At 25.6% G+C, this 72,089-nt stretch overlaps 5 protein-coding genes across 5 annotated transcripts; 1 reads left to right on the top strand and 4 right to left on the bottom strand.

Moving 5' to 3' along the window:
* Positions 1 to 885: 885 nt before the first annotated feature.
* On the top strand, positions 886 to 2,016 carry LOC145839176 (leukocyte elastase inhibitor-like). Its single transcript, XM_082946784.1, has one exon. The coding sequence runs from the start codon at positions 886 to 888 to the stop codon at positions 2,014 to 2,016; it is 1,131 nt and encodes a 376-aa protein (XP_082802910.1).
* Positions 2,017 to 3,847: 1,831 nt separating this feature from the next.
* On the bottom strand, positions 3,848 to 18,544 carry LOC145838162 (uncharacterized). The gene is made up of 11 exons (XM_082945717.1): positions 18,415 to 18,544; positions 13,683 to 13,830; positions 13,363 to 13,407; positions 12,862 to 12,983; positions 12,291 to 12,532; positions 11,609 to 11,774; positions 9,995 to 10,140; positions 6,822 to 7,043; positions 6,244 to 6,368; positions 5,049 to 5,225; positions 3,848 to 4,401 (listed from the first exon to the last, which is right to left on the bottom strand). Exons 1-11 carry the CDS (start codon positions 18,501 to 18,503, stop codon positions 4,186 to 4,188), a joined length of 1,698 nt encoding a protein of 565 aa, XP_082801843.1. The 5' UTR covers positions 18,504 to 18,544; the 3' UTR covers positions 3,848 to 4,185.
* Positions 18,545 to 30,244: 11,700 nt separating this feature from the next.
* Positions 30,245 to 31,423, bottom strand: LOC145839175 (leukocyte elastase inhibitor-like). Its single transcript, XM_082946783.1, has 2 exons — positions 31,123 to 31,423; positions 30,245 to 30,945 (listed from the first exon to the last, which is right to left on the bottom strand). The coding sequence occupies exons 1-2, from the start codon at positions 31,421 to 31,423 to the stop codon at positions 30,245 to 30,247; spliced, it is 1,002 nt and encodes a 333-aa protein (XP_082802909.1).
* Positions 31,424 to 34,438: 3,015 nt separating this feature from the next.
* On the bottom strand, positions 34,439 to 35,617 carry LOC145839174 (leukocyte elastase inhibitor-like). The gene has a single exon (XM_082946782.1). The coding sequence runs from the start codon at positions 35,615 to 35,617 to the stop codon at positions 34,439 to 34,441; it is 1,179 nt and encodes a 392-aa protein (XP_082802908.1).
* Positions 35,618 to 48,372: 12,755 nt separating this feature from the next.
* LOC145838387 (lysine-specific demethylase RAD23B-like) lies at positions 48,373 to 57,207 on the bottom strand. The gene is made up of 9 exons (XM_082945967.1): positions 57,121 to 57,207; positions 56,746 to 56,821; positions 56,501 to 56,583; positions 56,182 to 56,240; positions 55,250 to 55,386; positions 54,431 to 54,601; positions 53,937 to 54,118; positions 50,490 to 50,657; positions 48,373 to 48,815 (listed from the first exon to the last, which is right to left on the bottom strand). Exons 1-9 carry the CDS (start codon positions 57,184 to 57,186, stop codon positions 48,717 to 48,719), a joined length of 1,041 nt encoding a protein of 346 aa, XP_082802093.1. The 5' UTR covers positions 57,187 to 57,207; the 3' UTR covers positions 48,373 to 48,716.
* Positions 57,208 to 72,089: the final 14,882 nt, after the last annotated feature.

Raw genomic sequence — 72,089 nt, 5'->3', positions numbered from 1 at the left:
CTATTTATAAATTTTCTTACAACTAAAAATATCTTTTTACTAAATGTTTAAAACAATAACAATTATTCAATGAGTCTTTTATTTTTTAAGCAAATATAGTTTGTTTATTCAATCAGAATAAATTAAATCTACACTTATATACTTCCGTACTCACTCTTGTCCAACAGTTTGTCTAACGAGCTGTAAGTAGTATTACATACAGTATAAAATAAACCAAACAACGTTTGGTTAGAGTTTTGCGAAAACTAAAAACTTGATGCTGTTACTAAAAGCTTCTGCTTTGGCTTAGGTATTAGTTTATTAAATTTAAGTTTAAAATTCTTTGATGTAATTGACATCTGAATTGTAACTAATTAATTCTCTGATTTTTATTCAAAGTATAATTAAACATTTTGTTTTATAAAAAACTAACTTGTTAAACAAAAGAAATTATAATAACAACTTATCTTTTAAAACTGATTTAATAGTTTAAATAATAGTGATACAATAACTTACTATAGTAAAGCACTTAATTATTGTAATCTAAACTACGCACTTTTTGCTTAATAGTTAACTTATTCAAATCATAAATAAATATAAAAACTAAAAAACGTTACTACAGGCTTTATTACAATTCGTTTATTATAAAACCAACCGAATTTAGTTATTTACTAATGAGGTTAATAAAAAACTAGATAACAGTTTTAATTTTTTTTTGAAAGTTTTCAGCAAAAACAAGCACTTTTCTTTGTCTTTGTTTAAACTCAAACTTGAACTAAATTAGGGTAAAATAATCTTATCTGTTGTTAAAGTTAGTTTATTAATTAAATAGTAAAGTATTGATTACTCTATTCAAACGTATTCGATAACTTTCAGAGTTGAAGTTTATTTTCGCCTAAACTCAGTATGAATTTCAATTCGTTTGATGTCAATCTCTTCAAAAAGCTTTGTGAAAGCTCCGATGAAAATAAAAACATTTTCTTTTCACCACTGAGCATTTCGCTTGCTCTCTCAATGCTTCTAATAGGCTCTGTTGGAACAACCAAGCAGCAGCTTAAAAAAGCATTGGGTGTCGTTAAAAACGATGATCTTCTCGAAAATCTAAAATCGCTGAACGAAGTAGTGAATTCTGACTTAGAAGCCTTGAAGATTAAACTTGCCAACTCTATCTTTCCATCGAAAAGCTTTCAGATGGTTTCAAAGTACGAAAATGACGTTAAAACCGCTTTTAATTGTCTAATGAAAACTTTAGACTACGAAAAAGACGCAGACAAGTCTATAACTGAAATCAACGACTGGGTCGCAAATTGTACTAATGGAAAAATTAATGATTTGTTTAGTAAATTGGACCCTGGTACTGCATGTGTTCTTGTCAGTTGCATCTACTTCAAAGGTGATTGGTATGACAAGTTCAAATCTGTTAGCACAAGAAATGCTCCATTCTATTGTAACAAAAAGAAAACTGCTTCTGTTAGAATGATGACTCATATAAAAACATTTAGTTATAGAGATGTCTGCGCGAAAAAGTTTAAATGTTTGAAAATACTATACAAGGAGCAAGACTACAGTATGCTAATTATTTTACCCAATGACAGATTTGGCCTCAATGACGTGTTAAAAAAACTAACTGTTAAAACCATAGAAAGTCTCAAAGACGATGAGCAATATAACGAGAGACGCACTTTGTTGGAAATGCCGAAGTTCAAAATCGAGTTTGAGGCAAGCTTGAACGAAAACTTACGTTCGTTGGGGATAAAAGAAGCTTTTGATAATAGAAGAGCAGATTTCAGCGCAATGTCTAAAGATGCTCTGCAACCAGATGGTAATCTTCATGTGACTGAAGTAGTTCACAAAGCTTTCATTGAGATAGGTGAAGAAGGAACTGAAGCCGCTGCGGCAACACAAGTTGCAATGAAAGCTCCGAGATGTAGTCGAGCCTCTCTTCAACCAGTTTATTTTATAGTTGATCATCCGTTTGCGTTCATGATTTTGTACAAGGAACAAACTTTGTTCATGGGTAAAGTTACTTCATTTTAGTTGAAACCAATATGTTATTATGATGAGCTTTCGGTTTATTTACCTATGTTCTTAAACTGCTTTATTTTTTCTGATATGTATATATAATTTTACGTATACTTTTTGTTAAATTTATCGAATGCGAACTATGCTGCAATAAAATTTCTAAAAGTAAATACCGGTTTCTTAGTTTAACTCTAACTTTATGTTACAGTAACAACCAGGTAAATTTTAATATTTTAACTTTTTTAGAACCTTAATTGTTTAACGAATAGGAAATTTGTCTGTAACAGTTTAACCGCCACAAAAATCAGCACGCTATTGAATTAGAAAGAAAGTTGATAAAAGTATTCATTTAGTATTATGTACGAGTTTTATCATTTTTATATAAATTAAATCTAAATAAATAAAAAGACTTGGAAATATTGGATGTCTTTGAATGCTTATTGATGAGGTAACTTTATAAAAAACTTAAAACTAAACTTTCTTAACTACATTTCGAACTGCGTAATTTTGTCATATGCAAAATTTCGATGATTATCTTAGTTACTATAAACTCACGTTAATTATGATGGCTACTTGTTACTTAAAGTTGAGAACCTTAAACCCTAATATTTGTAGGTAACATCAGATTAAGATGTGGCTAACTGTTTGCAAAATTATTTAAAAACCACGTTAAATTAAGTTTGAACTATTAGCTATAATCAAAAAACATTTTTTATTTAAATTTTGTTTCAAGTAAAAAAAAAACTATTAGTAACATCTTCGGTTAGTGACCGAAAATAAAAAAAGGTAACAATAACATAGTATTACTTAATAACATCCATCGCATAATACTTATAAATAATTTATTACAATTAACTTATTAAAAATAAAGTGGTACAAAGTTCTGATAAAATGTTCAAAAGTTTTAGAAACAATCAAACTCTTAACCATTTTAATACATTTAAACAAATCCAAATGTTTAAAAAGCAAGAGTTTGATTACACTATAGCCTTATAATGTTTAAACAATTCTGTGTTAATCTAGTTTTATTATTGTTTCTAATCTGTAAAAAGTTTACATTACTATTTTTTGTGTTAAAGTAATTTTAAATTAACAACGTTTAATGTAACATAGTAACATAGTTTTGTGAATTAGGTAAAATATATTTAAAAAACTATGCAATAATTAATTTATGAAGGTTTAGAAATAAAATAAAGTTTAGGACATTTTTATTAAAAGTTAGTAGATGAAAAGTTTTTAAAAGTTTTAAAATCTCGTTTAATAAAGATTTGTGACGAAGTTTAGAGCTATATGCTAAAAATTTACAAAAATAAGCTAATAAGAAAACGTACAGTTCACTTAAGTTATATTTCGTTTTCATTTATAGTTAAATATAACTTTAAAATATGAAAAAAAAAGTAACAAAAGTACTACGATTAATAAAGATTAGAGTAATCGAGAAACATAAAAAAAGAAACAAATCAAAACAAGTTTACAAAAGTTATTTTATAAAAAACAAAGTTTTTTAGTAGAGCTTTATTAGACAGCTCAACATATAAAAAGTATTTAAAAGTATGGCAATGAAAAATACATTATTATAATTATAGTGATAGCTTTCTACGTAGTATAAGTGTTTTAAAATTCTCAAATAGGAAAATAAATTTTAGTTGATATTTTATATTTTGTGCTACTTTACAAAAAAATGTTTAGTCTACATATTTTTCAAACAGGATTTAGTCATTATTATAAAGATGCATATTTAGGAATGAGAAAAATTTAAAAAAGGAAAATATTTGAATACTATAAACCTGAAATTAATCTTAAAGTTTATGTAAAAGTTTTATAATTTTAATATTTTTGTAGCAATGTATAAAGATTAAAAAAGAACTTTATTGCACAAGTAAGAAAAGTTAGATTAGAAGTATAAAGAGTACAAAAAAAAAAAATTATACACTTGAATTTTTATTTAACGCTCAAGAGCAAGATATTTCATTTGTAACTTTAAAAATTATGAGATTATTTTTGTTATTTAAACAATCATTGTAACAAACTCATCACAAGTCAACAAGCATAAAAAGACGAACAAGCAGAAAACACATTTAACTTACAAAGCACTTTATAAACTTATACGTTAAAATTGTGCATACAACTACCAAACTCGATAAAACGAGAGAGAGATCTCTCAAAACCGTTCTCTCGTTTCCTCTAATCCTCTCTCGAATCCAAGCCGGAGTCGGTGGTGGTGTACGACCTGGAAACCGCTCCCTCGTCCGAATCTTCAGAGTAGAGGGACGAGGAGTCGGAGGAGGACGATCCGGAAGAGGAGGAAGCGTCTTCGTCGTCCCTGTGGGAGGAAAAGCCCGCCGTGGAGATCGACTCCCGCTTCAGGTTGAACTTGGGCATGCAGAACTTGTGATCGGCCTGAAGTTATTTTTTGTTTAAACCAAGTTAATAATAATTTAAAAAATAACAATAATAATGCAGAACTTGTGGTCGGCCTAAATTTATTTTTGTTTAAACCTAGTTAAAAATAATTAAAGAAATAACAATAATAATGCAAAACTTGTGGTCGGCCTGAATTTATTTTTTGTTTAAACCTAGTTAAAAATACAAACTATAGTTGATTATTGGTAAAAAATGTTATATTTAAAATTTTATGTGTTAAAACAAGTTAATGCATGTCTGATTTTTTTAAAACAATTCTGCAAAATTCTAATAAAACTTAAGTTAGAATAAATTCTGGTAGTTGGAGACAAACAAAGCAGGTTTCTTAACATTAATAAATTCATTCTACGACATAACTAATCAAATAAAATAATAACAACAGCATTAAATTTTTTCTACGACTTAACCACTTAATAGTAATGGTAATAATAGCAGTTATAGTATTAGAATTGATAGTAATAATAACAAAAATAATAGCAATGTTATTATTATTATATTTTTATTCAAATAATATTATTGTTGTTATACGTTATGATGTTTTAATTAACAATAAACAGAAATCTCTACTTTAAGAGTAAAATCAATATAATTTTCTAATCAATTTGTATTCTTAATGGTAGTACCTGGCTGGACGTGCCGCTGTTGAGGCAGTGTTCCGGGCACCCGTGCAGTATGTGGTCCACAACCTCAACCCCCTGTATGAAATCGTCCTCGATACCCATGGCTTTCTGGCTGAACGCCCCGCACCTTCCGCGTGAGTAGATCCCCTTCGACTGCAGCCACTCCAACGTTTCTTTCACCTTTAATTTGAATTCGTCGATTGTTGAAGACAAAGACAAGACAAACAACAAATAATGTTGGTGGTAGTAACGATAGTTAGAATAAAAAGTGTTGTTGAAGATCTAAAATACTGTTATAGCTTATAGTAGAGTAGAGTTGTAGTACTTATATATATATATACATACATACATATAAGTACTATATATATGTGTATAGACTTATAGTAGAGTTATTTCACGATGAATAAAATAAAATAGTTCAAACTTTTTTCTAGGATCGGTATTTTACTAACTTTTAGAAAATTTAACTATTAATGATTTTTGAATGTCATTTTTTTAAAATTGCTTACACTTAGATGTATTTAAAGCTGGTTTAACTAGCAACATCTTTAATGAGTACAAGAATCAAAACTTTATTTTATAACGAGAATTTCAAGACACAACTAAATAAACTCATTCAAAATAAGACGTTTTTTTTCTATCTATGTTATACCTCTCTTAAAAAAGTACCTGTTTGACAAAACGACGTCACAATCGTAGTTTAAAGTTTTAACACTTTATCAAGCTAAATACAGTATCATAAAAACTTTTTCTGTATGAGTGTGAAAAATATTATGAATTATTTATTTTAGAGGTAGATATATAGACTTTTTGTTAGTATTATTTTATTAGTTTGTTTCAACAAAAATATTTTTAAGTTTTACTATTTTTAAGTACTATTTGTTTGACATAATCAATGTTTATTTTTTATTTAAATGTAAAATATTACTATCCAAATGAAGTTTCTGTCATGTACGACTACTTGTCTAAACAAAAAAAATTATCACAAACAATGGGGTTAATAGATTTTGTAACTAAATTTTGGAAAGTCTGTGTAGTTGGCAAAGTACATCAGCTTTCTAAAAATTTCGCTGAAAAACAACTCTTTTTTTCATGTAAATTGTTATATTTAATTCTTAGTTTCTAACGAAAGCAACTAACATTTAAATTTCTTGTAAAGCATTAAATTTTTATAAAAGTATTATTTATTTAAACTAACTTTTTTTTCACCGTCTACTTTAGGTAAGGGGCAGTTTTGGCTCATTTGAATGAGGTGCATGGAGACTATTTCGTTTTCATCCTTCAGCAAGTTTATCGAGCAGGCATCTTGAATCACTTCTTCAACTGTGAAGTAATTTGCAGATGATTATTTTATGTGTAAATAGAGTAATGCCAATTGGTATTGAATATATGCGATTTAATACTTTTGTAACAACTACGTGGATAGTGAAAAAATTGAGTTATGAAAAACTAATAAGTAAAATAAAAACTTTTTAAACAACGACTAGTAGGAATTTATATAAAAAAATTCAGACTTGATCACTGTAAAAAGTAAATATAACAAAAAGTTTTATTTAAATTCGTATATTTAAAGTTCTGCAAGTAATTCAAGAAAATTATCAAATCATTTTTATTTATCCAAATTAAAATACATTATTTTATATTCTGTTTATTCTACAAATACCACAACACATTAAGCTACATTTGTTTCTAAGCATAACACCATCATATCTTTGGTGTACATTGGCAAAGTTGAGTAAAAGTCAAAACAACATTACAAACAAAGACAAGTCCGACCTATCGTGTCCTTGTTGACTTTCTTCAACGGGCCGCACGTGACTTCCAGCATAAGCGACCAGTAAGGACCGCTTTCCTCCGTTGCGCTCGCTTCCTTGTCCTGCCTGGCGTACCTGATCGTCTTGAGTTGTTGGGTGGAAGGAGGAACGCTTCCCTGGTCGAACGAAGAAAACACGCAGGCCCGGTGGAAGACGACGTTCGATTCGGGAAAATAAATGCAACCTATGAAAATATTTCAATCGTTTTTTTCGATATAAAATGTTCTTAAGCGTATTTAAAGTTGGTTAACTAACTTTTATAATTTTTTTTTTGTTAACATATTTGATTTTTTTTATATATATGTTAAATTGCAATAATGAACGTAGTTTTGATTAGGGAAGCCTTTTTTAAGTGACATGACATTTTAAAAAAATGTGGTCGCAGGCCGAGATAGTTTGGATATTTTCAGAAATAAAATAAAAAACTATATTTTGAACCAAACGTGATATTAAAAGTGCAATTAAAAAGCACTTATTAATTAGTTATTACTACTTATGAAACAAAAAACTTTAACGTAAGTTTATTAACAGAAAAACTTATTTCATTGTTTTTAAAAATTTAGCTTTTAGCTGAAAAGTACATTGCGGGCTGCAGATTTTCGTTTTGCGGACTTAATTTGGCCCGCAGACCGCAGTTCGATGATCACTGATGTTTTTTTTTTTATGTTTTACCCCTTGTCATACAAATGAACAGAAAATGTTGGCTAACAAAATATTGAAACTGTGCATTTAAAAAGTTTCTCCATTTTTATAAAATTTTGATAGAGAACAAAATGTTGTTATTTTCAAATAAAAATATCTGGTTAAATTTGTGAACAGTCAATAAAAGTTTTGCAAGTAAAATTGAAAAATAGTAAACTTGTTTTAAAATCAATAAAATAACCGTTTTCTGATCTATTTGTTATAACAAAGTTTTGAATACTATATTTTGCTTATTATTGTTTAAACTAAAAGTTGAAAAACTGATAATATCCTAACTTTTAAATTACTCAATATCTTTGTGTTTGTTTTTTAAACATTTTTAAATTTCAGACTTACAAACGTTATATACATTTTTTATAGACTAAAATAACTTGACTCTTGTCCTGTTATCTGACCAAAGTACTTATACTTACTACTTTTTTTTAGATTATTTTAAAGTTGATAAAACACTGACTTAAATGTAAATTGTTTTTGTAACAAGGACAAGTACTTTTGTTTGTGTTGAAAGCAATAACATTAAAAGGAGATATTTCTACAAAAATTTTGACACATACCGTCGTAAATAGTATAATTTTTCGATGTTACTTAAATCTCAAACGATGTAGCTTAAAAACAAAAAGTCTTATATAAAAGCTGCCATTTTACTGATTCAAAAAAGGATTTTAATGCTGCTAAATTGAATTAAAATGCAAGTACCATTGTATAAACTTTACAATTAGCTTTTATTAAAATTCTTTAGACTTATAAGATTTAACGGTCTAAAAAAATTACGTAGATTTTTACTAGCTATTTCAATTGAAAAGTATAACGGTTTAACATATGTTAATGACCAAAAAATAAAAGTACATCTGTATTATTTAGTAAAGTGAAAACAAAAAGAGTAAAAAAATTTATGAAAATATTTTTTTAATTAGTTTCCTAATTATCTATATACTAAAACGTTGCATTAGTGTAAAATGTTTTTTTTTCTGTTTAATGTTCAACTTTATAGTGATTTAAGCTAAAGTTCTGCAAAAATCTTTCTAGATACTTAAAATAAAAGTTTAAACTAAAGACAAAAACTAAATATTATTATTAAGAAGTGTTGCAAAGAATGTATAAATAAACAAATTTTTAGTTTTTATTGTGTTTTTGTGCGTGTTAGTCAAGTAATAAACAGATGACATGTAACATAAAATATGTTAGAAAATAAAAAATATAAAACTATACTAAAATTATTTTTTAAATATAAGCCATGCCATAAAATTACAAACAATACAAAAAAGATGCTTAACCTGATTACCTTACGACTTCAACAAAAAAAAAACTGAAAATTAAATAAATAAATGTGAATGTGCGGCTGAAGATAAAACTAGTCTGCGTTGAGCAGATGCACGTCTACAAGTTTGAAGTATTTAATCTGCTTGAAACACGACTTCAAACTTGTTCAAATCGTATTTGAAAGCAATTAAGAAATATTTGACCTAGTTTCACAACTCTTTGTTTTAGTGCTATATATTTGTTTTAATCAGTTCGTGACAAGCTTAAAATGATGTTAATGTATACTTTAAGTTGCACACTTTTGAGTTTTGTTTTGAATTTAAGCGAATACTTTTTAAAGTCTGCTAATACATAAATAACATGGCATAAATCGGACAAAAAGCTTATACTTAAAATTTTTGAGGCTTATGTGATTTTACGGCTCGGTAAAATTACGCAAAATGTTAATATTAACTTTTTAAATAATAAAAATCTAAGCACAAACTAAAATCATAAAACTACAAGCAATAGTTACGATTTGAAAACTTTAAAGCTGCTCAAAACATGACTTTCAAGAACTTGTTTAAATCATATCAAAAAGCGATTAAGAAATATGTGACCTACTTAAAATGCGCGTTAGAAGCACATACTTGTTGTCAAACAGCTCACAGTCAAATACGAACGATTTACATCGTTACTCATGAGAAAAACAAGCTAATCCGTCAAATCTGCTTTTAATTCAAGTACAAAGTGATGTATTGTTACCGTGTAACACAAGTTTTGTCGGTGCAATTTAATTTAATTTTTGTCCGTTTTAACAGATTTAAAGAATTTTAAGTTAATTTAATCATTTAATTTGTTCATAAATTGATGTATCGAGTGGACTTTAAACCGTAGATATACAATTGTGTATAAAGCATTTGTTCAATAAAGTTGTAAGTTTTAATTAATTCTCATTTTCGCCTTAAATATATTATTAAGAAAAGTTAACTGTTTTTAACGTTTACTTGAACAAACTTAGTGAAATTAACTTAAGTTAAAGTTGTTTTTAAAGGAAATTAAAAAAAAGACATATATACTTACTATAAAAGTTTTTACTTTAATGACTTTTATTTTTAATCGTTTAACTTTAAACCTTTAAACGAAGCACTTTTTGAAAGTTTACCTTACTATTCTGTATAAAGTAAAACAAACCGGTGATTTGCGGCAGTGGGGTCTCCCCCCTTATTCCGAGACACACGACGTAAGAGCTGGAACACTCGAAATCTTCACCACTAGATGTCCTACCAACGAGTCTCAACAGCAGACTGAGGGGAATCGTACTAACCAGGTTTTCATACCTGCAATAGTATAATGTATATATTTATTTAGGTAAAGTAGGGTAGAGTTTACGTTAGAAAAGCAGTGTGTGTTTTATCTTAAAATTTTCTGTCTTTATTATATAATACTTAGATACTTTTATTGTGGATGTAAATATACGATATATGAGTTAGAATTCGTAAGTCTTATTTATACATGTTAATGTAGTATGTTTCTAAAAGTCTAAAAATCTGAAGAGATTGTGCTAATTAACTTCTCGTATATGTATAAACATATAAGTTAGGCTATAGCTTTTGCTCTGTTTTAAAGGTGGTATATAGAGCTTTAGACTTAAAAATAATAAAGCAAATTATTTATTAAAAAAGTAGTTTCTTTTCTATCTAAAATAAAGGTGCTCGTATCTGCAATAATATATGTACAAATTTCACAAACTTTTAGTCAAGAATGTGAATATTTTATGTATGAGCTAGATTTCATAAATCTTGTTGATACGTAAAATTTGATATAGTATTTCTTTTTAGCTGTACTTTTTACCTTTTCAAATCTGTTAATACTTGTTTAGATCCTTTTGTTTGTGAATGATTTAGTACTTTATTGTTTAGCTCTCATATCTACATTAGTATATGAGTTAGGTCGGTTTTTGTTGTGTGTAAATATTTAGTGTTTCGTTGTATCTCACATTGTTTTGAACGTGTAAGTACGTCGTGAGTTTTAATTTGTACATTTTACTAAGCAGGTATTTAACTGTGTTGTAATTGCAAATTAAACATTTTTCTTTTACAAAAATTTAGCAAAGCTTTATTTTTTTAAATTCTCTAAAATTAAAGACGTGAAAACAAAGTTTGTAACTTTTTGGAGTAGTGTTAGCTATTAATAGCAATGTTAGTAAATATAAAACAATCTTTCGTTGTGTTTTTATAATATAAAAAACTGGCTGAAGCAAGCCATTTAAAATCATCAGTAAAACATACTTTCCAAGATATAAAAAAATTAATCTAATCTTTTAAAAATAACATTGCAAAACCTGAAAGTAACCGCAACGTTTTTAGAAAAAAATAAAAATCTTATTAAAACACTTTAATTAATAGGCAAAATAATTTCAATTCATGGATTGCTTTATTGAGTGTGCCGGCACACACCGCGTTATTTAGCTTGAAAGGCAACAACAACCATGCGAAGGGTTTGGCTATTGTAATACATACTCAATAAAACTATTAAATTTCTATTAAAAACTTAATTGATTGTACAAACAAGAGTGGAATTTAATTGCTGTCCGTCATATTTTTTGCTAGTCAATAACGAGAACTTGATCGAACTTAAAATTTGTTTAAAAGCTTGTAGTGAACACTTGGACAGATTAAAATAAAACTTTGTTCAAGTCTGTGACGTACTAAATCGGCTTAATTTCTGTTTGCCTACTTCAGCGCTCATAAAACCAAATTCTAAGCCAACTGACTTAAGTTTTTAAACCATTTTAACAAAATTTACTTTACTTCGATGTCTTTTGTAGTGGTGATGACTTTATTGTCGGCGTCAATTGACTTTATTTTGGTTTTGAAGTGAACACAGTCCTCTGATAAATCTTCAATCACACTTTCCCACAGTTTGGCAAGTCCGTCCTTTTTCGGATATTTCACAGTACTATCTTTTAGTTCTGAAGGAAAAATTTTTAGAATTAGAAGTAATATGTCACACCTTGATTATAAAGTATCATTATTTAATTGTATAAAACATTAAACACTGATAACTTTTAAAAAGTTTTATACCGTGCTTGATAAGTTTAAAAACATATGATAAAAAAACGGCTGATACTTAAAAAAATATATATTATTTACTGAAAACCAGCATCTAATAAAAAAGTTAAGCCTGTCATAAATTTTTAACATACTTAAATAAAAATTCCATCAAAAATATTTAAGCACTTTTCTAAAACTTTCTACTTAAAATAAGCACTATCAAACGTTTTAATGCTCGAAAACTAAATTTTTGGCTACCATATAGCCCTCAATTAAAACAAAAACTTCTCTGATTGTTCTATAGTAAATAAATTTGCTTTTTAAAACTAATACCTTCAAGTGGCAAATACATCAAACCTTCACTCTCCTTTATCATCCGGAAATATTTCCACAAAAAATGTATTATATATACAAATTAATATTTTTACTAAAACCTTCGCCCTCCTTATCCTCCTCCTTGTCGTCCAATAAAATCCCGACCATCTCCTCAACTCCCATCTGCGGTATCCTCCTCTTGATCCACTCGTGCGTCATCTTCTCGGGGGGGTATGCCCACGACTTGTATATGTACGGGCGGAAGAACAGGTTTGTGAGGGACTCCCCCCATTCGGCGACCAGGTAGTCGTTCAAGTTCTCAACCGTTTGGTTTTCGTCGCAGCCAAGCGACTTTTTCAATCTGTCGTGATGAAAGAGTTTAAATTATTTTAAACTTCTCTTTTGTTGCCTGAGAAATTGTAGTTAAACTTTCTTTTTTTACAAAGAAAAAAAAACACATAAAATAGTTAACGTTCCAAATTAGAAGCGTACCATAAAAAATTCTACAACGCTACAAGTTATAAAAAAAAGTTCCGTTATTTAATTTTTATTTTAGAATTATCTTATTTTCAATTTTGCTTTAATTAAAATACTGTATATCAAATACATGTATCAATAGTTTCAAGCTAAAAGCAGCATTGCAAAACTGTCCTTGGTGCAAAATTCTTTACTTAGGGACTTTTTCCTTACCTTGCCGCCATGAGATCGGTGGCGCAAGAGAGCTTGTAATTTTTGGGCAGGGACTTTATGTTGTGCTGGATTGGGTATGGTATCAGCTTATTGTTGCTCACAACAGCAGAGTTTGTTCGAACCTTTACAACATAAATTTAATTTTCTGATACATGTGTGCTCGAAAAAAAAAATTAGGAGCTTTCAAAGTATTGAGTTGTACTTTTAATACTATGAATAAGACTTGAGTTTTGTTCTCAACTTAATACAATTTTTACGTTTATTTTAAAGCAATAAGTTGTTTGTTTGACTTTTATTATAAATCAAAACAAAAAAGTGTTTTTAGTCAAAGAGGCCGGTGTATAACTTTATGTTGTATCGTTTTAGATTTTAAAATATGTTAATTAAAAGACTTTGTCCGATACTGAGTTCATCGCAAAACACTTACTGGTTTTCAAATATTATAGTAAAGAATAAATTGGTGTTTATTTATCATTTAAAAGTTCATAGTAGTATACTTACTTCTCTCATCATCTTTTTATTTCTTTCCTCCAAAGATTGCAGCACCTTTTTAAAGTAAATAAATTATTTAAAACAGTTGTAAAACAAGATTTCAAGATATAAACAGCTAAAAAATAACTACCAAGATGTTATTTTACATTTTTTTACTACTCTAATATTAGATAGTAGTAGTTAAGGAGGAAGTAACACATTTTATATAAATTTATAGACTGTAAAATTTATCTATTGCTTTTATAATACTTCTAAAAGTACTAACACAGACAAGATTTTAAGCTTAGATATGAAATAATTAATAAAAATTTTTCATCAAACAACTGTACCTTCTCAAAGTACTCGTAGTTGCTGGTGAGAGTCTGGAACCCGTGATCGAACCTGAACCCTTCCTGGGTCGTGACGGATCCCGCGAGTCCACCTGGCCTCTTCTCCGCATCCAGCAGCAACCAGTCCCTCATCTTGTACTGCTGCAGTCTGTTAACAGTAAAAACAAAAAGTTTTCGTTAAATTTTTTGTGACTTAACTTCAAGTTTTAAGTTGCTTCGTTGAAATTTTGAAGTGTATTTTAGTTTAAAATAAAGCATAACTTAATATACATCTTGTACTGGTGCAGTCTGTTAATAGTAAAATAAAAACTTTTTCTATAAATTGTTTGTGACTTAACTTTAAAGTTGTTTCAATAACATTTTAAAGTTTATTCTAGTCGAAAATAAAGGATAATTTAAAATACATGTTGTACTGGTGCAGCTTGTTTATTGATGAAATTAATTTGTTGTTCTTTAATAAATTTCGAATAACAAGTTGTTTGAAGATATTTCTATTGGTGTTTAAATAAGTAAAAGTACAAACTATATTTTTAACAATGTTTAAAAAAAAATTAGCAAGTAAAAATCGAAATATTTTGAAGTTTTAACAATAACTTACATCAGTTTCAAAAGCATAATAATGTGTTACAAACAATAACAGAAGTGTTTATTTAAACAATAACTTTTTTTCAATTTAATGATTTACTTTCTAGAAATTATAAAAAATTAAAAACCACTAACTTAAACAAAAAAAAAAACTTTTAATCCGCTTATTTTGGATATTTTTTTTTCACTTTGTATATATACAATGTGTTCTCTTATCTTAAACTCTTATCTTTTGAGTTTTTTAGACAATAATGTGTTTTGTAATTGTCTGCAAAGATACAAAAAGCTTAAAGTATTTGTTGAACAGATTTTATAAATATGGTAGGCCTTTTAATACTAATTATGTAGAGGTTTCGTTGTAAAACAGGTGTTATACAACCTTTTCCCACTGTGGAAATTATAAAAAAAATTAAATAAAAAAAACTCTGTGCGTTTTTTATAATCCGAGTCGTTATTTTCAAACTTTTATAAATATTAAGATTATTTTGATTTTATAGCATAAGAGCTTATCAAAATATTTACGTAGTAGCTAACTCTTATAAACTTAAAAAGTTTTAACCATGAATATTTTGTTACACTTAAAAATAATATGAATTATGCTTTAGACAAAACAATATAAACTTAAAAGTGAATTACTTTTAAAACTAGTTACATGAGCTACAAAGGGTTGGTTTTTCAAGAGCTTTATAAAAAACAGTTATAAATACAGTGATTTCAACTTAAAGTTAACAAGTAGTTTAACTATGTATTTTTACTTCAAGTGTGTTATTTAAAGGTGAGTTTAATATTTTGTAAATAAAATCAAGCAACTATAAATTAAACAATGATTAGTAGAAGTATCTATATCAAGCTTATAATATGTTGGTGAACACGAGTACGAAATATTTACACGTTTTTTATCTTAGGGTAGAATTTATGTATTTTTTAATTTCAAAACAAACATTGAAATTGACAGTAAAACAAGAAAAGCTTACGATAATTAAGAAAAATAATTTTTTAACAGGGGCTTTAAATTGTTTATAGTGTTTTTTTATGTTTTAGAACAACTTTTTATACTTCTAATGTAAAGCTAAATAAACTTTAGAAAGGAAATAAAGTCTAAGCATACTAACTAAATGTTTTTTTAATAAACAACTGCAGTTAAATATTTTTTGTAACAACTTATGTCATAACTATTACATTAAGTACTAAATTAAAAAAGCAAATAAACAATTATATGAAATACTATTAGTTTTTTTTATGTATAAATTTACAAATAAAAAATATTTTGTTAAATTTTTTAAACTACATGTCACATTGATTAAAATAAGCAGACAAAATTTAATGGTTTTTAATACATAAAGTTCTAATGTAATCTTGTTCTCGCCCTGTCAATTATAATTGTTTTTTATTAACCACAAACATACGAAAAACATAGTTAATCTAAATTCTCATTAATTAAAAAGCACTTAAAAATATACAAACTATCTCTCTAAAGTTTTACTAAAAAAGTTATTTTGCGCTTAAATATTTGAGAGAAGTTTATATATATTTGCTAACTGATTTGGATTAATTTATACTCATTAAAGTTAAAACTTACTTTTAAAATTTCTATTTTGATTTAGTTTAAGAGCATTATTTAGAGCTTCTTTACTTTGTAAAACAATTGTTTGAAGTATGTTTTTTTTTCAAAGTTCTTTAAATTAATTTAAAGGGAAAGTTAAAAACGACTAGCGTGTTGTATTGAAATACTTTTTGATTAACACTTAATTTTATAACATTTAAACAAAAGTTTTAAAGAAAATTGGATTAAAATTAAAACCAATTAGCTTTCCGAAAACTTTTAAATACACAGGCGAGGGTTAATTGGTTTTCTTTGTAGTGTACTTCAGTATTTGGTTCGTGGACATAAACTTAAATTAGACGGTTGACTGAATACAGCTTTGAAATGTCAGAAACACGATACTTAACTATTCACCCCATAATTGTTACATGTTAACAAGACTTTATAAAGCAAGCTGAGCGTTCAGTAATTGAGCAAGCTTGTATTCAAAAATGATTTCAAGACACACAAAGTATTTTACCAAGAAATTTCAACTACATGCATCATTAGCGCTTAATTACAGAAACAAATTATGGTAAAAATATCCTGAAAATCATTAGAACATCAAAAACTGGCCATGACCTACTAAGAAGATAGCTGTTTTATCTGATTTGAAATAGTTAGAAAAATCAAAATTTTAAAGGTTGATTAATAGTTATCAATCAAAATTACATTCAAAATACGTCATATATTGTAAAAGTTTTTTAAACTTATATACATTACTCGTAAAGTTTTATCAGCAAATCATATTGATTTGTAAGTTAAAGTTCTTTTGTTACTATCTAATATTTTGAAAAAAAACAAGTGTTTTTCAAGGTGTTTAGCTCGTCGAAAAATGAAAAAAAAAGGTTTATTATCTTAGATTTAGTTAAAATAACTTAAAAGATATATAAAATTCTCCAAAAAAGTATTTTGATAGGTGGCAACAGATACTAGTAATTCTTTTTAATACTTAAGAGGCAGTTTTAAATGTATTTAAATGAGTCTAATACGAAATAAATTTTAATAGCTACTATATTTTTTTCACTAAGTTGTACAGTCATAGATAATTTCTTTCAAAACAGACTATTATTTTTCAACAAGTTTTGTAGTGTTTACAAAGTGATAAAAAATTGTTGTATAAAAAAAGTTGTTATAATAACAAGTGTCAAAACTTAAGACAAAAATTGAAAAAAAATCATATTGATTTGTAAACTAGTGCTCCTTTGTTACTATCTAATGATCGGAAAAACCAAAAAATTGCTAAGTTTTTAGTTCGTTAAATAGTCAAAAATTTTTGTTTATTACTTAAGCTTTAATTTAAATTTTAAAAAGTATTTTGATAGGTTTTAACACTAAACAGGTAAATAAAAAGGTGTTTAAACAAAATGATGTACGAAATAATTTAAGGTAATATTTTGTTTTTAAAATATTAAGTTTTATGGTCATAGATAAATTTTTAGAGGACAATTAGTTCATTTTCTTCTAGCAGTAGTTCAAAAAAGTGATATTCATAATAAAAGTTGTTTGATTGCTTTAAAGCTAGTTTAACATTCATAACATTATTAGGCTTTAGTAAATTGTATCTAAACGCTTATAGATGTTTTTAAATAGTAATGAAGATACTTACAAAATATTTTTTTAAACCAAGAGTTATTAAAGTTACTACAAAGTTTTAGATTAATATAGAGAAGCTTTTAGAAACAATTTTAGATTAATAAAGTACTTTTAAAAGTAAGAAAGTTTACCGTTTAAAATAAATATAATTAGCATTAGTTTGAATTTTTTTTTTTACAAAAAGATTGAACTAGCTTTTAAAAAGTTGATGCTTATAAAAGAAAAACAATGTGAGTCTATTAAAGATAAGTTAAGTAGACTGAAATTCCTAGTCTTTGAAAAAATAATTAACAAACAATTTAAAGTGAATTATTCATCATTTAGAAAATTTAATTAGAGCCTAAAAATTAAATGCTTACCAGATTTTTAATTAAATTTATAAATAGAACATGAAGTTACAAATTAAACAAACTTTTAAAAACCGACAAACTTAGTACAAAACCGACGTTTAAATGAATTTAAAGTTTTTAGGGAGTGCCGAATGATGCGACAGTAAACATGCTGCGATCGAACACCGTAAAGCCAACAATATTGTCATATGCATCCTGTCATGGTGTTTTTTTAAACAATTCTTTCTGAGCATTTCTTCAGGTCACAAAGATGAAACTTTAACAAACTATTTGCAAATTAATCACAACAAATTTGTATATTTATTTGTAGGAGTGTGTTGTAGACATTTATCATATAAACTGTTTGCTAAACAAATAACCAGTAATAAATTGTGACATAGCTTTTATTAAGTTTGACCACTACAAATTTTATTTTGTAAGCAGTCCTTATTACAGAAGTAATAGCTGTAAACTTATATTCAACTTTTGACAATACCTTTTTTAAATATAAAAATAAATAAACATATATATATTAAAAACATTATTATATATATATATATGTTTACTTATTTTTCTATTTAAGAATGGTATTGTCAAAAGTGATATATATTGTCAAAAATAAATATATATATACACAAACCTGTACGCAGCCCCAAGACCAGTGGGACCCGCTCCTATGACAACCGTATCAGCGTCCACTTGTTGGTATTCACTTAACGCGTTACCCATTTGTTTATTACAGAATACTAAATATATGTATTAAGTTGACTATATAAAAAGTATTACTGAGTCAAATATTTATTTAAACATGTACTGTATTTTATTTTGTAATATTTTTAGTTGTGATTATTTATGTTAAATATGTATTTACGTACTTTCAGCTTTGCAAAAGTATTCGTGAAAACTTATGAACTCTTTTATAAAATTACAAAGTACAATTTCCTTGATTTTTGTATAAAAACAACATTAAGCTTTTCAATATAAAGCTAAAGCTGCCACAACAAAAATAGTTTACTTTTCAAATTCACTTTGGAAATTTTAAAAACACTGTTTTTTTACTATGTCACACGTAGTTTGAAAAGTTTAAAACATTTTGCAAAAAAATTTAAACATAGTACCTACGATAGATAAAGCTGCTTAAGAAGTATAAATAGCTTGTAACAGTTTTAAAAACTAAAACGAATTTTATATAGAGATTTACATATTATGCTTTTCTGTCTTAAAAGCTTAATGCTCATACTTTTCTTTATGCTTTTGTGTTCAAAAATGATTTATCAAGTTTAAATATATTTTTATATTGTAACAAAAACTTTTGAAAGAAACTTGTATAAAATTTGCTACAAAACCCTTTGCTTAACTACGTTCAAAAAAAAATAATTTTATAGAAGTTCTAACTCAGACATTTAAACAGAATTGCAAAAATTCTAAAACCATTCTAAAACGTTTTATAAAATTTGCATATAAAAGAACCTAGATTAAACAACGTTTACTTTTTAAAAACTAATAAAATTAAAAGTATCAAATACAATTTTTATAAAATACTAAACAACTAGGTTATTTGTTCACCTCAACCGTAAAGTATCTGAATAAAACTTTAAATAACTGACAATAAAATTATTGTATGCGTTTATAAATTACAAAAGCTCACATGTATAAATTACTTTTAGTTTTATATATTTACACTTTGTTTTGATTTTTTTTTAGATTTCTTACAATTTCAGATATCTAACAGAAAAAATTTAGTTTTCATTGTACACTTTGTTAGCATATAAGTTGTATAATGATAAATAGTTTTCCTACAACGCATCTGGCATGCTGAAAATTATCTGTAACCTACTTCAACCGTACCCGCAAAATTAAAGCCAAAAATTTTGTAAACTCGAAAACTTAGAAAAGCTTGAAATAGAAACGGAAAGACAAAAACAGTAGGCAAAAAGTGTCTCTAAAGAAACATAAAACCTGTTTTTTTACAATAAAAATAACTGTTAAAAAAAAAAAAAAACTTATTCAAAACGACAAACAATAAAAAACTGTATTTTTACGAAAAGCTAACTTACACTTATAAGCTTAATTGTTGTATTAAAATCACATTAGTAAGTAATTATCTGTATTTTATTTTTAATATAATGCAAGTTGCTTGAAAATCTATTTAAGGCGAAAAATAAGTAAGAAATTAAAAAAAAAGAATACGTTTCTTGGTTCTACTTCAATAATTTATGTTGCATTTAAACTCGTTAGTTATTAGTTCTAAGACGAAGCGGTAAATCAAAACAAATACATACTTAAACAAAAAATAATAAAAAAACTGTTTTTCTTTTATAACAAACGAGTGAATTAAATTCAACGATCAAAACTTTCAGTTTTTCTATGAGCTAATTCACTAATCCTCAAAAAAAAAATCAACTGCTTAAATTTTGCGGGCTTTCAACAACAACAGACGCTTAATCTTTATCCGCTCTCGCTGCCAGCTTTTTCTTTTGAACTTCCAAACACGAGCGCGACGCGCAAGGGTTACTTGGAATGCAGATGATCAGGTTTAGCAGTCCGCAAACTGCACGAAATTAAAAATGTGCGCATACAAATGCTCACGAAGCCTTCGGGGCAGTCAACGCCAGTTTGGATCGCTTAAAGCGTTATGCTGATAATCGCGGATTAAAAAGCGGTTTATGCTCGTAATTCTTTTTGCACTTGGCTGTTTTTGATCGGTCAGCGCGGCTTTACAGCTATTTTTTTGGAAAAAAAGTATGGATGAAATGTTGTTGTTTTACACTTTACCTTAAACTTTTGAAATAAAAAAATCTAATTTATAATAATAAAGTTGTATAAACACAAATTATTCTAAGCATTTACTTTAATTAATTTTGTTCACTCAATAAAATAAACTTTACAATTGAAGACTTGAAGTACATTTAATAAACAAAGGGCAGTTTAAAATTTGTATGATTTTACCTTAGTAATTTTTTTTTTATCTTTCAAGTTTTTATATCTTTGAAAAACAAGGCTAAACGAACTTATACTAACAGTAATTAAATATGAAATGTAAAAATAATTGTTGATATGGTCTTCTGAACTATTTTTTAACTAACAAAACAAAACTTAAAAATGTAAAACTACAGCTAATAAAAACTACTTATATTGTGATGGGCGATAAAAGTATTGACAAAATTTCAAATGCAATGCAAAGTAAATGTATCTTATCTTTTAAAATTTCGAATAATAGCTTTTAACGCATTTACTTTACAAATGTAAGCCTAGATAAACTTATATTAATTGTTGTTTAAAAAATATGAGCAAAACTTATTTTTCTCTAGTTCTCTGATCTATTTTGTAACTATTATAAAATTTGAAAACTGATGCAAAATGTAAAACTACAATTCAAACAGACTAAATATACATACTTTAATGAATGAGAAAAACACTGACAAGCATTTAGGTGAAAAGTATATTGAAGTGCGGACCTTATCATTTACGGACTATCTTTTATCCCGGATGATACGCTTCACTGCGTTTCAGCTTATTCGGGTTAAAACGGTTCGATTGGCATTTCATTAAGAGTTTTTTCCATTAAACGACTTAAATATAAAGTACTAGTACAAGAAGTTTTCTTTCTAAGTAAATGATGGAATTGAAATAAGAGCTTTAAAAAGTACTTGATTATAATACTTACTAAATGTCAAGTTGGCAATGTTTACTAAATGTCAAGCTAAAAGTGCAAAAAACTATTTTTAAAAACCATTAAATTAATTAATTAAACACAACGTTTATACAATAATACTGATACTATGTATCTCAATCATGTAAGTTAGAAAGTTTGTTCTCTACTAATACGTCTAAATCATTGTATTCAATTAAGCTCAATGAATAAAGGCTTTTATTTAGTTTTCTAGAACATCTGTGGTGTAGTATTGAATTAAAATACTTGAAATTTAAACTGTTACAACTAAAAACTAACATTTAATAAAGAAACTAGTTTTAACTTCTAAAGTAGTATAAAGTTGTTTAAACTGTTTATACAAGTTTTTAAAATTATATGTAACTTTTTGTAAACATTTGTATACTTAAACTTTTAGTTTAAATTGGTCAACCTAATACTTACTTAACAAACTAGTAAAAAATAAAAATAACATAAATCTAAATTCATATTTTGATATTTGTTATAATGAAAAAATTATGGTTAACACTTTTTAAACTGCGCTTTACACTAATAAGATGTAAAGCTAGTTGGTTAAATATTTTCTATAAATTAACAAAATAAAACCTTTTATAAACAAAACCTTGCTACTAAAACAAACTTTTAGATATTTAAAAGTTTTTGGCTAAATAAAACTTAAACAACTTTTCTAAACGAAAACAGTTTTTTTATTAACAGTTAGTTATAACTTTACTAGTTTAACGTTTTTCATGCAAAACCTATCCAAGTAATTTAAACTTTTTTAAAATAAAAAAACAAAAACTCATCAAGATGAGGAAAGTGGGTACAAACATACATGAGCAACTAATACAGCCTACGTGGTTGCTTCAACGGCGTTAAAATCGATTAGATAAAAATTTGAATGCTTTTCTTTTGACCCGACGATGAAATTGGTTTTCAAGAAAAAATCCTTTGTCGTACTTTTTTCGGTGTTCTTTTTGTAAAAATGTCAATTTTTATTCACAATTGTTAAACCTTAACGCTTTGCTAATAAATGCGAATGATATCATCGCTTTTTGTTATATACTTTTCTCAGAAAAAAAATTGTTGCAAAAATTTGACTTACATCGTTAAAGACAAATACTTAATATTTGAATATTACCTTTTTTACATTTTTTTGTTGTTAATTTTACTTTTAAGGATGCAAATCTTAATGAATAACACTTTTAAACTAAATATACTGACATATGAGTAATGCTAAACTTTTTATTAAATAAAATAAACTAACATAACAATGGTTTGCTTTCACTGTGGTTTTGGAAAATAAATTTTCAAGATTTAAACTGTTGTCTCCAATGTTTAAATAATATAAGTGAAAATTTTTTTTATATTAAAATTTGAAACTTTTGTAATGAAAACAGTACTTTTTAAGAAGTGTAATTTCCAACAGTAGAATCTTATTCAGGAGTAAAAACATAACCTGAAAGTTAAAAGATTTGTAAACAACATTTTTTTTTTGTTATTTTAGGCATACGCTTTAGCTTAGTTTTCAATTTAAATTTGATTTATTTTAATTACAAAACTATGCAGAACTTCAATGCCCCCTTTATTAATAATTTTAGTAGGGTGTATAAGTAAAACATATCTCAAAATACTTTTTATGCATAAAAACAACAAGTTAATGTTTTTAGCTGTTAAAACTAGTTATTTTGGTGTAAAAACTTTTTACGAAATATTTTTTTAATATGTTTGCTACAACATATATGTGACTGTGGTTTTGTCGTTTTGTATTTTTTGACCAATATTTTGAACACTTTTTCTTCAGTTATCTCCATAAAGAACGTTTTCTAGTTTTATATACGTACATAATACAATTTAGAAATTTCTGATCAAAGTTGTACGGTAATAATAAACAAACGTTCACTTCCTAAAATGTTTAAACTTTAATGATAACACATTGTAATAAATCAAAAACTATAACTACAAAAAAAGCATCCAACATTTCTTTCAAAATTTTTTATTTAAATATTGTGTTTACTTTCTTTTGCTGTCAAATTTGATAAACTGATAAATGTTTTAAAATAGACTCTTAGATAAAACTTTTCATTAACTTTGAAGACAAATAGTTTTAGCTCGATTTTTTTTACGCTACAATGGCATTATTAATGTTTTATTTCCAAACAGTTTTGAAAAATTGTAAGAACTAAAAATGATTTATAAGCAAGTTTTTGATCTTTTGTGACGTAAAAGTAAAGTTTTTATTTTACATATATAGTTAACAAAAGTAGAAAATTAATAAAGAATAATAAAATCCGTAAAAGTTTTAAAATTTTAAACAATACTGTTTTGTATTTCATTTAAGCATACGTTTCAGCTTTTTTTACAATAAAAACTGGTATTTCTTTATTTCGGTGATAGGTTTTAACTTTTTCTAAAATTTTAGTAGGTAATGTACTGTTAGAATACTTTTATTTTGACTAAGGTTTCAAACTTTTGATTTTTACGTTGTTGATAATGATAATGATTCTTACTTAGATTAACAAAGTTAAATATTTTTAATCCACTTAATGTAGCCTAGATTTTGGTAATATACAGTAAAATGCAATGTGAAGTAAAATGGAGATTTTTATCAAGATCACTAGCATCAAAGCGCAAACTTTATAAATAAAAGGTTTAAAAACAAAACGCAACTACTTTTTTTACTGCTTGATGAAAAATTTGTATTTTTTATGCTTTTGTTTTGTACAAAAAAAATATATATTGGTTTTGAAAGCTAAAACTTTTCACTAGCTTTAGAAGACAAAAACTTCGATTAATTCAAACTTGACATGCAACATTAATTATAGTAATCTTTCATTACAAAACATTACAAAACTATAACAACAAAAAACTTTTTATAGTCGTAATTGCCACAAGCACAAAAATAACTGAACAACTGAAGTTTTACATATAAATATATAGAAGCTTATGAAAAATCTGTTTGGAATGTTAATATAAATTACATTTAGTTTAAAGTTTTACCGTTTTTTTTGCAGTTTCACTAACTTTACATAAATATATAATACATATAAACCAGTCGTTAAAAAAATAAAAGAGTTTTGTTTACCATTTAAAAGTGTTTTTTCATTTTATTAATCATGTTTTTGTTAACTTTGTTAAATAAATCATTGTAGTATGTTTGATTTTAGAAACAAACCATGACAATAAAATCTCTTGAATCTAAAACTATCATTTTTAACTAAAAACTATCAAAATTCTTTAAGTTGTTGTTTACAAAAAAATCATTAAAAACTTAAGTCATTATAAAGTATTACAAAAACTTTTTTTTATTTTTGAACCTTATTTTAAAACGCGTGTTTCTACTTCTGAAAATCTACAAAACTGGGCTATCTACTCAACAGAGCACATAAAAGTGTGTTTTTAATTTTTCTCATGGTTTGTTTCAAAGCTTCAACAAAAAATAATCTACCTTATACGTATTAAGTTTTTTAAAACAAAATTAAAATTATTTTTAATTACCTACATGCAAGCATTACTTTTTTATTTAACGTCAAATTAACTACATTTACTAAATTCTTTCAAGATATTTGAAAGCAGACTCAGTTTCAATAAAAGACGTCTTCAGTGCTTATTTAAAAAAATCTTATTCAAATAGATTAAGTATGATGAAAAATAAAATATATCTTAAAAATGAAAGTAGGGCAATATAATTAAGAAGTTTTTGAAAGTTTATAATTTAATCATTTTCTAAACTTTTCTATTATGTTGTACATAACTAAAGATTTATATCGAAAATTCTTATTAAACTGCAATAAAGACAAAATATAAGTTGAGAATAGTTTTTGTGATGATAAGTAATATTTTTAGCAAATCTAAAATATTAATAGTGTTTTCAAAAAAATGATATACTAATGTAGAAATAAGTTGATACTTATTATATGTAAGTAAATATTAAACAAAAGACTTGTTTTTGTCAGTTTTTTGCGATAATCATCTTTTAAATACAAGAACTACAACAACTCTATATTTTGAGTTAAATTTTGATTTGATTTTCAAGTAAATGATGGTCATATTTTTTAGATAAATTATTAACATACTAGGTGAAGCTTTAGTAAATTTATAGTTTTTATGTACATTGCTGTAATTATTTTCTAAAATAACATTTTCTTGATTAAAAATTTGTTATTTCTTGTAGATTATCATATATTTTTGTATTTCATATAAGTTTTCTTTAAAAATGATTGTTAATATTAAATTAATAAACTTAAAAAAGAGAAAGCGATCTGTTAAAGAACGTATACAAATTTTGAATATTTTCATTGATCTTATGATAAAATTTTTAATAGAAGCATACAAAAAAAAAAATTTTCAAACGTAGTGTAAAACGGAAAAAATGTGATATAAAAAAAAAAGTGGATTAAAAAAATATTTCAATAAAACCAGCACACTTTCAAGTTTTTTAATATTAACTTAAAATAGGTTCAACATTAGTTCTTTTCTAGCTAAAGGCACGTCACAGGTATCAGTTTGCCTCGTAATAATGACGCTAAACAATCTGATATGTCTCATATCACGTGTCTAAGTTTGCGACCAGTGGTAACAACGAAGGTAAACATCTACTATTTTTAGTCGAGTGATCTGCCGAGGTGGTATAAACTAATGGGAGCCGATCATTTCTAACCCGCTATCATTTCTAACCCGATCACTTCTACCCCGATCATTTCTAACCCGATCATTTCTAACCCGATCATTTCTAACCCGATAACTTCTAACCCGATCACTTCTAACCCGATCACTTCTAACACGATCACTTCTAACCCGATCATTTCTAACCCGATCACTTCTAACCCGATCATTTCTAACCCGATCACTTCTAACCCGATCACTTCTAACACGGTCATTTCTAACCCGATCACTTTTAACCCGATCACTTCTAACCCGATCACTTCTAACACGATCATTTCTAACCCGATCACTTCTAACACGATCATTTCTAACCCGATCATTTCTAACCCGATCACTTCTAACCCGATCATTTCTAACAAGATCACTTCTAACCCGATTATTTCTAACCCAGTTTAGCCAGATCATTTCTAACCCGATCATTTCTAACCCGATCACTTCTAACCCGATCATTTCTAACCTGATAACTTCTAGCCTAATCGTTTCTAGTCCGATCGTTTCTAACCTATTTTACTTGTTTATTTACATTTCTTTGTTTTAAGGATTTAATGCAAAAACAAACAAATCTTAATAAAGTAATTAAACCAATAAAAAAAAATTTCAATTTTTAATTTTTTATAACATAATGATTTAATATGTTACGTAAAAATAACTTTTGTATAATTTTTTATCTTAGTATTAACTTAACATAATATTAATTTACTTTGTTTACCTCATTTTTTGAGTTGTATAAACGAATCTATTAACTTATATTTACAATTCATACATAATGATCGCTAAATAATATAAAGTTTTTGTGTTTTTGGAAATCTGTAAAATAATAACTTTTAAGACATATCAAAAAAAACATTAAAGAAGTTTTTACTATTAATCGTGTAAAATTATTTTTGGAATTTTAAATTTCTAGAACTTTTAAATTTTTATTAAAAATGTAAATTTATTTTGCACTATATACAACATATTTTTAAAGAAATATGAAAAAATCAAAATATTAAGTTTTCGAAACTTAACTTTTATGTTTAAGTGTTTATTATATAATATTTCTTATTTAATCTTTAGATATAATTTACCATTGGCTAGAAGAGAGAAAATCTAATTTAAGTTCTAGTAAATGACAGTGTCTATTTATATAAATAAAAACGTTTACCTCTACTTTTTACTTTGTGCTATACAGTATAAACTTTCGTTTTAAGAACTTATGATTTAATGATAATAATTTTTAATTAAATTACCATACTAGCTATGATTACTAAATTTTATTAACTGTATTATTTTAAGTTTCATATATACTCATAATAATACTCTTAAAAATGGTATTTCGTTTAAATTTGCCCTAAATTTAAATGCAACTTGCCAGTCTGGTCTCCATACTTAAAATTTATACTAACCATATAGAATCTCTTCAAGAAAAAGTAAAGAATAGTCTTTAACCACTGCAATGCTCATTATATTTCTTACATTGACGACTATCAAAACTTAATATTTATTCTAAAGAATTCAGAAGACTTCTACTTTTCCTAATGCTTTTAAAACTAAAAACTACCGTTAATTTATAATCAGTTTTTGAACTCTATTAAAATAATTAATAACCACGAAAATTACCACAAAATCATAAATATCTTTCAGTTTAAATGTGGACTTAGCTTTTAAACAAAACTAATCTTTACATAAAGTTGAACAAATTTGATTAAAATAAGATAATTTATATTAGAAACTATCAGTAATTTAACAAATTTTGTACTTATGAACCATTGATTTGATATGTAGGATTTTGTTCATTCTATAGTTTGATTTTATTGTAATTGCCTTTCCTATGTAAATAATAAATCATTTTCTAATGTTTCCGATAAATGTTTATTTAAACTGTATTATTAATGTGCTTTGGACTTAAGGTTTTAAATTTCGTGGTTAGTCACTGTATTTAAATTGTTCGATTATGCTTTGCCAAAGCTACAAAAAATGATAAAAAAACAATGAAATACCAAACGGTTGCACAAATGAGCAGAACCTAACTCTAAAAGTTAGAATGTGAAAATCTGGTAGGTGTATAAACAAGAAGAAGTTTTATTCATAAGTTTTTGTAGGTTGTTTAAATTCTGACACTTTAGTATATTCTAAATGAATTTCATAAAAGTAATACTGAACCTTATTTCAATGTAGAAGTGCTTGATAAAGACTACTTTGCTGATTGCTGAACTAAATTCATAGAATAAATTTACTAAATTGTCTCAATATGTATTGCTGAATTTTGCAGAGAAGGTTGTTTGTTGAAAAGAAATTAAAGTTAATTCTAGAAAGAAAGGTTAAGCAGCTATGTTTTATTTTATTGCAACTTACTGATCGTTGAAAGAGTTGATATTTAAGTTGCTTATTATAAAATAAAAACTTAGTTTTAAAAAAAAAAATTCCTCGAATAATAAGTAACTTAATTAGTCTTATACTAAGTGTTGATTTTTTTTTTTGCTGTTAAAAAAAAACTGTAGTTTTTGGTTTTAAGATAAATAAAATTTTTGTCTCTTTGTTATGTGCTATTTAGTTTAAGCAGCCCAGATTATTATGTGTGGGTCTAGCGTATGAAAAAATAAACTTCCAATAACAATAAATATCATAAATTGAATTTTATTAAAGCTATCTAAACTTTAAGTTTTACTTTAAACAAAATAAACTAAATTTCGATAAAAAAAAAACTTTGTTGAGATTTTTTTGTTTTTAAAACAAATCTTTAATTTACTTCAATAATACATAAACATATTAATACAGATCAAATTAATAATAGTTGGGTTAGAAACGATCAAGTTAGAAATGATCGGGTTAGAAATGATCGGGTTAGAAATGATAGTGTTTAATCGGGTTAGAAGTAATCGGATTAGAAGTGATCGGGTTAGAAATAATCGGGTTAGAAATGATCGGGTTAGAAATGATCGGGTTAGAAGTGATCGGGTTAGAAGTGATCGGGTTAGAAGTGATCGGGTTAGAAATGATCGGGTTAGAAATGATCGTGTTAGAAGTGATCGGGTTAGAAGTGATCGGGTTAGAAGTGATTGGGTTAGAAATGATCGTGTTAGAAGTGATCCGGTTAGAAGTGATCGGGTTAGAAATGATCGGGTTAGAAGTGATCGGGTTAGAAATGATCGGGTTAGAAATGATCGGGTTAGAAATGATCGGGTTAGAAGTGATCGGGTTAGAAATGATCGGGTTAGAAATGATAGCGAGTTAGAAATGATAGTAAACCAAACTAATAGAGACCACAGAATTAATTTCTAGCATGCTAGAATGTTAAAAACTAAAACAAATAAAAGTTTGGTTTCAATCTTAAACTAACATTAAAGTAGAATTTTTTTAGGAAAAAACAAAACTTTAATTAAAATGTTAATTATTATAAGACCTAAACTTTACGACGGCGAGAAAATACACTAATACATGTTTAGCATTTTGTAACTGCGTAATTTTTTTCTTTTCTTCCAAAAATAATTCATGGAGATTAACTTATACAACAAACGGAGTTTATCCCGCTGAGTTGGTATAATTTTTCAAAGACCACTAAATTGATGTCTAGCATGCTAAAATAGTAACAACTAGAGTGGATAGTTTGTGGTTTTCACAGTAATTCTAGTATTAGAATAATTTAAAAAAAAAAACAAAAACTTTTCATCAAAATAATAACTGTTATTAAATGTAAACTATGATACCATGATAAGTAAATATATGAATACATATTGTGACAAACTGCGTTATTTATTTTTTTTTTCAAAAATACTTTTTTACATTTAATCATTAAAATTATTCTCAACAATAAACTAAGTGGAATCCACGGTATTTAGTTTAGTTTTTAGGACAATTCTGACTCAGTTTACTTGTACTTAACAGTTATAATCATTATTGTTTTTTGTTTATGCTTTTAACAAGTAATTCATTTAAGATAAATATATAATTTAAGGAATACAATTTAAAAGCAGTGAATCAATTTGAGACGTCATTACAAATATATACTAAAGCACCACAAGTTATATAATAAGTCGAATGCTGAGTACTATTTTATTTGTATCTGAAAATAGAAGCTAAAAAAAAAACAAGTTAACTAAACGAAAAAGTTTCATGGAAACACAAATGTAATCGAGATAAACACAGGAAATGCAAAGAAAAAAAAACATTTTAATCACAATGAAGTAACTTTTCCCATGAACAAAGTATGATTTTTGTATATAATCATGAACACGAACGGATGATCAACTGTAAAATAGATCGGTTTGGGATCAACACTCGCACTTTGTAAGCACATTTCTATTCCTGTTGCTGCTGCAGCTTCAGTTCCTTCTTCACTTGTCTCAACAAAAGCTTTGTGAACTACTTCGGACACATAGAGTCCTTTTGGTTGAATGGACATTAAACTAAAATCTGCATTGCTATCAAAAGCATCTTTTATTCCCAACGATTGCAGACTTTTGTTCAAACTAGCATCATACTCGATTTTGAACTTTGGTATTTTTAATGTAAGCAAATTTTTCCTAAATTGCTCCCCAACTTTAAGTTCATCAATAGTTTTGACATCTAGTTTGTTGATTACATCTTCAACTCCGAATATTTTATTTGGTAAAATTACCAGCATACTAAAATCCTTTTCCTTGTAAGGAATTTTGACACACTGGAACCCTTTTTCATATACATTCATATAAGAATAGTAACTTTCTCGGGTTATCATTTGAACAGTAGAAGTTTTCTTTTCTGAACAATAGAATGGAGCATCACTGGTGTAACGTGAATTGAACTTTTCATACCAATCGCCTTTGAAGTAGATGCAACTGACTAGAACACATGCAGTACCAGGGTCCAATTCACTAAACAAATCTTCAATTTTTCCTTTAGTACAATTTTTGACCTAATCATTGATTATAGTTTTCGATTCGTCTGCATTTTTCATGAAATCTAAAGTCTGTATTTGGCATTTGAATGCGGTTTTCATTTCACTTTTGTACTTTGCAACCATCTCAAAAGTTTTTGATGGAAAAACAGAATTAGCAAGTTTGATTTGTAAACCTTCAGCGGTAGAATTGAGTACATCATTCAGCTCTTTAAGCTTACCAAGAAGATGTTCATCTTTTACAAGTCTTAGTGCTTTTTCAATCTGCTGCTTGGTTGTCCCATCAGAGCCTACTAGTAGCATAGAAAGAGCAAGCGAAATGCTCAGTGGTGAAAAGAAAATGTTCTGATTTTCATCAGAGCTTTCACAAAGCTTTTTGAAAAGATTGACATCGAACGAATTAAAACTTTTGTCATTTATTGCAGAGCTTTTCATTTGCTCGTCACAGAAATTGAAGCTTGGCAAGTTGAAGCTCATACTGAATTTAGGTGAAATTAACAAAGCTGAAAATGATTTTACTCTTATCATCGGTTAAAATTGTAACTGAACTATTAACTCTTTAATGAGAATTCAAACTACGAAAATGTAATTTTTTGTAAAAATATCAGAATAAGAAGAGCCGGTTCTCATAAGATATTTTTAATTTTTTTTTTCTAAAATTAAGTTAGTTCAAAAAATTAAAGATAAAACTCTTAACTGTCAACTTATGAACATTATAATAAGTTTAAGAAACTTATATGAGACATATACCAAAACAAATTCAAGTTGTAAAAAAATCCTGCATGTTTAGTAAACAAATTGATAGTAAAGAAAATTTGTTTCAAAAATTTTTCAATAAATCAGAATTTTTAGAATCTATATTGTCAGAATACTAAGGTTGTGCACTTATTTTGATATAAACTTAAAGGAATTAAAATAAATGAATATAAATCATTAACATTAAAAATTTGCTATTTACTTTATATTTCATTTAAACAATAGTAACGAATATTACTTATAATTATTTTAATATTTTTATATAGAAGTATCTTATTAAAATCAATAACTTTTCACTTTTTTTATCTTTTCAACTTAATCAAATCGTATAAAGCGTACACTAATATTCAACTTTTGCAACTCTAGTAACTCAAATTGTTTACAACGACTAAAAACAAAGAATTATTAAAATTTTGTTTAAGTTTTCCTAAAAATGGTTTTATTTTTTAGGCTAAAAACGATATACCAAGGTATAGCTAAGAAGCATTTTGCTTAGTCATTTATGAAACGAATAATATTATTGTATTAAATAAAATGATTTAAGTTTATGTTCAATAGCTCTCGAAGTATTTATCAAAAACTTTGTTTTAAAGCATTATAACACTTAAAATAAAGGTTAACCAAATAAAGAATAAAAAGTAATGATGTATTAATTACTATAAAAGTTTTGAAGTTTCAAATACTACTTAAAACTTGTTACTCAGTAACGAAAGTGAATTTGAATAACTTGTATTTTTTTTTACTGATCTTTAAACAATTAAGGTATACACTTTTTTTTTTAATGTTTAACTAAGTATTTGTTTTGTACTTGTTTTACGGGTAGAAAATATTATTCAAACAGGTAAATGCTTTTTTGTTTTAACTTTATATGATTCTTAAACTTTTAAACTAATTTCTGTGTGAAGCTTTACATTTTACCTCGTTTAATTAGTAAAGATATTTGAAAATAGACTCAGTTTCAGTAAAAGACCTCTTCAGTGCTTATTTAAAAAAATCTATTCAAAAAGATTAAGAATGATGGAAAATAACAAATCTCTTAAAAATGAAAGTAGGACAATATAAATAATTAAGCAGTTTTTGAAAGCTTATAGTTCAACCATTTTCTAAACTTTTCTATAATGTTGTACATAACTATTGATTTATATCAAAAAATCTTATTAAACTGCAATAAACAAAAAATTTAAGTTGAGAATAGTTTTTGTAATGTCAAGTTTTTCTTTTAGCAAATCTAAAATAATAAAAGTGTTTTCAAAAAAATGTTATACTTATCTAGAAATAAGTTAATACTTATTAAAGTAAGTAAATAAATATTCAACAAAAGACTTGTTTTTGTCAGTTTTTTGCGAGATTCTTCTTTTAAATACAAGAGTTACAAAAACTCTTTATTTTGAGTTGAATTTTTATTTTATTTTCAAGTAAATGATGGTCATATTTTTAAGATGCATTATTAACATACTAGGTAAAGCTTTAGTGAAATTTTTAGTTTTTACGTACATTGTGGTGATTATTTTCTAAAAAAACATTTTCTTGATTAAAAAGTTTGTTATTTCTTGTAGGTTATCATATACTTTTAATTTTTATATAAGTTTACTTTAAAAATTATTGTTAATATTAACTTAATAAACTTAAAAAAGTGAAAGCGATCTGTTAAAGAATGTATACAAATTTCGAATATTTTATTGATCTTATGATAAACTTTTAAATACAAGCATACCAATTTTTTTTTTTTTAACATAGTATAAAACAGAAAATGTGATATAAAAACATAAATTATTTGAAAAAATCTTTGAATAAAAACCAGCATATATTCAAAATTTTATAATAAAAACTTAAAATAGGTTCAACATCAGTTATATTCTCTCTAAAGGCACGTCACAGGTATCAGTTTGCCTCGTAATAATGACGCTAAACAATCTAATGTAATTCATATCACGTGTTTAAGTTTGCGACCCGTGGTAACAATGAGGTGGTATTAATTCACTAAATTGATGTCTAGCATGCAAAAATGGTAACAACTAAAATGAATAGATGTTTTAAAACTAATTCTAGTATTAGAAAACAAGTTTTTAAGGAAAAACATAAATTTTTGATCAAAATATCAATTATTATTAAATCTAAACTATGATACCATGGTAAATATATGAATACATATGGAGCATTTTGTGACATACTGCGTTATTTTTATTATTTTCTTTTCAAAAAATTCTTTTTCACAATAAATCATTATAATTAATATAAACTATTAACAATAAATCCACGGTATACGGTTCAGTTAAGGACAATTCGACTGCTTACTTGTACTTAACAGTTATAATTATTATTATTTTTTTGTTTTATGCTTTTAACAAGTAGATCATTATTAAATTGTCTGACAAGAGTGAACAACAAGTATTCTTTGATTTTATAGTATAATATTATTATGTATAATATATTAATATATTTTATATAATTAATACAATAGTTAATAATTAATTATTGTAGTTAAAAAATTAAATAATTATTAATAACCAATAGATAGGAATAATTTAAAACCAGCGAATCTATTTTAGACGTTATTTCCAATTTATACTAAAGCTTCACAAGTTATAAAATTAAGTCGAATTCTGTGTACTATTTTATTTGTATCTGAAAATAGAAGCAAACAAAAAAAACAAGTTAAGTAAACAAAAAATTTCATGGAAACACAAATGTAATCGAGATAAACACAGGAAATGCAAAGAAAAAAAAACATTTTAATCACAATGAAGTAACTTTTCCCATGAACAAAGTATGATTTTTGTATATAATCATGAACACGAACGGATGATCAACTGTAAAATAGATCGGTTTAGGATCACACCTCCCACTATAAAAACACGTTTTTATTCCTGTTGCAGCAGCAGCTTCAGTTCCTTCTTCACTGGTCTCAACAAAAGCTTTATGAACTACTTCGGACACAGAGAGTCCTTTTGGTTGAATGGACATTGAACTAAAATCTGCATTGCTACCAAAAGCATCTTTTATTCCCAAAGAGTGCAAAGTTTTGTTCAAACTAATATCAAACTCGATTTTGAACTTCGGTAATTTTAACAAGATATATTTCCAACTGAAATTGACTGAATTTTTAAGGCTTTCAATTGTTTCAACGTCTAAATTTTTTATCACATCGTTAATCCCAAACTGTTCATTGGGTAAAACAATAAGCATGCTAAAATCTGGTTGCTTGTAAGGAAATGTGACACACTTGAACCCTTTTTCATCTACATTCATATAAGAATAGTAACTTTCTCGTGTCATCATTTGAACAGTAGAAGTTTTCTTTTCTGAGCAATAGAATGGAGCATTACTGGTGTAACGTGAATTGAACTTATTAAACCAATCACCTTTGAAGTAAATGCAACTGACTAGAACACATGCAGTACCAGGGTCCAATTCAGTAAACAAATCTTTTATTTTTCCATTAGTACATCTTGCAACCCAATCATTGATTATAGTTTTCGATCCTTCTGCATTGCTCATGTAGTCTAGGGTCTGTATTTGGCATTTGAATGCGGTTTTTATTTGACTTTTGTACTTTGCAACCATCTTAAAAGTTGTTGATGGAAAGACAGAGTTAGCAAGTTTGATTTGTAAACCATCAGCGTTAGAATTAAGTACATCATTTAGCGCTTTTAGCTTACCAAGAAGTTGTTCATCTACTTCAAATCCTAATGCTTCTTCAAGTTGCTGCTTGTTTGTTCCATCAGAACCTATAAGTAGCATAGAAAGAGCAAGCGAAACGCTCAGTGGTGAAAAGAAAATGTTCTGATTTTCGTCACTGCTTTCACAAAGCTTGTTAAAAAGATTTACATCAAACGAATTGAAACTTTTGTCATTTTTCACAGAGCATTTGAATAGCTCGTCACAGGAATTGAAGCTTGGCAAGTTGAAGCTCATACTGAATTTAGGTGAAATTATCAAGGCTGAAAAAATTTTACTATATGTCATCGACTGAAATTATAATATAATTTTGTTTTAATAAATTATAATTTAAGTTATATAAATTATAAATAAACTTGTATAAAATGTTTTAGTGAGTCATGTCTCAAAAAACAAATTTACTTAATATTTTTTCTCATAGGTTAATGGTCATGTGTATTTAATTAATAAGGTAATAATTGAAACATTAAACTGAAAAAACTATTAATAAAATGAAATTCTTCAACTGTTAAGATTACTCGTATCATAGTAAGTATCAAACCTTATTTAAGCTTTATCTCATTAAAAAACTTTAAATTGGTTTTAAAAAAATCGTGCATGTTTAGATAAATAGACTGATAGTTGAAAACTTTTTTGTTAAGTTTCTCAGTCACTCAGAATTGTTAAAACTTAAATTGTAAGAATACTAATGTTGGTCCACCTATTTTGTACTAAAACTTATAATAAATTTAAAATAAATACATTTTAGGCATTAACTAGGTTTAATAAGATAGTGTTTAATTTGTACTTCATAAAGTTATTAGTAACAAACCTATTTAGTCGTAATGTTTTACATATAAAATTATTTTATCAAAATCATTAACTTTTTGTTTTTTTAATCATTAAAACTTAATCAAATCTCATATAGCTTAAGCCAATAAAGAACAGTTATATAGCTAGTAGCTCAAATTGTCTATTACTGTTAAAAACAAAAACAAATAAACTTATGTTTAAACACTTTTAATTAAGCTTCTAGCTTTTTAGACTAAGAATAATATATCAAGGTACTACTAATGAGCTTTTTGTATGTTTATTAGCTAAACAAATGATACTATTTTGTTTGCCAAGAAAAATTATATTTTTCTTTACTTTTTCAAGTATTTATTATTCAAACCTTTGATACATTAAATTTAAAAATAAAGAACATCGTTACATATTAGTAAAATAAAGGAAAAACAAAAATAAAGTCTGAAATCAAGTTTTAAAATATCAAGTACTATTTTTAACTTGTTAATCAGTAACAAGAGCTTTAGTACTTGTTTTTTTTTTTACTCAGCCGATGTCCTCAAAAACTACATTTTAAGGACGTATTCAAGTGTGACCTAGTAAACTTTAATAGAATAGCTGATTAATAAAAGTTTCTTGCCAATAACCGGGAAAAATGGCGATTTACTGAAGAAAATATTGTTAGAAAAAGGAAAACTACACCTAGAGAAACCGAAGAAAACGAAGAAATTTAAAGGAAAATGTTTTTTTTTCTTTTTTATAAATATCATTTTTATTACTTGTTTGTTTTATTTATTGTATCACTGTATTTTTTCTATGCAAAATACGCATAGTTGATTTCGGCTGACAGCAAACTTGTTATTATTATTACTATAACTTGCGTTTTTACCTTATTATTGTAGTCCTTTTAGATTTTGCGGTATACATTAGTTATATTTGGACTGTATTAATTTTACAGGTACAAAAGTTTGTTGTGATTTGAGATATTTTATTATCATTTTGTTTTAGTTTTGTATGAGCATTTAAGTTTCACACAAATTTGTGTACTTTTTTATTTTTACCTTGTTTGAATATACAAAAGATAATGTTGTATGCTTTTGTTATAAGTCATTCAAAAGACTATATATATTATAATTTGAATTTTTGAACCTTTCTTGTAGTTTTGTTCTTTTTAAATAATATTCTTTAGTGTGTCTTGTCATTTGCTACTTATATATTCTTATTGTTTAAACGTATTATAACTTAATTAAAATTAGTCTTTTTCACTTTGATATTAGTATTCAATTTGCATCAAAGCTAATATAAGTATGGCCTAGTTAAAATTAAGTAGTCTTACTTTTTTTACCGAAACTTCAATAGCAAGCATGTAGCTGCTAGATATTAATTATCTGAAACACACACGTATTTAACAGAAATGTATATATGTGTGAAAAATTAACAATTCTGACAGCTTTGGTTGCTAGTTTAAATAAAATACGACTTTTGAAAAAATATTCATATAGTTTAAAGTAGAACTAACAAGTATATTGTATGTTAACATGTATGTATTAACATGTATGTTAGTTAGACAATACTTTATGCGATGTCAATCTTAGAAAATAAAAACTAATTTTATAGCTAAGCAATTAAGTTTTATTATCCAAATATTGATGACGCGACTCATCAAGTTTTAAGAAGCTGTGCACTATGTACTAAAAAAACTTAAGAATTATATTAACTAGCTAATTTTATTAATAACATACACTACTCTTGCTTTGGTTTCATTGTCTTGATTAGCAAATTTAAAATTTAAAAATCTTTATGCACTCAATGAAATACAACATTTATATGTATATATTTATTTTATTAGTGTGACATAAAAAAACTAATTTAAGTACACATAATTTTTACATTAAAGCCTGTTTTAGGTGATAGACTATTGTATGAAAATACATTTATAAATAAGTCCATAAGTGATTTCTAATAGATAAAAGACGGCCAGTAAATATATTAATTCATGTTCGGCATTTTGTGACAAACTGCGTTATATTATGGTTTCTTCTCAGATTATTTTTTTCAAATAAATTGTTTAAGTTAATTTAAACAACAAACGGAGTACAATCAACGGAATACAGGTCTCAGTTTAAGGTCAATTATGACTCAGTTGAATTATATTTAGCTGTTTTAGTTATAATGTTTTTATTTGTTTTCTGCTTATTATGCAATTTTTTATTATTTATTATTGTGTAATTATATCGTTTTAAGGATTCTTTGATGTCGAAAGGACTCTTTGATCTTTTTATTTCAATGCAATTTTAACTCAGCGAATTTATTTGAGACGTTAATTCCAATTTATAAACAAGCTACACAAGTTATAAAAATAAGTCGAATTCCGTATACTATTTTATTTGTATCTCAAAACAGAAGTTAACACAAAAAACAAGTTAACTAAACAAAATATTTCATGGAAACACAAATGTAATCGAGATAAACACAGGAAATGCAAAGAAAAAAATCACTTTCATTACAATGAAGTAACTTTTCCCATGAACAAAGTTTGATTTTTGTATATAATCATGAACACAAACGGATGATCAACTGTAAAATGGAACGGTACTTGCTGCAACGAACTATTTAAACAACACATTCTTATTCCTGTTGCTGCAGCAGCTTCAGTTCCTTCTTCACTTGTCTCAATGAAAGCTTTGTGAACTACTTCAGACACATGAAGGTTACCATCTGGTTGCAGAGCATCTTCAGACATTGCACTAAAGTCTGCATCTTCCTCATCAAAAACGTCTTTTATTCCCAACGATTGCAGAGTTTTGTTCATATTTGCTTCATACTCGATTTTGAACTTTGGAATTTTCAATGTTATCAATGCATTCATAAATTGTTCATTAGTTTTAAGTTTTTCAATAGTTTTTACATTTAGTTTGTTGATTACATCTTCAACTCCACATCTTTTATTTGGCAAAATAATCAGCATATTGAAATCTCTTTTCTTGTAAGGAATTTTGACACACTTGAACCCTTTTTCATTTACATTCATATAAGAATAGTAACCTTTTTCACTCATCATTTTAACAGTAGAAGTTTTATTTTCTGAACAATAGAATGGAGCATCACTGGTGTAACGTGAATTGAACTTGTTGAACCAATCGCCTTTGAAGTAAATGCAACTGACTAGAACACATGAAGTATCAGGGTCCAAATCACTAAACAAATCTTTTATTTTTCCATTAGTATATTTTGCAACCCAGTAATTTATTATAGCTTTCGATTCTTCTTTATTGTCTATGTAGTCTAAAGTATGCATTTGGCATTTGAATGCGGTTTTTAATTCTCTTTTGTACTTTTCAACCATCTCAAAAGTTGTTGATGGAAAGACAGAGTTAGCAAGTTTGATTTGTAAACCTTCAGCGTTAGAATTAAGCACATCATTCAGCTCTTTAAGCCTAGAAAGAAGTTGTTCATCTTTTACAAGTCCTAGTGCTTCTTCAATCTGCTGCTTGGTTATTCCATCAGAGCCTATAAGTAGCATAGAAAGAGCAAGCGAAATACTCAACGGTGAAAAAAAAATGTTCTGATTTTCATCAGAGCTTTCACAAAGCTTCTTGAAAAGATTTACATCAAACGAATTGAAACTTTTGTCATTTTTCACAGAGCTTTTTAAATGCTTGTCATAGGAATTGAAGCTTGGCAAGTTGAAGCTCATACTGAATTCAAGTAAAATAAATAACACTGTAAATTATTTTACTAATAATAATCGACCGAAATTCTAATTTAATTTTGAGTTGTTAATGTAGAATTAAAGTTATGATAGTTTAAATTTAATCAAAAAAATTTAAGGAATAAAATCTCATAAGATAATTTCAACTTTTTTATAATGCTCATGTAGGTCTAATAAATAAATTTTTAATAGTAAAAAATAAATTAGAAAAAATTTAGTAAAATAGTAAATTTTCAACTGTAAAAATTACTTACATTTTGTAATTTAAAAGACTTATTCCAGCCATATTTCAAAAAAAAATTTAATCAAAAAAGTCTTGCATAACTAAGTATTTAGACTTACAGAAAATTTTTTTTTGAAGTTTATTATAAAAGAAATTTTACATTAACTCAGAGTTGAGAATCTTTGAAAAAGAACTTGAATTGTCAGAATACAAATGTCGTACACTCATTTTATGTGAAACTCTATTAAAAGTCAAAACAAAACATACGTATGAAGCGTTTATTAAACTTAGAATGCTAATTTTTACTCTGTACTTAATGTAAATATCAGTTATAATTAGAGCTTGTTACTATTTTCAATATTTATTACAAGTATCTTTTTAAAATCATTACTTTTTACATAATAATAACTAATTAATCAAACTATATATAGCTTAAGCTAGTGTTCAACTTTTGCAACTTTAGTAACTCAAGTTGTCTACAACGTCTAAAACAAAAAGAGTATCAACTCATGTTGAAACATTTTTAAATATGGTGTAATTAAGAATCTTTCTTGATAGTTATTTCTTGAACGAAAGATGTTGTTGTATTAACTAAGATAGTTATAAACATAAACATCAGTTGTCTACGTTAAAAAAACAAAAAATAAATAAATAAATAGAAGCTTATACTGAATTTAGGTAAAGTTAACAACGCTGAAAATAAAAGTTAAAAATGATGTTCATTACTGAATGAATTTATAATTGAATTATGTATAGTTTTTAAAGAATTCAATTTAAGACAATTTAAATTTTAAAACAATTTTGAACAGCTGAATCTCAACTAATATTTTTAACCTTTATTTTTTTTTAATGATCATGTAGCTCCAACTAATGACATTATAGTAGTAAAAATAATAATAGACAAATAATAAACCTCTGAATTTTTAAAATTATTCATAACTTAGTAAGTTTGAAAACTTATTTTAGCCGTATCTGAAAAAAATTAGGTTAGAAAAAATCATGCATGTCTTAGTAATTATAGTGATGATAATATCTTTTTTAAAGTTTAAAAAAGAATGAATTTATAATAACTCAGAATTTATAGAACTTTTAAGCGAGTTTTCATGCACCTGTTTTGTATAAAACATTACAAAAAAAATCAAAATAAGTATGTCTTTATGAGGAATTTAATAAATTTTTATTTTTAGTATTTACTCTGTACTTCATGTATTTAAATTATTATTAAAATGTTTTTCATATAAAGGTATGTAATAAAAATATTTTTTAACGTTATTTAAATTTTAAAACTTAATCAAATCGTGTATAGCTTACGAAAGTATTCAACTTTCGAAGCTCTAGTAACTAAAATTGACTATAACAACTAAAATTAGAAAAAAATAATGAAACATTTTAAACTATGTTTTGAGTTTTTTAGACTAAAAATAAATATCAAGGTACAACTAAAGAACTTTTTGTCTAGTAACCTATGAAACAAATAGTATTAATTTGTTAACTAAAACAGTTTATGTATATGTTTAATAGTTCTCTAAGTATTTATCAAAAACTTCGTTCTAATACATTAAAAACTTAAATTAAAGAATACCATTAGATATTACTCAAATAAAAGAAAACACTTTTAGTGTATTTAGTTCAATAGAGTTCAAATACTACTTAAAATTTGCTATTCAGTAACAAAAGTAAGTTTTAGTAATTTGCTTTATGCTTTTACTGTTCTTATAACTATTACGGTATACACTATTTTTTTTTACAAATATTCAACTAAGTATTTGTTTTTGACTTGTTTTTACGGGTAATAAATATATTATGCTTCAAAACAAGTATTTTTTTATTTTTACTTTATAAATATAGTAATAATAAAGAAAAATAAAATCCGTAAAAGTTCAAAGTTTTTAATCATTTTTATTTTTCATTTAATCATACATTTTAACTTTCTTTTCAATAAAACTGGTATTTCAGTCTTTTAATGTCAAGTCTTTACTTTTTTTACAATATTTAATATCATAATACACTTATTTTGACTAAGGTTTCAATCATTAGTTTTTTATATTGTTGATAATGATAATGACTCTTACTTAGATTAACAAAGTTCTTAATATTTTAATCCACTTATTGTAGCCTAGATTTTGGTAATATACAGTAAAATGAAATGTGATTTTAAAAATTAATAATGAAGATTTCTATCCAAATCACTAGCACCAAAGCGCAAACTTTATATATTTTAGGTTTAAAAACAAAACGCAAGTACGTTTTTTCCTGCTTGATGATTAATTAGTTTTTCTTTGGCTTTTAGTTCGTACAAAAAAAATATTAGTTTTAAAGCTAGAACTTTTCACTAGCTTAAGAGGACAAAAACTTTAATTAGTTCAACTTTGACATGCAACATTAATAATAATAATAATCTTTCTTTACAAAACATCTCAAAAATTATATTAACAAAAAACTTTTCATAGTCGTAACTGCCACAAACACAAAAATAACTGAAATTTTACATAATATCAGTTGAAAAATTTAAAAAGATCTATTTGGAGTATCAATTTAATTTAATTAGTTTAACATTTTTATCTATTTTTTTTTTCGTAATTGATATAAAATTTACATGAAAATAATGATACATATAAATCAGTTTATAAAAATATAAAAGGGCTTTTTATTAGTAGTTTTTCATATCGATAAAAAATTTTTGGTTAGTTTTATTATAAAAATAAATGTGAAAAGTTTAGTTTCAAAAACAAAAATTGACAATTAAATCACTAGAAGCTAAAGCTAATACTTTTTTAAAATTCAAGTTGTAGTTCAAAAAAATCATTGAAAACTCAAATCATTATAAAACATTACAAAAAATTATACTGTGTGTTTAAACATACTTTCAAAAAGTATCGTGTTTTTTCTTCTTAACTGTTTCGCCAAAACAAGACAAAACAGAGCTATCAACTCAATAGAGCACATAATAGTTTCCAGTTTTAACTTTTTCAAAAATTCACTAAAAAAAAAAGATTATTTTATAAGTAATAAAACTAATTGTTATAAAACAAAGCAAACTAACAGTTTTCAACAAACTTTGAATATATGTTAAGTATTAATTAAACCATTTATTTATCTAAACCTGAACCTTGTTGTACCTAACTTTTGATTTATTCCTATAGTTAAGCAAAAACTTATATTCTTCTAGCAGTAAAAACGAAGCAAAAGTAAAGTATAGTTGTTGTAATGATAAATTATATTTTTTATATGCTTAAAATTAGTAAGTGCTTTAAAATGAATAATACAAAAGGTAACAATACTTATTTTTGAATGTACCAAGTTGACGACAAAAAATTTTTTTTAAGTTTTTTCAAGAAACAAAGAATACACCATTATATGTTTCAAGCACAATTTATTTTTTTGATTTTTAAGTAAAAGGTGATTAGAATTAATAAGATACATAGATATTATACTAAATTAAGTTTTTTATGTTAGTTTCTTACTTTTTTATCTTTAAAATGTTTTATTTAAAACATCATAAACTTTTGATTATTATATGAGTTAGCATCAAATTCTGATTGCTTATATAAACTTTGTAAATTTACGAAAACTAAACCGACTCCCACAAAGTGTGTATAAAAAAATCGTTTCATTTTGTGAAAATATGGTAAAAATAAAAACAAGAAGCATACGAAATATTTTTTTCTTTGGAATAGAAACCATACTATAAACAACAAAAATTTGATTAAATAAGCAAATATGGGCAAAATTTTCACTCAATAAAAAACACCATAATTTAAAATTTTTATGATAAGAAAAACTTAAAACAGGTTCATTAATAGTTTTTTCTTAGCTAAACCTATTGTTTATTGGGTAATCTGCTGGAGTGTTCTTAATTTTTAGAAACCACTTAATTAATGCTTAGCTTACTCGAATGGTTAGATTAGAGTTTTGTCTAAATTATTTTCATTATATTCTAACCTTAACTATGATACGATGGACATTAAAGTGTTATATTTAGTAGTTTGTGAAGAAATGCGTTATACTTTTATTTCTATTCCTGGACATGATGTTATACAAACAAGGCAATTTTTGTGTTCTATTTATATTTGCAACATAAACAAACACGTAATAAAATAAATTACTAAATGTAAATTTAACTTAAAAACACTTACTTAATCAAGATTAAAAAAACAGGAAATGAAGACAAAAAACAAATCACAATGTAGTAACTTTTCCTATGAACAAAGATTGATTTTGTATAAGATCATTAACACAAATGAATGATCCGCTGTGAAATGGAACAGTTTATATGAATTTTCAAATTGATGAATAAGCGTAGACTATCCAAATACTATGTTCTACGGTTGTTTATTAGTGTTCTATTTTCATTATATTTACATATTATTCATATGAGCTAGTCAGTTATGTAAAATTTTAACAAAATTAATTTTGCAAAACGCAAACGATCATGAAACTAAAGAATTCTTACTGAATGAAAAACTTGCATGGCAAGGTGCACAATTTAACAAGACAAATGAAATAAGAAATAAGTAAACTTAACTTTACATTAAACTTACTTTTCCCTTAAACAAAGTTTGATTTTTGTACAATGTCATGAACACAAATGGAGGATCCACTGTGAAATCAATTTGTTCAGGATCAGATGAGGCACTATTTTTTTTTACTCCAGTTGCTGCAGCAGCTTCAGTTCCTTCTTCACTTGTCTCGACAAAAGCTTTGTGGACTACTTCATCCACAAAAAGTCCTTTTGGTTGCATGGACATTGCACTAAAATCTGATTTTACTTTATCAAAAGCATCTTCTATTCCCAACGAACGCAGAGTTTCGTTCAAACTAGCTTCAAACTCGGTTTTGAACTTTGGTATTTTCAAAAAAGATATATTCCCAACTAAAATTTACAGAATCTTGAAGACTTTCAATAGCTTCAGTTTCTAAACATTTTATCACATCATTTATCCCAAACTGTTCATTGGGTAAAACAATAAGCATGCTAAAATCTGGTTGCTTGTAAGGAATTTTGACACACTTGAACCCTTTTTCATCTACATTCATATAAGAATAGTAATTTGTCTGACTCATTATTTTGACAGTAGTAGTTTTCTTTTCTTTACAATGGGAGGAGTATCACTGGTTGAACGAAAATTGAACTTATCGAACCAATCACCTTTGAAGTAGATACAACTGACTAGAACAGATGCAGTATCAGGGTCCAACTTACTAAACAAATCTTTGATTTTTCCATTAGTACAACTTCCAATCCAATTATTAATTATAGTTTTCTATTTTTCTGCATTGTGCATGTAGTCTAAATTCTATACTTGATATTTTAATGCGGTTTTTATTTCACGTTTGTACTTTGCTACCACCTCAAAAAGTTGTTGATGGAAAGACAGAGTTAGCAAGTTTGATTTGTAAACCATCAGCGTTAGAATTAAGTACATCATTCAACTCTTTAAGACTAGAAAGAAGTTTTTCATCTTTTACAAATCCTAGTGCTTCTTCAAGTTGCTGCTTGGTTGTTCTATCAGAACCTATAAGTAGCAAAGAAAGAGTAAGCGAAATGCTCAGTGGTGAAAAGTAAATATTTTTATTTTTGTCAGTGCTTTCATAAAGCTTGTTAAAAAGATTAAAATCAAACGAATTGAAACTTTTGTCATTTTTCTCCCAAAGCTTTTGAAAGCATTCGTTACAGGAATTTAAACCTGGCAAACTAAAGCTCATACAGAGTTTAAGAAGAAAAATTATCTTAAAAAATTTGATAGTGTAAAATATCAATACACAAGTTAAAAAAGACTTAAAAAAACAATCTGCATAAAATGAAGTTTAAAATATGTTAACCTGTAAAAAAAATTAATAGTCTTAATATTAGTTTTTTTATTAGTCGAAAACGGGCTGTTTTTAATTCAAGTATTTTGAATGTAAGAGGCATGTTTATGTGTTTATTTATGCAAAGTTTTAATTATCTTTTGATAAACTCATCAAATCATTTTAGCAAAAATTCAATTTTTATAACTTAAGTTATTCGTGCTCTCTACTGTTATTACAAGCAACAATAAATACTAAGAAGGATTTTAAAGATACTTTTTTATGGTAGCTCTAGCTTAGTAGAAGTAATCACAATAATTTAGAATAATGCTAAATAAACATTAGTGTAATAGCATAAAATGCGAATGTATATGTTTAAATAGTTTCAAGAAAAGTAGTTCGTGTATGTGTAGTTTACTGATAACATTTGACAAAGTAGTTAGCGAGACATTAAACTTTGTATATCAAAAAAAAAATTCATTTGTTAGAAGTATTCGAAATTTACAATATTATTAAATATTGTCTAAACGAAATTAAAATAACTACTTTGTATATACAATTCTATTTTTTGGATACTCCGCATTACTGTATAAAACTGATTAATCACTAACAAAACAATATTTGAAGTAAATTTTTTTGTACACATTTACAGTATTTTAGTTGCAAATAATTTTGTTTTTTTCAAATTTTCTGATGCTTCAAGGTCTATCAAAGACAAAAAAAGGTAGATATAAATCGTAAACATTCCAGCAGGTAGAGTCAGTCAGAAAATTAAAATGTTAAAAATTAAAGTCAATTGTATATTGTAGAAACAACTGTTGTTAAAGTGTGCTGAAACTAAAAGCGTTAGTTTCCAAAACATTCAAAAATATAGCAAACAAATTAACACTAGATTTTGTAGCTTATCTTGATTATTATATAACTATTTTTTAATGTCGTTATCGGTGTATTAGTGTTCAAAGTTTTGAAATGTAACATTTAAGTATTTTTAAATTAGTCTGAATCACTAAAACTTATTTGTGAATTAGTACTTTCATTATTTTAATAGCTCCGTTGAAGTGTGTTAACCCTATAACTCACAGAAACATGTTTTAGTGTAATAATAGAAGGATACTGCATAATAATATTATTATATGATCCAGACAACTTGTTTCGCTAGGATCTTCTGTTACTAAACGATTTAATTTTTGTTTTCCAACTAGTTGTTGTTAATAGTATCAGGCTTGAATATATTTTCATTTCAATCAAAGAAAAAAAAATCGGTTTCTCACTATTATAGTTTTGTGTATGCTTCATTCTTTACTGTAGTATAAAACTATCAAGAAAAGAGTGAAACTTGCTTATTAATATTAAATAAAACATTCAAGCAATTTAATTTAAACTTTGTTAATTGAAATGATTGTGCATGTGATCATATGCTAATGAAATTTTTACTCTAGTAGAGAACTTACAGTAAAAATTAAGACAATTTCACACAGTAGAAGTAATATTTACAAAATGTTATACTATTAACAGGCAAAGTTAGAAAATACGGTAAATACTTAGTCATAGTTAGTGGTTTACGACCAAATTTTTAAGGTGTGAATAATTATACATTTAAAAAAAACTATGTTAAATTACACTTCGAAACTTTAACACACCTTTTATTTACTGGCTTATTGCCTTCTTTAAAGCCGATTTTCGTGGTTTACGGGACAGATTTACCCAAAAAGCCTTTGGCGGGCAAGAATATTAAAAAATAAATCTCGGAGGGCCGAGTAGTATCTATTTTAATCATTCTCTATCTTTTTAATTGAAAAGCAGTTTAATTAGAGTTGTATTTGAATATTAAGAGTTCTATGATACAAATTTGTTCTTTTTAGTGAATTGTATCAAAAACCGTGTATTAGTATGGATTTGGCCGCAACAGATTTTTTTTGAAATAAAGTTTCAAATAAAAAATATCAGGTCAAGTAGAGGTTTTGGTACATTTTAAGTTTTGAATTTCATTAACTGAAATCTACTAAGGAGTTAATTAGTCGATGATGTTACAATAATTAGGAGATTTAATTGTTCAGTCTTTAAAGGATTTAATGCTTGTTACTTTGTTAAAAATACTTCTTAACTTTTACTTAAAATAAAAAACTTTTAACTACAATCTAAAACAGTTAATCAAGTTGAGTTTTGATTAAAAAATACAAACTAAAAATTTACTCAATAAAATTTTTAACTGAAACTGTTAACAACTAAAAACTTTACTTTACTTTCAGAACAGTTGTAATGTAGAATTGGGTTATTTTTTAAGTAAATTTTTTTTAAGCAGCTTATAAATAAATTTTATTTAAGTCATCTGTTTATTACATATGAATTCTAAATAGTATGTTTAACATGAAGATATTTAAAAAACTTTTTTTTTTATTTAATATTTTAAGCAATTGTATTATATAAAGGCTCTACAGATTTTTTTTTTCTAATAAGAAGTTAATAAAATGTATAAGTATACTTTTTAGTTAAAATTAAAAGTTTTTTTTTCGGAAATACATTTTATTAAAGTCATTTTATCAGTCATTCAACCAAATTTAAGGCGCTCACAAAAGGAAACAAAGGACAAACTTATTTCAATAAAAACATTTATTTTAACAAAAACCTTCATTTATCAGGAAACAATTTAAACAAAGAAACTATTAAACTATATTAGCACGAAAGGGTTCCTATTTTTAATCGAAAACTTGTAGTTTCAACCCATACACAGACAGCAATTTTATAGAGCATTGTAAGAAAGTAGAATATTTTTAACTTTTTTTTAGACAACAGAATATTTTCTAATAGAATCGGGACCGCGCGTGCTCACGAACATACGAAATAATTTAACCCTGCAGGAGGAAGTTGACGGCGTTCTGAACGTTCTTCTCGCACATGAAGTACGCCTCGATGCTCGCCTGTTCGCTGAACCCCATTCCGACTATCTGTAAAATTAAATATTTTTATTAATATTTATATTTTATTTATATACATATATTTTTTTTTATATTTAATATTGCTGAACCCCATTCCGATTACTTGTGTAAAAAAATTAAATATTTAATTATTCGATATCAAGTTTGGTTGGGAAAATAAATACTAAACTGCATCATTTATTATTTAACTGTATAAAAAGAAAAAAATGTATAAAAAATATTTAAATCTGCGGTAAAATTTATTATTTAACTGTATTCTGCTTAAATATGATTTTAATATTTTTTGTCCCCGTCCTGACATCTGTTTTAATATTTATACTTAAATAATTATTATATTCTTTGCTATTCAATTTAGGTAATATTACAATTATAAATTATACTTAAACAATTATTATATTATTTGCTATTAAATTTACGTAATGTTATAATTATAAACTGTAATATGTATGTAATTTAGAGACAGTGGATGAGGGATAAAAAAACTTGACACTTTTATGAAAATTGGTGTGCAGAAAGCCAAGATTTAGAAAATAAAATTAGAACATTAAACTAATTTAAAAAAATAATAACATGATATCAATTAATAAAATTATTCCATTACGCCAGTAGGTGCGGGGCCGTTTGAAGTGTTATTGCGAAAAATTTTGAAATATTTAAAAACATAAAACCAACCGACAAAATAAAATTACTTCCCTATGAAAAAGTATTTTATTTATTTTTTCAGTTTAGAAAAGTACTTCGAAGTTTTGATAAAAAGCTTTAATGAGTTTCTTTTTTCGGTGCGTTGCACAAAAACTTATTTTTTTGCTTGGTTTTGTTGATAGTTTTTAAGATTGTGAGTATAGTGCACAGGTAGGACATATATGTGATTATATAAATAAATCTTTAGTTAGACAAAAAAAAATTTAGTATATATGTATATTTTATATCCAACAAAACGTTTAAGTTAACATATTTTAACAGAAGTAAAATATTTCAAAAGGCTTTTTTTTTTCAAAATAACTATCGCCTTAAATACTTTATCTTTTTTTTTCGAAAACATGTAAGTTGAACTTTTTAGTTTTACATATACAGTTTTTATAACTCACATTTACTAATCATCTATAATCTGTTAAAACATAGAAAACTAATTAAAATATATGCTAAACTTGCTTAATTTTTAATTTTCAAATAAAACTATCACTAAATGGAAAAAACAGATATAAAAGAAATGAAAGCTATTACTTTTATTCTGGCAAACTTTTTCTATATTAACATTTTTTTACTTTAAAACTATCAGTTGATTTAATTTTGGCTACGTTACAATTTAGTTTTTGAAAAATTTACTAACATACAACTTAACTTTCTATTTCAGTTCAACGATTTTCGGCCACTAAATAGCATTTATAAACCATACATTATGGTTATATATACATACATAAAAATTTAATAATTTTTATAACTAATAAAGAATTCTTTTGGCAGCTAAGTTAGTTGCAAAAAAATCTAAAATTTTATTGACAATGTTTCTTAATTTTTAATACAAATAAAATAATGCACTTTATATTAGTTATAAAATAAATAACGGTAAATAAAACTTAATTAGCTTGAACAGTAAATAACCAAAAAATAGTTCTGTATACACTAGAAACCTTAGTATAATAATATATAATATAGAAGTAATATAACTATTCTCCAACTGACCCTGTTGATGTCTTCTCTTTCGGCGGCGGTGATCTCGAGCCTGACCTGCTGCGGGTTGCCGGGGACCGGTTGGGGGTTTCCGGCGCTCTGATTGGTGGACTGAGAGTCGTTCGAGTTGCCCGATTGGTTGAGCATGCTGATGAACTCGCTCTGGTTCTGCGCGATGAACTGAAAAAAGATTTGCTGTATATAAACTTTTACTGATTTATTAAAACGAGCTCAACTGCTATGATTTCAGGATACGTGAGGGGATAAGGCTTTTTTTTTTGCATGTTGACTTTATTTTAAAGATATTCAACATAGCTAAGAATCGCATTTTACCGTTTCTTGTAATGAAAGTTAGTTTTCGAAATTATAGGGAACAAAGTCGGAGAGTTCAATGAAATCCTAATGGAAGGGCAAAACTAGAAAGGCAAAAAAAGATTATTTAATTAAAATTATATCATCTCCTACATTCAAACCAATCTTTATCAAGTTTTCTCAGTTTATTGTCAATTTAATAATAAATAATCCGTTAGTAGGAACTTTGTACTTTAAGTAAAAACATTGATCTTAAATAACTAAAAATATTTTTTTTTTTCTTCCATAGATCATAAATTTTTATCTTTTATTGTTTTTAAAAAATTGCAATAAGATTTTTTCATAATACAAAGAACTTTTCCAGAAAACTTGAGGTCAATTTAAAGTATGAGCCGATGTTAATTTCTGTAAAACAAAAGTGTTGGACGCGTCTATGCCTTTAACACAGGCGAAACACCTGATGACTTATTTGATTTATTATATAGACACTATTAGTTTTTTTTTTGTAAGAATGGGCCTAGCTGGAAATATACTTGATTGAATATTTTGTCAATTAGGACTATAATTTGTTGACAAATAAACATTCATAACTGAGATGCTTTAATTAAACAAACTGTTTTCGAGAAATATAATTGTTTATCTCTTATCAATGCAAGGGAGTTACATTGAAAACGCCTGTTACTAATAGTACGTTTGAGAGCTGTATACAATACATATACAACACTTGATGTGTGGATGCTGCTTGGCAATTATCCGCTTACGATCTGCAGAAACATTCACATTAATTCCAAAGTTATTGATTCAAAAATAATCCTTTCTAAAGGTGAACCGTCCTCGGATAAGGGAAGATTGTAATAAAATTATGGAATGTGTTTATGCAAAATTGGATTGCGTTTCAAAGACAGGAGATAAAAGTGTTGCCATGGTGTGCAACGAACAAACAGGTGTATGCTATTTTCAAGCATATTATATTCAGATATAGTTACTTTATGGACTTCTTGCACAATCTAGCACCTTGCAGTTATTCTCGTTTTGGTTGTTGTCTGATCTCCTATGTACATTTCGGCTGAGAATGCTCAATCACTTGCTGATTATCTAAAAGCCGTGTTTTTACACTCGTACTTGTCTATTGTCAGGCTGCTATTAAGTGGCTAAGACAGTATTGTGGAAGATGTTATGGTTGTGGGTTAGTAGAGGAGGACATAAGCAAAGAAGTACCAGGATTAGAAGTCTTCATGATAAAAATTCTTGGTCTAACGATATTGAACATGATTCAATGTGCTGTCAATGCATACAATTTTACCATTTACTAAATTAATAAAACACCCAAAAGGTTATATTATGCTTGACAAATTGGCTGAAAAAATTAAATGGAAGAAAAAAACATCTAAACAGTTATTAAGTTTTTGTCTGTAAACAACAGTAACTAAAGTCTCACAAAAAAATACATAACTTTGACAGAAAAACTAACGATAAAACAAATGCACTTTTGATTTGCAGATTAGGTTAACATATTTTTGATGAACCTGATGTAACAAATTTAATTTAAGGGCATAGGGAGGACCACCTTGATTTTTACAAGTTAATCTTATTTTATTGAGTTTTATCTGATCTTTCAGACATTTATAACCGCTTGAAAAAATTCAAAGTATTTTTTGAGATATAAGAGATCAAAGTCGTGAGCGAGCATCCTCAATAGGTTCCTAATGGAAGGCGCAAATTAAAAACGCGAAAAAATACTATTTCACTAAAAATCCATCTCCTCCTTCATTCTTTTAGCAATCTTCTTCAAATTTTCACAGAAAGTGTATCATTAAATTTTAAAAAGATTGAACGCAGGATTTTTTTTTATTTTAAAAAATAAAGTTTTTATTTGAAAAAAAGTACTTTTTTTTTGTTTTTTTTAATCTAAAATTCTTATTTTTTAATATTTTTAAAGTTTCAACATTCAAAGTCTTATAAATTATAAAAGGAGCTTTTCCTGAGTTTGAGGTCTCTAGCTCAAAAAATGAAGGAGAAGATAGTTTTTTAGTAATTTTTTAAATTTCCGAGTAAAATGACCCCAAAAAATTTGCGGTCCATACGTTTGTATCGGAAACTTTTTATAAAAATTACAATATCTAAAAAGTTAAATAAGATTTTTTTATTTTATAAAAACTGGCTTGTAGTTTGTTTTTTAGGCTTTCATATAAAATCCAATGTTATTTCCTGCTCGTCAGAACTAAGTAGTGTTGATTGCTTGTTTAGTTTTGTCACTTTTAATGAAAGATATTTAATTTTAAAAGGATCTTTACCAGCAATTAAGCTGCACACTGTGTAAGGGATACCGCAAGCAGTACTATATGATTTTTCTGAATTTGTTTATTTTGTTGTTTTTTAAAGTGGACTGTTTTCAGCTGCTTTTCATGTTTAGCTTATTTGACTATCAAGCTTAAGTAATAATCTTGTTAATTTTTTGCTGCAGTTAAATATGCGTTTCCTTTTTGGTAAAATTATGCTTTTTAAAGTGCCAAAATCAATAGTGAACTAAGTGATTTGCATAATTTTAAAGTTTGAATTTATTTGAAAATTTTTAAATGATTTTGCTAGGTCAATGAATCGTCTCATCTGTTTGTAGATAAAATCACAAGGATATGTATAAGAATTTACCTAGCCAACATAAATGCTTATAAACATTATAATTGTTGTATTTACTTTCAGATCATATCAATCCTACTCTCATAAAAAATACCCAAAAATGTAACTGTTTAACATTTTATTAGATTTACATAATGCAGTAGAAAATAACTTTTTTTAAGGCCTGAAATAATTTATATAAAAATTCAGAATATTTGTCTTCAAACCTAAATAAAATATCTGGGTTTTTCTGACTTGCATACCTGTATAGAATCTAGGTTTCCTAATTTAATTGATTACTTACATAGTTATATAAAATTATATAGCGTAAATGTAGTATATATAACACAATCTTATTACTGTTCCAAAAAGTAAAATCTCCCTAAATATCTGAGTTTTGATGGCTTGTTTAGTTCCTTTTGAACATAAAAAATTTATTGCTAATTTTAAAAAATGCGAAAGAGCATGGTTCTGAAAACTATTTAGGATTAAAATAAATTACTAAATTTACTAAACTATATAAAAAATTACCTGCAAAAGGTCGGGGTTCTGCTGGCTGATCTGGCTCATGTACTGCTGGAGCATCTGGGGGTTCTGAGCGATCTGCGCCATCATCTGCTGCAGCTGGGGGTTCGAACGGATCATGCTCTGCATCTGCTGCATTCCCGCTCCTTGAGATGCTGCCGTTTGCTGGTTGCCGCTCGCCGGTGGCGCTGTTGAGAAGCAAAAATGATTAATAGGTTGTGGAGGCTGTAAATTGCTGCAATCTTTATTTTTGCTGGCTGCCTTAATTGAATGAAACTTGGTGATCGAAATTTAAAATCAACTAATGCAGACAAAAAATTAACAAATAATTTTTTGATCTTATAAAAAGTGATGCAATACACCTTTGCTGTAAATACAAACTTATAACAAAATTTATTTTTACAAACCAAACTAACAAATAGATTGCTGAACAAAATATTTCTCAAAAACAAAAACTATTACTGGTTAGTAATAATAAACACAAACATATTCAAACTAACAAATAGATTGTTGAGCGAGCATCTGTCCCATGCTATCGGCGCCGCCTTCGAGGAAATCCAGGGCCATGTCGGGGTTGTTGTTGCAAGCTTTCAGTGCCGCTTCCACCTGGTCACGGGGAAAACCCATGGCGCACAAGTTGGTGCAGGTCTCCTCGAAGTTTTCGTCCGTCACTGAATGTTGGATAGTATGTTAAAAACGTTTGTTATCAGAAATAACATGTATTCATGAATTTTAGTAAATTGTATTAAGCATATCATTTTGACATCACACTTCAGATTTTATCACTACACTTTAGATTTCTTACACTCTCTTCAAAGTTTTCACTGGTTATTGAATTTTGGATGATTTTAATTATTGAAATAATTTTCCAGGTTTTGTGGTAACCCTGTTTAGGTTCATCAGGTTAAAGTTTTTTACGCTATTTAGCTGTACTAAACTTTATACAACAATCTAATCTTACATATTTTAAATGAACTTAAACCTGTTATTACCAAAATCTTATACAATTACCATGTTGTTGACGAACCGATAAAAATAAACACAATGTTTCAAGTTATTTAATGAGTGTTGAATATAAACACATGTTTTTGATTTTTTGCACTTAACTATTTAGCTGTACTTTTAGGCATTTAACTTTAAACACGAATCTATTTTATTACATGCTTACGAAATTAAACCTACTTTTAAGAAAATCTTATACAATTACCAAGTTGCTGATCAACGTAACCATTTTAACATTAAAGGTATTTGAACTGCTTAGCAGTATTTTTAAACAGTTTACTTTAAAATCCAACTAACAACTACTATCAAACAATTACCGAGTTGCTGATGAACGGATTCGTTGGATTGCTGCTGGGAAGGGGTGGCTTGGGTGGTCGTTGACGGAGCTTCCGTGGCAGCCTGAGCTGGTTCGCTTGCGGCAGGTGCGGATTTGTCAGTTGCAGCAGGGGCAGTGCTGCAAATAATTATTTTTTTATTAAAACTAAATTGTTTTTCAACTTTAGTTCAGCAGCTTAAAAAATAGTAAATGTGTAAATTGGAAACAGTGCTATATAGTATATTTAAATTTCTAAACATTGGTGGGCACAATTGAGGTAGCATAAAAGTTATATACTATTTAATTTTATAAAATATAAACAATATTAGCTGTTTGTCTGATGTAGTGTATAATTTCAATATTTTCAAACTTGTTTATTTGTATAAAAGACTTGCAAAAACTTTGCTTTAACTAAATTATACTTAGCTTCAAAACTAATAATTCTTACAATATGGTAATTTTATTAGGGTGCATGTTAATAATAGCATTTATTATAAAACGTATTTGTGCTGCGAAATATTAATATTTACGTTAAAACTAAATTTTTTTTAACAAAAGATATTGGTTGTTTGGTCCAGCACATACTTTCAGGCCATTTTTCAAGTTTTATTTAAATAAATACATATTTATAAAATAAGATTTTAAAATTACATTTAGACATTTACAACAGAAGTGTATTTGATTAATCTAATTTGAAGAAAAGATCTAATCAGAGGAGCTTACCTCAAAAACTAGGAAAAAAAAATTATCATATAAATTTATAAAATTTACCACAAGTACATACTAAAAGCCTGAAATAAATTTTTACTTGTTTTTGTTTTTAGTTGCTAGAAAAATGTCTAAAATTAAAGCTTTATTTTCACCATTTTGAAATTCTAAGCTTAGTACATTTTTGTATACTTAAATTACAAATATGAATCAATAAAAACTGACGTTTTGTTTTCTGAAGCTGATGAAGAAGTGGCTTCAGTTGCAGCTGCAGGCTTCTTGGGCTAAAAAAAATATAAAAACACCGTTTTATTAAATTTTTATTAAAAATTAAATCTTACTACCTTTCTGCACCAAAATTATTTATAAATTTAAATCTTGTTAAAATTAAGTTCATTAAAAAAAACTAACATACTTTCTTGACCAAGGATAAAAATACCATTTTTGTTGAAATTATATCTTTATTTAAGATTAAATCTTACAAACCTTCTGCATCAAAAATATATTACTAATAAATGTTAAATTCAAGTTCAATTCAATTTACCTTTTGGACCATGGCCACAATGAACTTTTTGTTGTCGGCAGGAATGAAGTCACCGCATTTCTGGGCATTTTCCAATATTTTACCTAGATTTTGATTTTGCGTTTACTCAAAAATTTATATTTGTACAAAAATCATAACTACAATATTTTACAAGAAGTATAAATAACATTTAAATACATTCAAGCTGTTTATAATTTTATTTTTCTCTTACTCAAAACAATTTTTGAGCAAAAAATATAAATTACCAGAATAAATAAGCTTTGTGTGTTCTGATGGCATGTCCTTTTCAATAGCAGTCAACTTTTCTTTCATCTGCAACACCTGATTAGAAAATAAATAATATTAATTTAAAAATTCATGGATTTTTTTCTAGTATTACAGCTTGAAATTTAATTCAAATAACTTGAACTGCTTGCATTTGGATAAAATATAGTTTGATTAAATTGAAAATATTTTTTGTTTGAAATAATTATCTGATTAATTGAAAACTAAATGCAAACAAATTCACAGTTCTTAATAAATTAAATAAATTTTCAAACTATTTTAAAATGATAGCAACTTAAAACAATATGCTATAAATATTTAAACATTAAACAGCTGGAAATGTAAAAAAAACTCACAGTCGTTTCTGCCTCATAGTCAATTGGGTGTTGTTTACCTTTCAATGTCTTGATGACAATTTGCATTTTGTTTAATCACTACTTGCTGCAAATTTTAGGAAATTGAAAATAAATAAGAACAAAGCTAAAAATTTTATAAAAGCAAACAAAATTTATATGAAAAACATTATAAATTAAAAGTATACAATATTATAAGAGTTCAATATTATAAGAGAAAAATTAAAATTTCATTAGATGTAATAAGATAGAGTTATACTTGCTTAACTTAAACTATAATAAACCTTTTTAGAGTTTTTTTATAACTACAGATTTTTTACTAGCTTTGCTTAATTTGTAATGGTTTTTATAGAACTAAACACTAGTTAATATGTAAGTAGTTTGGTTTATTAGTTTTTAAATACAGCCATAAGATACTTTTCAAACTAATATTCAAACATTTAAACTTAAAACCAAGTTATCATACTTAAACTTGTACTCATAAATTTTGTTCATATGAAAATAAAAATTATATTACCAAAAATAAAGTAAGACAAAGTAGTTTTAGTCAAATTTTGCCTCAGTATTCCTCAGTATTAATAACTAACTTATTATATTAAGAGCCTGGAGGTCTAGCTTGTTTTTTTTAATTTGATGTCATTTTGTAGATTTTTATCTTAGGTTTTAGATATTTTTACTGCTACTATTTGATAACTAAATTCAAGGTAACTTTCAAGATATAAAGATTGAAGTTTAGTTAAAAAATTAAAGTTTTTAATTTTTAAACAATATTCTTCAAAATTTAACAGTAAGTGCAATACTAATATATACAGGATTGCCACTGACTTTTTCAAAATTTCTCCAAGCTTTCAAAATTTCTCCCAGGTTTTTAGAATACTTGTTTTTAGGTCTACTTTTTGTTTAAACTTAAGTAGAAGGTCAAAAACTGTGTTAAAAAGTATAAAAACATTAAAAACATATTGTAAAGTTACTTTAAATGAGTTTCTGAATAAAAAAAAATTATGATGACGACATACTTTATTTTCATGGTAACTTTTTAGTTTCAAATCAAAACTTTTCTATTTAACATGCAAAAATTGAAAAATTTCAGGTTTTATAAGGATTATTGTTCAAAATTCCAGGTATTTTTTTCAAAATTTCAAAAATACCAGGTTTTAATTTGTCTGAATATTCAAACTTCAGATTTTTTTAGGTGAAGTGGCAACTAACTTAAGCGTAGTTTTTGGCTAAACAATAAATTTTGTTACTTTAATTTCAGTTTTTTTTTTCAATGTTAGACTATAGGAATGACTCCAGGTAATCAATAATAAAAATAAAAAGCTAAAATTGAGGTAAACTTGAACATCATTTAGAACTACTTGTTTTTTTAATTCTTGCTATATTTTATTCTTTAAAAGAGTCTCTAATCTTTAATCAGTTTTAGAATTAACAGGATTGCCATTTATTAAATACAAAAAAAAATACTCCTACATACTAAATTTATCCTGAGATATCTTTTGTGTTTGGCAAACTCACATAAATCTGTCCTGAGTCAATCTGTTCTGAATTTTCTTAATCCTTTACATATTTCTTAAATATATTGTATTTAAATCTAAAAACTTTTTAATAACAATAAAAATTATGATTTTTAACAAATTTAGCTGTAAAATATCTTATTATTGGATATTGAACAACAATATCTCATTCATATTTTAAAGATTTGAAAAAGGACTAAGAGATTTTAAAAAAGTACTAGAGACAAAATTAACCTTTTTTTTTAAATACTACTATAGTGGCTTGAATCATCCTGGGTACAAAAAAACTAGCCACAGTTAGACTGAGTTTATAAAAATTCTAAACTATCCTGAGTATCTTACTTTTAATTAACCCTGTTTCAGAATTGTTGGTTCAAGCTATATAAACTGAAAATTATTTTATTGAAATGAGATTAAACTTTTGTATCATGTGGTTATTTCAATATTCACTATTCAAAAAATCATTAAAATACCACTAGCATTTAATTTAAACACAGGGTTGCCACTGACTTTTGACAATTTTTTTCTAGATTTTCAAATTATCTTCCAGGTTTTTTAAAATACTTGATTTGGGGTCTGTTTTTAGTTTAAACTTAAGTTTAAGGTAAAAGATTGTGTTATATACAGGGTTGCCACTAGTATTTTCTAATATTTTTTCAGGTTTTCCAAATTTCTTCCAGGTTTTTAAAACTACATATTTTTGGGTCTATTTTTAATGTTAAGTTTAAGGTAAGAAACGGTGTAAAACAGTATAAAAACATTGAAAGATACTGGAAAGCTACTTTAAATGTGTTTAAAAAAATTCTTTGATGGTGACAAAAATTTTTTATCTATATGATAGATTTTTTAGTCAAATCAACATTTTACTACTGAACATGTGAAAATTGTTAAAATTTCAGGTTTTTCCAGGATTTTTTCAAATTTTCTCAAATTCCAGGTTTTTTTGTCTAAATTGTCAAATTCCAGGATTTTTCTTGTTAAATAAGATTAAAAACCTAACAAAAAGTTTATACTGTTTCATTTTAAACTATAAGCAAAAAATTCTGAGTTTATTTATAGTAAAATAATTACTGGTTTGTCTAGTGAAAATACTATACTTAATATACTTATAGGTATAATAAAATTATTAGTGAAATGACAAATATTTAATACAATTTTACTTGATTAATAAGTTGAATGGCTCTATAGGATAAACATTTTTTTTAAACAAACTTGTCAAACTTTGTAAGTTTTTAAAAGCTGATTAAAACATTCAAAAAATAACACAAATTATTAGATACTAAAAGGCCTATTCTTCATTTTTATTAAACTTACAATGATTTTCTTAAATAATAAATTTAAGATTAAAATTTTTAAACTACTATTTTGGACTAAAGGACATTTTTGTACAAAAACACAAAAATGGACTTTTTTATCAGTGACTTTTAAATAAAGTTAGGTAAATTAAAGAAAGTTAGTGCATACACAGGGTTGCCCTTCAGTTTTTAAAAATCTTTTCCAGGTTTTCTAAAATTCTTCCAGGTTTTTATAAGTACACATTTTTGGGTCTATTTTTAGTTTAAAGTTAGTTTTAATGTAAGAAACTGTGTTGTTAATAGTATAAAAATCATTGAAAAGATACTCTAAAGTTCCTTTAAATTCAATATTGATGATGACAAAAATTTTTTATTTATATGATATAGTTTTTTGAGTCAAATCGAAATTTCATTTCTTTTCATCATGTTCAAATTGTTAAAACAACCAGGTTTTTCCAGCTTTTTTTTCTAAATTTCTTATTTTCCAGGTTTTTTTAGCCTAAAATACAAAATTTCAGGTTTTTTCACCTTTCAAGGTTTTTTGACAACCCTGTGTAATTTGATAGATATTTTTTATGTTATTAGAAATACTTTTTGTTTTTTCATGAAACTATTATTCAATATTTAAGTTTTTTAATGATTTATGTTCAAAATTCCAGTTTTTTTTCCAGAATTACAGGTTAAATAACCAGCCATATTAAACAATATTTTATTCATTAAAAAATGCTTAATCTAAATTTTTTTTTCAACTAAAAATTAAAAGTTAAACTTATCTAAATATATTAAATAACAATCTAATAAAACTAGTTATATTTTCATATCAGTTTAAATTAAATTTTAAAAAATTTTATTTTGTTTCAGTTTTATTTATTGTCTTTTTGAATTACAACTTTTGGATTTTAATTTAAAATATAATATGTTAATGACTTTTAAATACATCATAAGACAATGCCATGTGACTACTAATAAAAACAATGCTTTATCAACTAAAAGCTTACAGGCATGTATTTCAATGCAGGGTTGCCAAAGATTTTTTGTAAATTTTCTCCAGGTTTTTTGAATATCTTACAGGTTTTAAAAAGTACATGTTTTTGATGTATTTTTAGTTTAAAATTATCTAAAAACTGATTTATATAGTATAACAACATTGAAAACACTGTATTTCTACTTAAAAAGTGTTTAAAAAAAATTTAATTATAAAAAAAAATTATCTTTATGATAATTTTTACTTATCTAATTTATAGTTTATTACTTTAAATGTAAAAATAGCTTAAAATTCTAGGTCTTTTCAGGTTATTTAGTAGTTGTTGTTTAAAATTCTAGGTCTTCCCTTTTTTTTTCAATTTTTCTCAACTCAAGCTGCTCCAGATTTTTTTTCCTGAAATGTCAAACTTCAGTTTTTTCCAGGATTTCAGGTGTCTGCAACCCTGTCAATCTTTTATCTTGATTGTTGATTGAAAACTGATTAATTTCAAAATATGTAAAAATTTAAATTATCAAAAAAAAAGAATAATAAAAAATTGTCTAACATTTATATCTTAGTAAAACAACACTATTATGGATTTAACATTCTTATTTGAAAAAAAAAAACAGTTTCAACTCTTTAAATGAAATTGTAGAAGCTTTTAAAAAACTTAAAACATAAGTATTTGACTTCAGTTACAACCATTTTTATAAAATCAATTAAAATTTTGCAGGTATTTTGACTAATGTTATATCCTTTAATGAAACAATTTTATTATGTTTGTTATTTGTGTGTTTCAAAAATTTGTAACCAATCAAACTTTACATTGCAAAAAAAATCAGCCTAAGACACTTTTACCAAAAAAGACATCAATTTTTATACTTATGATTTTTAAATAACATTTAAACTTTCAGCTGAACTACTTAATTTATAATAATATATATGAACATACTTTGAAAAATTTGTCAAAAAAATTAAAAGTTTCTTGTTATCACTAACCAAAGAGTATTTGTTTAAAACAAGTATTTTGTAAAAAAAAAAGGGAGATGTCAATTTTGGATAATATTGTTTGGTCAAATTTACTTTGGTTTTCAAGGTGTCAAAAAAGCAATTTTAACCTGTAACTGCCAATTTAACAGATAAAATTTTACAATCCAAAAACAGTAATATAAATAAAAGCAATTTTGAAATAAAAATATAAAGCTTGGTTTTACATGACATTGTAAATTATAAAATAATTCTATTTAAATAATTCAAGATAAAGAGGGGTTGGTAAAATTGCACAAAAACTGATTGGCTTAAAATAGTTGCTGACCATGATTGATGTTGATGTTTTTTTCATGTATAGAAATAAAAACAATAAATAAACAAGAGTTGGTTTACATTTTATATGAATAATTTAATACTTTTTTTTGTTTTAAAGGTAGAAATTTACTGAATACATACTAACACTTTACTTCAATACTTAATATTTAAGGTATAATAGTATTATACCCAATATTTCTTCAACATCATTTGTTTACTTTTTCTACAACTGCTACTATATGAAAAAAAAACTCTTTAGTACCTCATAATGAAAAAGCAAATTGATCATAGTAGAAAAAGCATTTGAAACAAAAAAGTTCTATATAGTGATGTGTTGAATATTTCAAATGTTTCAGTGAAACTTTATATTTGGTTTCAGTGAAAATAAAAATAGACTTTCTTTAAGTTAGAAAAACATCAGAGATGATTGATTTAAATAAAAACAACAAAAAAAGTTAAACTTCATTCTGAAATAAAAAATATAAATATGTGTACATTATGAACGATATAAAACTATTAAATAAAAAACATATTAAAATTTTTAATAATTTATTTTAAGTCAAACTTGCAAAATGTTTCTCGTTGAAGAGGGATGATTAAATAGATAATTTTTATAAAATAATAAAATAAAATTTTACTTAAGCAGTGTTGCTGTTGTTAAGAAATCAAAAATAAATATTTTTTTATCAAAATGGTTGATTACGCATTAAAAATAAAAAACTATAAGCACTTTTACTATAGTTTCTTAAGGATCTTAAAATGGAGTAGTTTTTTGTGGCTTACTTATTTGTTTTCGAATAATTACAAAATATCGAAAGATATAAAGTTTATTTTTATTTAATAAAAATATTTCGCTAATAAGTGCAATAGGGTGAAGACGAATTATTTTTTTGATATTTTGGATACTTTTAAAGAAAAATCAGATGTTTTGTTTTTAAAAATAATTATACTATCGAGTATCGACTGATATTTGCCAATAATGCTTGTCAAAAATAAAATTGCTTAAATCTAGCTTTTAAAATATACTAAAATAATTGTATTTCTTGAATCTTGGAATACTTATAATTCTCTTAACTAAAAGTTGTTTTTAATATTTTGGTTAATGAGAAAAAATAGTTGCCTAAAATATAATTTAATATTGTTTATTGAACGATAAAAAAAGCGCTCAAAAAGTTTGGTCCAAGGACCTGGTGTGACTTACAACCTCTTAAAAGAAAGCAAAAATGTAATACGCTAAAATAATTTTACGTTCAATTTTATCAGTATTTAGTGCTAAAAGTGTTATTTCTATTTTATTCAATAGTTTAAATTGAACAGTAAAAACTATTTTACATTCGAATAGATAAATAAAACTACCACATAATTTTTTAATAACTTTAAAGGATTGATTTCTACCATAACCGAACTTAAACTTTATAATTGCGAATAGAAAGATAAGTAGTGTTAAATTTATGCTTCTAATAAGATTAAAAAAATAGTAATATTACCAAAAACAAATTTCCTTCTGTTTTAAAATATACCCTTTTATATTTTGAATACTTGTCTAAGTCTAAAATTGTAATACTAGAAGGCAAAAAATATTTGTAAAAATAAAAAAGAAGTTTTTTTTTTCTCTCTTTGTGATTTTCTCACAAAAACTGTATTTTTAACATAAGTTAGCTTGAAACAGTTGTCTCAGCGTACTTTTTGAAAAATTATTTATCTGTTAAAGTGTACACATCTATAACTTTTTTTAACGTTGCAAGCTAAATAAAAAAATTAAAATACTCTTACTTAAAGTACTTTTAAGGTTAACTAATAACTTTACTAAGCTAAGATAAATTAGAAAGTTGCTAAAATAAATTTAAAGTAACAAAAGGTTTTGAATACTTTAACTTAAAGCTTCTATTGTTTATCTATTTGAATAGTAAAAATTTATTTGATCATAACAAATTAATTTTATAGAAACATACGTTGCCATTGGACTACCGTTTACTAGACCGTCTTATTATGAATGCAATAATTGCACATCCTAGTAAAATAATTAATTCGTTTAAATTTGAACTTCATTATCATCATAATTTCTGCTTATCTTCATGAACTTAATTATTTGAATAAGCGACCTAAAGAAGTAAAAAGTTCTAATGGGTTATTTTCTGGTATAAATAGCCAAAAATTTCGTTATTTAGTAGACGTAAAAGCGATAACCAATGTTCATTTTAGAAGCAATTCGACTTTTTTATTGATGAAAAATAATTTGTTTATGCAAGTTATATTTGAACGTCTGACCGTTGATAATATTTACTTATAGGTTTTTTCAATTAAAACTATTAAATAACTTCTAAGAAAGGAATTATTACAGTATAAACAGCGTTTAGTAAATAAATTTTAGATTAGATAAGAAGTACACAAAAACAAAAAGCTAAGAACTTAATATTTATAAAACACATACGAAGTAGGCTTGAATTATCTTGCTTTGCAGTATCTTTTTTGTAATAAGATAATTTAATTTTCTATATAACTATTCCTAAATTAAACTAAATGATTAATTTTAAGAATAATTTATTAATAAGAAGTATGAATCCATATAATGTTGGTTTATGTTTTTTTAATTTTATTAAGGGTAAAATAATTAAAAATATTTTTTTTGGTTATAAAATGTTATTAATCTATGGCTAGCAATTTTTATGATTAAGAAAGACATGTTTTTTGTGTTTTTGTTATCTTGAGTTGTTATTTATTTATAAATATGAGTAAACTGACAAACATGAGGGTTTATAGCTTAATAATATTTTTATGTGTAAACTAATTTTTAAATGCTTGTTTATGTCACCCTACTTTTATTTTGATTTAAGAAATGTAGATATAAATACAAATTCAAAAAAATTTAATTAAAAAATATTAAAAAAATTAAAAATGATATTTTTTTTCAGATTTCTAGAAATATAAAAATTTTATTTAAGGAACTTATTTTAAAGTATTATTTTATCATTCTAAGATTTCATTTACAAACTTGAAGTTACCATTTGACTATTCTAACCTTACTTAAATTTTTATAATCATTATGTAATAAAGTGAGTAGATATTTTTTTTCTATAATAGTTAGTTTTTTTCACTCTTATCTTAGATTGTGTTAGTATAAATTTTAGTGCTTTATCTAAATCTGTTACAATCATTCTGTAAATACAGGGTTGCCACTTTACCTGGAATACTGAAAAAACCTGGAATTTGACAATTTAGGCAAAAAAACCTGAAGTTTTAACAAATTTCACATGTTCAGTAATAAAATTTCAATTTGTATCAAAATATATATCATGTAAATAAAAACTTTTTTGTCTTCATCTAAATTTTTTTATTAAAAACATATTTAGAGTAGCTTTACAGTATCTTATCAATGTTTTTATACTATTTAACACAGTTTCCTACCTTAAACTTAACTTTAAACTAAAAATAGACCCAAAAATGAGTACTTTATTGTATTGTATGTATTTTTAAAAACCTGGAGAAAATTTTGAAAACCTTGAAATAATTTTGAAAAAAAGAGTGGAAACCCTGTAAATATAAATAATTTTTAATATGATACTTTTATATAAATTATATTTCTCAGTCTATTTAAAAAAGAAATTATTAAATTTAATAAATTGAAACAATTTTGGCTACTTAAAAATTGTTGTCAAACTCGAATAACTTATTCAGGGTGGCCACAAAACCTAGAATCCAGGAAAAACCTGGAATCTAAAATTCAGGCATATAAAAACGTGGAGTTTTTAAATGAAGTTTTGTGTAGAGACAAAACATCTTTCAAATAAATTTTTTTTTGTACCAAATTTTTCTTAAGGATAAAAGTATAAAGCACTAAAAGTTCTTAAAAAAATTGTCATTTAAGTAGTTTAAATCAATCAAAACCACCTTTTTTAAGTTGTAATTAACTTACAACAAAAAAGGTTCAAAAATATATGTACTTTGAATAATCTAAAACAATTTTAATACTTGGAGAAATTTTCAAAAATATGTGGCCACCCTGATTATGCTTGTCTCGAAAACTTTTAAATCTTATGGTAGTTACAGGGTTGCCACTTTACCTGGAAACCTGTAAAAACCTTGAAAAACCTGGAATTCGACAATTTAGGCAAAAAAACCTGGAAAAACCTGGAATTTTTAATAATTTTAACATTTTCAGTACTAAAATTTCAGTTTGACAATAAAATCTATCATATAAATAAAATTTTTTGTCATCATCAAAAGATACATTTAATATAACTTTACAGCATCTTTTAAATGTTGTTGTACTATTTAACACAGTGTCTTTTATAGAAATTAATTTTAAACTAAAAATAGACCTAAAAATGTTTACTTTTAAAACCCTGGAAGAAATTTGGAAAACCTGGAAAAAATTTTGAAAAAACGAGTGGCAACCCTGTAGTTATTATAGCTGTTAATTTAAGTTGTGTTATTTTTACGTCCTTTGGATATAATTTAGGTGTTTTATTGTAATCTATAATTAAATTATATTAGTTTTATGTTTAACTCCTACAACTTTTTATCAAAATTTCAATATAGTTTAAAAATACACCAAAAAACCTGTTTTTAAAAAAACCTGGAGTTTGACAATTTAGGCAAAAAAAACCTGGAAAAACCTGGAGTTTTAGAAAATTTGAAAAAAAACTGGAAAAACTTGGAATTATTAACTAAAATTATTTTAATACTTTACATTTTAAACAAATTGTACATGAAAATTAAAAACTTTTATTTGACACAATAAATCTACCATTTAAATACTTTTTTTTTGTCATCATCAAACATATTTATATTAAAAAACACACTTGAAGTAGCTTTACATTTTAATGCTTTTATGCTGTTTAACACAGTTTTTACCTTAAACTTAAGTTTAGACTAAAATTAGATTCATAAACAAGTACTTAATAAAAACCTGGAATAAATTTTAAAAACCTGGAGAAAACTGCCAAAAGTCTGTGGCAACCCTGTGTTGACCATGTGTCTTTTTGTAATGAATACTAACAGTTTTTTTTTTTTTAATATAGTAATTAGTTTTTAAGTTACTTATTAAAATATATCGTAAAGACCTGCTTCTCTGTAGGTAACAACAGTAGAAGTCTTTCTAGAAGATCCACAACCATTAGAGGGTTTACCACCTATAGATGTTTCAATACCCAAAAAACAAAAAATAAGAAGTATCTGAAATCGTGGAAATCGGTTTTTGGGTTCAAAGGTATGTTTATCAGTGATTAAGTTTAGTAATTTTTATGTATAATACAAAGTTAAGTGTTTATTTTTTACAAGTCAGAAACTAAATATTTTTGATATTTTTCTACAATTATGCAATACCTAGCCTTTGTTTTTTTAACAATTTACTAGAAAGAAGTTCTAAAGCTATTTTTAAAGCATATTTAAGCTGTTTACTTTTTGCTTTAATAATTAATTATTTTTACTTTATATTTTATTTTGATGTTTAACAAATAATTATTTTTTTTGAAAATTCCTATTTACTTTGTACTTAACAAATATTTATTCTTTTGTATTTTTAAATATTTTTATCTAACAACTAAAGTTGATTTAACTGTTTTTCATACCTAATTCAGTTTGGTTATTCAAAAACTTAGTCAAAAATCTTTTCAGTTCATTATCAGTTAAACATTATTAAACACATATTTGAACACTTTATTGGTTTTTTATATATATTTCAATTATGAAAAAAAAATACGTAGTTGTAAATTTATATAAAAGCTTGCTTTAATTACAACAATAGCACTGATGATTTTAATCATTAAAAAAAATACCATAAGGAGTAATTCACTTTTATTTAGTATTTGGTCTCGTATTTTGCATTATTAAATAACCTACCGGTTGTTTATTATGTACTATTTTCTTTTTAGAAACAAATTACATATAATAAATTAACTGTTTTTTTGTTTTTTAAGAGTATATTCTTGTTTTTGAAAGAGAAAATAACACTAAACACGAAAAGCGAAAGACAAACCATATGCATTCATTAACAAAATAATTTTTAGCAAAATTTTAAACCAACCAAATATTATAACTAAGTTAAATTTATGACACAAACACGAGTAGTAAAAAACTTTTTCTAACGATTTAAAATAATTTTCTAATATTTTGAAACATCTTTCTAAAATAATCTTTTCTAAACTTTCTAAAATTTTTAAAATTAACAAGCACAGCATATTTTTCAAATTCAGCTGAACGTAAAATAAACTGTACTACTACTTTGTCATAAATATTATAATAAAATCAAAATTTAAATTTCTGTTTACATTTGTAATAAACTTTAGCTTACTGAGGAGTACATAAAGTTTTTTATTTCATGTACAAAACAGCTGTCTGATCTATTGTTTTTATATAATTAGAAAAATATTCTTGTATATATGTATATACATATATAGAACTAAAATGCACAAAATAAACTTTTGCTTGGGACAGCTGTTTCTAAGATAAACAATGATTTGCATGCTGAACGTATTGGTAATTTGCTTAACCATGGCTGTATGCAATTTACTATGCTTTTTATGCACAAAGTTTTAAAAAGTTTAGTTTTAAATAACTATTTACTTAATATAAATTAACATCAACAACTTTTTATTATACATATTTTATATCAGTCAAAGTTAGTATAAAAGTTTTTTTTATATTGTAATAAATTAGATCTATACAAAAATATTAATGTAAAGCAAGACAGCACTTTTACTTTTTTTGTTAATAAGTATTTTTGTAAAAGGTCAACGAAGTTAACATTATTCTTCAAAGAGGTAAAGTAGAACATTTTCATTTGAGATATGCAATTAACAGACTTAAAGATATCTCAAAAAAATCATTTACATACCAAACTCAAGTAAGTGAAGTTTGGATGATTTTAAAGACTTAAATTGTATTTTAGCTATTATTTAATCTGTATAAACTCAACTTGATTATAAAAACACTTTAGCACAAATTTTTTTTTTAATTGATTTATGAACGCAAACATGATATTCATTGTATCAAACATAATTAACATGTTTTGTATAAGCTAGTTGTATTAAAATTAGAATTTTTTTTTCATGTATTTACTTAATATTAATGAAATTTATTGTTTATATGTTGAATTGATTTTTAGATAATTTTATAAGTTAAGTTTAAAATAATAATTTTAATTAATTTTTTCATAGCTACTCTTTTAAATGAACCTAAATATCGTACTGAAGTCAAAGAGGAGTATAAAAGTGTAGCGTTTTCTAACAAAGCAAAGGTTAAGCTTCTTAAAACTTCTTGTGTATATTCAACTTAATTTGTTAATATCTAAACATAACAGTTTATTTGTTGTTTGTAAAGAGGATGTATAACATTCCATATTATCAATATCTTATTTTATATCTACTTCTATACTAATACACGATAAAAAAATATGAACATGCAATTTATTACAATAAAAGTAAAGTATTCAATAATTTATGTTATATTTTAGTCTTCATTAATTAGTTGCTATACATTCTTTAATTTGTTATAAAGTTTTATAACATGTAATTTAATCGTAAGTTTAATTGATTAAAAATTTTATTTTGAGGTTAAGTGACAATTGATTAAAGGACTAAATATTAAAAAACAATTTTTATGTTAATTAAAACTGTTTCTTATTAGAATTAGAAATAAACTAGATTAATGATACTTAAAATTTTTGGTTAACTTATCTACTTATACATTTCAATGTTTTTGAAAACATTCTTTTAAATGTAGCGTAAAATGTATAACATTGCTTTTAATAAAAACACTGGTTTGATTTTAAATTTATTATTTGTATCTTTTCAAAATTTTAACCATAGCTTGTTTTTTACAGGTCAAATACATTTTTATAACATTTGTTCAAACCTTTACCAGTGAAGTAGATAACAGAATGCCAAAAAGTTTGGATTTTATAGCTCAATATGATGTTGTAAACCATGTTAGTTGTTTATTAATATTTTATTACTCGAAATGTTGTTAGTATTAAATAAATAAGACAAATTAAAACAAAAATAAAAGTTTTAATTTTTTTAGGCGTTAAAAAATAGGACACCATATATTGAACGTTTTATACAACATGAAAAAATTAAACAGTTATTTGATATTAATGATAGAGAAACGATTATACAACAATATAGAAGTCTGCCTCAAAATTATCAAACAAATTTTGGTTAGCTAATAGAAGACACTGTTAATATTACCTACTTACTTACGTTTTAAAGGTTTTAATCATTTCCTAAAAATGATAGATTTTTGTATAATACATTTTAAAACGACATAATTTTTGTTAAAAAAAATAGTAACATGCTTATACTAGAATACTTTTTTATATACATTTTATGAAAGATAAACACTTAGTTTTTTTATAATCTTTTATATTTACAGAAAAAGCTACAGATGTAAAACTTTGAATAAGTAATCCTAACCAATACGCACACCTCTCTAAGTTAATGCTGAAAATGTGCACAATCCGTTTTAGCAATGCTCAAATTGAACGTGATTTTTTAGTGATGAATTACACAAAAATAAGCGACAGTATAACATGAGTAATGCCTTGCTAAACGCCTTAATGGTAATAAGGTATGCAGATTATAAAATATTTAGTTTTATGTTATAAAATGTTTTACCATAATAATAATAATAATATAGTAAGTTTTGACAACTTAGAATATACAATTTTACCACATCTGTTAAGAAATACTATTTTTGGAAGACTTTTTATCCTCATAGTTACATATTTAATTTTTGTTATAAATTTATAAACAATTTTTTAACAACAATGAATTTATTAGAAGATTTTAGTTGTAAATGGTGAAAAAAAAACAAATGGACATGAAATATATTGAGTTTTTATTTAGTTATCCTAAACTAAACGGTGTAAGTTATAAATAGTTCGAAAAGGTATACCTTTAGTTTTAATTAACTAAACAAAATATTTTCATATAATTTTTTATAAATGTTTCAATTTTTTTAAGTTGAATTATTAATTTTAAATAAAGAATAAAAATCAAAGTTTCTTCATTTGTTTCAAAAATAAAATATAAAAGTTTTTTGTTTTTGTTAGATCTATTATAGTATTTTGATAATCTATTTGTTCAAATCTTATTCCTTAATATAATACTATTTCAATATACAGATTTTAATACAAAGATGGTTCAGTATAAAGTTTTTTAAAATCTTCAGCTTTTCATTTGTTATTATAGAAGTAAAAACTATACCTAAAAAAGTAGTTGTTTAGTACAAAATATCTTAAGATACTTAAATTCTTCAATTAATTATTAAGCAAGATGATTATAAATAATAACTTATTATAGATCAACCTGCTAACGCATGGATGTATGCTGTAAATCGTTTCCACTATCCGAAACCCTAATAGATGAAGTTTGAAAATCTAGTTTATATAAAAACAAAAGCCACAATGTTAGAAAATTGTTGACGGAGGAAGAATATAAACAATTTAAACCTTCTAGTAAGACAATGTTTGCTGCTAACAAATTAATATAAAATGTTTTTAGGCAAAATCAAACAACTTTAACATATAAAAAATTTCAACAATTTTTTGATATTACTTAAGTTAAACTTTAGATTTTTCAAAAGAAGTTGCTGTTTTAAGAATGTACGTTATTAATAGCTATAAAATAGCTTTGTTCAAAGCTCGTTCTGTTGTTTTAATTTTCTTAGTATTGTTAAAATCATTTTTTTTATTAAGTGTAATACTTAATAATAGAATCTGATTTCAAACCATAGTAAACTAATACAGTTTTTGTACTTACAATAACTAATGTAATAATTGTTGAACATTAGAACTTTCCACTATTTATATGTAGTAAAAAACATAAAAAGCTTTTGTTCTTTTAAATTTCAAACTTAGAACTTTTGAAAATATTTTTTTCATAAACGTTTTAC

Source organism: Thalia democratica, chromosome 6 (assembly GCF_965202585.1).
Source record: "Thalia democratica chromosome 6, ktThaDemo2.hap1.1, whole genome shotgun sequence".
NCBI classification, from domain to species: domain Eukaryota; kingdom Metazoa; phylum Chordata; class Thaliacea; order Salpida; family Salpidae; genus Thalia; species Thalia democratica.
The sequence above is the reverse complement of the archived record's forward strand: the minus strand, read 5'-3'. Positions and strand labels throughout refer to the sequence as shown.

Coding starts and splice junctions, on each gene's coding strand:
- LOC145839174 (XM_082946782.1), bottom strand. CDS start 35,617: ATGAGCTTCAACTTGCCAAGCTTCAATTCCTGTGACGAGCTATTCAAA.
- LOC145838387 (XM_082945967.1), bottom strand. CDS start 57,186: ATGCAAATTGTCATCAAGACATTGAAAGGTAAACAACACCCAATTGAC. Junction 50,658..53,936: donor AGAACCCCGACCTTTTGCAG/GTAATTTTTTAT, acceptor ATCTTTTTTCAG/TTCATCGCGCAGAACCAGAG. Junction 48,816..50,489: donor AAAGAGAAGACATCAACAGG/GTCAGTTGGAGA, acceptor TTAATTTTACAG/ATAGTCGGAATGGGGTTCAG.
- LOC145838162 (XM_082945717.1), bottom strand. CDS start 18,503: ATGGGTAACGCGTTAAGTGAATACCAACAAGTGGACGCTGATACGGTT. Junction 12,984..13,362: donor ATAAAAAGATGATGAGAGAA/GTAAGTATACTA, acceptor TATGTTGTAAAG/GTTCGAACAAACTCTGCTGT. Junction 10,141..11,608: donor ACAAAAGACATCGAAGTAAA/GTAAATTTTGTT, acceptor ATACTATTGCAG/GTATGAAAACCTGGTTAGTA.
- LOC145839175 (XM_082946783.1), bottom strand. CDS start 31,423: ATGAGCTTCAACTTGCCAAGCTTCAATTTCTGTGACGAGCAAATGAAA. Junction 30,946..31,122: donor ACTCAATTCTACCGCTGAAG/GTTTACAAATCA, acceptor ATTGTACTAAAG/GAAAAATTGAAGATTTGTTT.
- LOC145839176 (XM_082946784.1), top strand. CDS start 886: ATGAATTTCAATTCGTTTGATGTCAATCTCTTCAAAAAGCTTTGTGAA.